General features: G+C 42.6%; 3 protein-coding genes, 2 non-coding genes and 1 pseudogene across 5 annotated transcripts; 5 read left to right on the top strand and 1 right to left on the bottom strand.

Annotated features, from left to right (window-relative positions):
- Positions 1-2,241, top strand: part of LOC112406909 (10 kDa heat shock protein, mitochondrial pseudogene) — an 8,035-nt pseudogene extending 5,794 nt beyond the window's left edge.
- Positions 2,242-12,971: 10,730 nt separating this feature from the next.
- Positions 12,972-46,474, top strand: EIF3A (eukaryotic translation initiation factor 3 subunit A). Its single transcript, XM_024755966.1, has 22 exons — positions 12,972-13,163; positions 19,894-20,084; positions 20,239-20,375; positions 20,773-20,936; positions 22,470-22,669; positions 23,873-24,081; positions 25,573-25,744; positions 29,261-29,365; positions 29,743-29,841; positions 31,366-31,482; positions 31,727-31,912; positions 32,536-32,883; positions 33,537-33,641; positions 33,730-33,843; positions 35,297-35,419; positions 35,964-36,117; positions 36,929-37,113; positions 39,500-39,588; positions 40,156-40,871; positions 43,267-43,468; positions 44,182-44,363; positions 45,242-46,474. The coding sequence occupies exons 1-22, from the start codon at positions 13,115-13,117 to the stop codon at positions 45,469-45,471; spliced, it is 4,077 nt and encodes a 1,358-aa protein (XP_024611734.1). The 5' UTR covers positions 12,972-13,114; the 3' UTR covers positions 45,472-46,474.
- On the top strand, positions 29,466-29,597 carry LOC112406993 (small nucleolar RNA SNORA19). The gene has a single exon (XR_003004651.1). It is a non-coding gene; the product is annotated as a small nucleolar RNA SNORA19 (small nucleolar RNA).
- Positions 30,909-31,038, top strand: LOC112406992 (small nucleolar RNA SNORA19). Its single transcript, XR_003004650.1, has one exon. It is a non-coding gene; the product is annotated as a small nucleolar RNA SNORA19 (small nucleolar RNA).
- A 576-nt stretch (positions 46,475-47,050) lies between the features above and the next one.
- Positions 47,051-48,044, top strand: LOC112406956 (voltage-dependent anion-selective channel protein 2-like). The gene is given in 3 exon segments (XM_024756062.1): positions 47,051-47,324; positions 47,327-47,842; positions 47,845-48,044. Coding segments are annotated over 3 exon segments (885 nt in total). The 5' UTR covers positions 47,051-47,086; the 3' UTR covers positions 47,976-48,044.
- A 2,285-nt stretch (positions 48,045-50,329) lies between these two features.
- Positions 50,330-52,187, bottom strand: NANOS1 (nanos C2HC-type zinc finger 1). Its single transcript, XM_024755927.1, has 2 exons — positions 52,182-52,187; positions 50,330-51,837 (listed from the first exon to the last, which is right to left on the bottom strand). Exons 1-2 carry the CDS (start codon positions 52,185-52,187, stop codon positions 51,457-51,459), a joined length of 387 nt encoding a protein of 128 aa, XP_024611695.1. The 3' UTR covers positions 50,330-51,456.
- Positions 52,188-63,428: the final 11,241 nt, after the last annotated feature.

The following is a 63,428-nucleotide window of genomic DNA, read 5'->3' as shown; positions in this document are numbered from 1 at the left end:
ACACCTATGGTCAACTAGTCTATGACAAAGGAGGCAAGGATATACGGTGGAGAAAAGATAGTCACTTCAATAAGTAGTGTAAAAAAAAGTGGTGCTGGGAAAACTGGACAGCTACATGTAAAAGAATGAAATTAGAACACTCCCTAACACCATACACAAAAATAAACTCAAAATGGATTAGAGACCTAAATGTAAGACCAGACACCAAAAAACACTTAGAGAAAACATAGGAAGAACACTCTTTGACATAAATCACAGCAATATCTTTTCTGAGCCACCTCCTAGAGTAATGGAAATAAAAACAAAAATAAACAAATGGGACAAAATGAAACTTAAAAGCTTTTGCAAAGCAAAGGAAACTACAAACAAGACAAAAAAACAACCCTCAGAATGAGAGAAAATATTTGCAAACGAATCAAAGGACCAAGGATTAATCACCCAAATATATAAACAGCTCATTCAGCTCAATATTAAAAAAATAAATAACCCAATCAAAAATGGGCAGAAGGGGCTTCCCTGGTGGCACAGTGGTTGAGAGTCCGCCTGCCGATGCAGGGGACGCGGGTTCGTGCCTCGGTCCAGGAAGATCCCACATGACGCGGAGCGGCTGGGCCCATGAGCCATGGCCGCTGAGCCTGCACATCCGGAGCCTGTGCTCTGCAACAGGAGAGGTCATAACAGTGAGAGGCCCGCGTACCGAAAAAAAAAGAAAAAAGCTGTTTTTCTTTGCATCCAATAGTCCAAATTTTTAAATCTCTGAAATTGGGATGCATCCTAAAATTATAATTGGGAGTGCTTTTTTTTTTCTCATAAAATGATGTGTTTAATCACTGATGGCATTTCTAGATTTGAAGAAACATGGTAGACAGAAAAAATAAGAAAATATGTTAAATTCATAGACCCCAGATATCCTGTCTTTTCAACTTCACTAAGGTCATTTGCTGAATCTTAAAAGAGACACATTTAGCCCAAAATACTTTATAATTTTATGTATTTGGGCTTGGGTAATCATCTTCCATTAAATTAGCAAGAATGTAGAATCAGTCAGACTTGATTTCCTTTGCTCAGTGTGCTAGCATCTGCAAAACACACTGTGACATGGGATAAAGGCTGGGGAGAGGGTACAGCCATAAGCACAGCAGAGTTCTTTCCTGTGACCACCTTACAACAGGTGGGAAAACAGAAAAGAGGAGAGGGAACGCATGACCAGATCTATTGTTTCTGGGATTTCAGACCTAGAGATCCACACTTGCGGAAAGAGAAAAAGGCGAGAAGTCTCAGAGGTGGAACAGGATGAGAGCCTCCGAGTCATTGCCTCTCCTTGTCCTGCTTGGGTGGCTCTGCTGGGTGTGGGGACCTAAGGTGGGCACTCTAAGTACTTCCTCTAAGAGTAAGTTAGGGACAGCCCCCTGTGGCCAAGGCCCATCGGTGTCACCTTAGTCTCTGGCACATTCTGGAGGCATTCAGAAAATAAATGAGGATGAAGATGATGACCGATAGATACTAAAACAAAGGATTTGAGGGAGATGGTGGTGGGTACTGGGAGGGAAGGATAAAGAAGGCTGTGGCCAGGCTCGGATGGAGTGGGACAGAGGGTAGGGCTGGAGAGGTTATCTCTGGGAAGGTGGGAGGATGACTGGAACTGACGCCTTCCCCCCTCCCCTTTCACCCCCAAGCCCTGTCAGACCTGCCAGACAGGTTCTCCAGAGTTAAGGGGGAGAAGTAGAGGGTGGAGAGAGGGGAGGCACTCCAACCTTTGGCAATAAGATTGACTGCTGGGTGTGGAAACAGACAAACTTGAGTTCTAATTCCAGCTCTGCCCCTCCTAGCTGTTAAACCAGTCTTCTCTGGGCTTGTTTTCTCAGTGATCAAATGCAGCTAACCATATCTTCCTCTGTGCCCGTCCTAATAAGGGTTGGACCAAGAAAAATCTTTATGCTAATGTTATAGATAAGAGGAGCCTTGTGGAGAGTATGAACTAAACTACGGTGGCCAGAGTCACGGCAGGACAGGCATTTAGAAAGTTTTTCCCCCTCTTTGACCAAGTATTAGTTGAAAAGAGTGCAGCGGAAACTGTACTGTAACCAAGAGAGGCATTATGCTTCCAGAAAAATCTCAAGGAAAAGTATTGCAAACAACAGTAGTAGTTACCGAACTGGGCTCTAAGGCACCAAAGCAGTTCTAGACAAGGATTATTTCTTACTTAGAGATGGTGACATTCTTGGAAAGTATGTAGACTGAAATAAGTCACTACTGAAATGGCATCACGTGAAGCTGCCCATTCCACTGAGGTATTTCATCATGTAAATAATTTCCATGTTTCTCTTTTATAATAAACTAATGATATCCCCCAAAAAGAAGAATAGCCTGTGTAGGGTGTCCCCAAGACCACCTCCAGATTCAATGATTTGTTCAGGGGATTCACAGGATTCAGCATATAGCTGTATTCATGGCTATAATTTATTACAGCTGGAGGATACAAAGCCAAATAGCAAAGGGGAAAGGCACAGGGGCTGATGTTCAGAGCAAAGTAGGCCCAAGCTTCCAAGAGTCCTCTCCTAGTGGAGTCACAAAGGATGCACTTGATTCCTCCAGCGACAAGTTGTGACAGCACATATGAAATATTGTTGACCAGGGAAGCTCATTAGAGACTCAAGGTTTTTATTGAAGGTGCCGGTCACGTAGGCAACTTCTGCCCAGCACATACCAAAATTCCAGCCTCTCACAAGGAACCAGGTGTTCAGCATGAACCCCACTGTGTGTACGAATAGTTTAGGCATAGTTGGTCACTCTTATCAATTCTGGGAATGGTGGGAGTGATCCCGAAATCCAAGTTCCTGACACCAGCCAAGGGCCTACCTTCCTGGCAGGCTTTTCTAAGGGTGACAGTCTCTGGCCCGCTATGACTGGTTTGTGCAGCCAGCTCCTTGCTCCCCAGGAAAAGATAAAGAAGTTGTTGGCACTGATGTGGATTTGGAAAATGCCCGAACTGTCTGTGTATGTGGATAAGGGACCCAATATTTTCCACAGATGTTCCAATGCCCAGGCTCCTGTGAGCCAAGTGTGGCTCTTCTTTTCCTCTGTTTCCATAACTGGATTTAATCAGAGATTAGGCATGTAGTCAGCCAGGAGCTTCTTTGGGGTGGCAGCTCTTTTTTTTTTTTTTTTGAGGTACACGGGCCTCTCACCGCTGTGGCCTCTCCCGTTGCGGAGCGCAGGCTCGGCGGCCATGGCTCATGGGCCCAGCCGCTCCGCGGCATGTGGGATCTTCCCGGACTGGGGCACAAACCCGCGTCCCCTGCATCGGCAGGCGGACTCTCAACCACTGCGCCACCAGGGAAGCCCGGGGTGGCAGCTCTTTTAAGGGATTCCAGGCCTGCCAGGGGACTGGAAAGTCACTTCTGGAAGGGGATTCAGTCAACTGCCCTGACACTCTGTCTTGATGGTTAACTGGCTTCCAGGCTATTCGAGACTTCCAGAACATTCCCAAGAGGAAGTCATCCTTCTTGTGTTCTCCAACATTTTAGGATGCTAATATTGGAACCTGAATAGATCCTAGGCCCCAGGTAGCCCAGCTTTGGAGCCTTAAAAGAAACATTGTTGCATTAAAAGAAACATTTCAGTAAGGAAAATGCAATTAAAATTAATTCCGATCCTTATTTGCATTTTTCAAAGAGCATTAAAGATGACAGAATTCATTACCTACAGTAATATGTCTTAAAATTCCTTTTCTCTCATATTTTTAAACATTTTATTGTATTATTTTTAATTAAAAAATGTGGTACTGAAATCTGGGATAATGTTTTGTTTTAGAACAGTTTTCAATTTACAGAAAAGTTGCAATAATACTGAGAGTTACCATATACTCCCTACCCGATTTCTTCTATTATTAACATCTTACTTCAGTATAGTACATTTGTGGGACTTTTCTAGTGGTCCAGTGGCTAAGACTCTATGCTCCCAATGCAGGGGGCCCAGGTTTGATCTCTGGTCAGGGAACTAGATCCTACATGCTGCAACTAAAAAGATCCCACATGCCGCAACTAAGACCCGGTGCAAGCCAAATGAATAAATAAATATTAAAAAAAAATGTATAGTACATTTGTCACAACTATGGAGCCAATGTTGATACATTAGTAACTGAAGTTTATATATTATCCAGACTTCCTTAATGTTTACCTAATGAGTTTTTCTGTTTCAGGTTTCTACTGAGGATGTTTCCTTAGGATCCTCTTGGCTGTGACAGTTTCTCAGACTTTCCTTGTTTTTGATCACCTTGACAGTTTTGAGGAGTAGTGGCCAGGTATTTTATAAACTGTCTTTCAGTTAGGAGTTGTCTGATGTTTTTCTCACGGTTAGATTGGGTTTTGGGCTTCCCTGGTGGTGCAGTGGTTGAGAGTCCACCTGCCGATGCAGGGGACGCGAGTTCGCGCCCTGGTCCGGGAAGATCCCACATGCCGCGGAGCAGCTGGGCCCGTGAGCCATGGCTGCTGAGCCTGCGCGTCTGGAGCCTGTGCTCCGCAGCGGGAGAGGCTACAACAGTGAGAGGCCCGTGTACCGCAAAAAAAGAAAAAAAGACTGGGTTTTGCATTTAGCAGGAGGAAGACCACAGTGGTCAAGTGCAGTTCTCATCTCATCGTATGACACCTTGATCACCTGGCTGAGGTTGTGTTGGGTTTCTCCCCTGTAAAGTCACTCCCTCTCTCCTTTTTCTATACTGTTCTTCTTGGATAGAAGTCACTATGCACAGCTGACACTTAAGGAGTGGAGGCTTATGTGCTCCACTCTCTTGAGGGCAAAGTATCTATATAAATTATGTGGAATTCTTCTCCATGGGAAATTTCTCTATTTGCTCAATTTATTTATTCAATCACGTATTTATGTCGGCACAGACTCCCTTGTATTTTTGTAAACTCTCTCTCTCATTCATCTGGCACAGGTTCTCATATCTCTCTCCACTCTCCTTAGAAATAACTCTTTCTGTTACCTTCATCTTCTCTCCTCTTTCCTTTTTTCCCCCATTAGCCTTTTTTCCCACCCCTCTATTATCCCTCTGTCTCTCATCTAAGCCCCTTCCTACTTGAATCTCCTACCCAACTTCTCCAGCTGTCCTCCTGACTGATTACTTCCTGTCCCGAATACAGGATGTGGAAAACAGGGGGAAGGAAATGGGGAAACGCTCATTAGTCATCATCAGAATAGTTTAGCAGTTGAGGGGGCAGAAAGAGCCTGTGAATATTTCAAGCATTGATTATTTTATCCGTCTTGCATATACGTGGAAATGATTTCTAGAGAGCTTGTGTCAGGGATGGTGCTAAGAACGATACACATAGTATCTCACTCAACCTCACAACAACCTCATCATGCTTATTCCGCAGTTGATAAAACTGAGGCTCAGAGAGATTACTTGCCAAATGTCAAGTAAAATGGCAAAGCTGTGGTTTGAAGCCACAACTAACTCCAAAACTGGCGTGCTCATAGGAATAACTGAGATGTATTCATAATCCTAGCTCCCTAGGAAATGTAACATGCCCCTAGTTCTAAAAATACCAATGTGGGGCTTCCCTGGTGGCACAGTGGTTGAGAATCTGCCTGCCAATGCAGGGGACACGGGTTCGAGCCCTGGTCTGGGAAGATCCCACATGCCGCAGAGCGACTAGGCCCGTGAGCCACAATTACTGAGCCTGCACATCTGGAGCCTGTGCTCCGCAACAAGAGAGGCCGCGATAGTGAGAGGCCCGTGCACCGTGATGAAGAGTGGCCCGCACTTGCCACAACTAGAGAAAGCCCTCGCACAGAAACGAAGACCCAACACAGCCATAAATAAATAAAATTAAAAAAAAAAAAAATACCAATGTGGAGTATGGTAACTTGTTCATAGTCTCAGAGAGTCTCAAAGCTCTCATGAGGCTTTCGCTAGACCTGTCTGAATTTTTATAGTTACACCTTACACAGTCTTGCCCTTTTTCTCCATTGAGTTGTACCTTGGTTTTCACTTCCTGCAAAGCGAAGACTCCATAGTGTTTCATTCTTTTTTCTCTGTGAGTTAATACGGAGAAAACTGTTAAGTTCTCTGTATTAGTTTTCTCTTGCTATGTAACAGGTTACCACCAGCAGTGGCTTAAAACAACACCCATTTATTAGCTCCCAGTTCTGTAGATTTGTGTGGCTGGGTCTCTGTTCAGGGTCTTGCCAGGCTGCATTCCTTTCTGGAGGCTCTGGGGAAGAATCTATTTCCAAGCTCATCCAAGTTGTTGATAGAATTCAGTTCCTTGCAGTTATAGGACTGAGGCCTCCATTCACTGGTTGGCTTTTGGCTGGGGGACTGCTCTCAGCTCCTAGAGGCTGCCCGCAGTTTTTCGCTCTGTGGCTCCCTCCGTATACTTTCTCATGCTTTGAATCTCTTACTTCCTCTGCCTCTGACCTCTACACCCAGATTTAAAGGGCTCATGTGATTGGTTAGGCCCACCCAGATGATGTCCCCCTCCCTTTTTTGGGGGGGATGTGGGATCTTAGTTCCTCAACCAGGTGGAGTCTTAACCACTGGACCACCAGGGAAGCCCCAATCTCCCCTTCTTAAAGTCAACTGTGACATATAACAAACCTACTCACAGAAGTAATACACCATCACACCTACAGTTCCAGACATTAAACAGGATGTGTGCACCACTGAGAAAGAGTCTTGGAAGTCTGTCTACCACAGTCTCCATTCCTTCATTTATTCACACATCTCATACTTATGGAATGCCTGCCCTGTGCTGGGCAATAGTTCCAGGAGTTGGAGATACAGCAGTGAACAAGATGAACTTGGCCTCTTAGAGCTTACCATCTAGTATGTTAAGACAGACAGTAACCAAGGAAACAAAGAAAACTCCCAGTTAGTGCTGACTGCTCCTCTGAGAATTAAAACAGGCTGGTCTTTAGATTAGATTGGGTGGTCAGGAAAGGGTTCTCTGAGGAGGGGCTATTTTAGCTGCTCCCTGAGAAGAGAGCACAATGAAAAGGTCCATGTGAAGACAGTCTAACATCCACAAACCCAGGATGAAAGCCCACACGTTCTAGGGTTCCTTCTAATCATGTTTAACACATTTCACAGAGAAGCCCCGTTTCAAACCACACCCAAAACCACTATGCACAGTATCTTACTCATTCTGCTTCCTTGGCTGTAGTTGGTTTGTGTAGCTTTGGGCATAATCTCCTCAATCCCCAAGCAGGAGCTGGGCTTCATGGCGTGCCAACAATGGCACGTGTGAGCACGTGTGCCAATTCCCACAAACAAGCCCCTCTTTCTTCTTCCCTCAGCCTTCTTCTAGAGGCAAGCAGAATATTAATTGAAGGCTCCTGAGAGTAAGATGCATTTTACCCAACAAATAACAGTATATTGCCAGGACAGGTTTCTGCTAAAAAGTATACTCAACTGAATTTGCATTCCAACTTCCTGCTTTAAATGTGCAGAACCCAAAGGCTCAGTGAGAACTGTCTGGCACAAGCACAGTGTACCCCACGTTTGCCTTTGGCACCCCACTGCCTAAAAGCTTTCCAACCCCGGTTAGACACTTTCATGGTTAGGAATTCAAGGCTGTGAGGTTTTGGACCTAGTTTGTTATCGTGCAGCTGGAACCACCAAGGTGCTTAGGTGTGACCGTGAGCCAGGCACTGTCCAGACACAAAGATTAATGGTCCCAATCATTACCTTCAAAGCACTTCCAGGGTCACAGAGGAGACCAACATGCGGACGGGCAATTCTAATATAGGAGGCTTGCTTTAACCAATTGTCATTTCTTCGACGAAGATTTATTAAGTGCTTACTCTGTGCAGGGCACTCTTACTGGTGCTGCAGATATAGCATTTGAACAAAACAGACAAATCCCTGCCCTCATCAAGCTTATATTCTAGAGGAGTAGACAATAAAGAAAGAAACTCATAAAATATATCAGGGATCAAATGATGATAAAGAAATAAATGCTACGGAGGAAAATAAAGAAGAGAAGCGTGCTAGGAAGTGCTGTATGGGAAGAAGGGAGGCTATTACTACTTTAAAGAGGTGAGGGAAGACAGCACTGAAAAGGTGACACTGGCGTCGCATGGGAGGGACAAGGGAAAGGAAGGGATTGTGTAGGGCCTTGTAGGCCATTATAAGGACTGACTTTCACAGGGTGATCTGGGGGCCACAAGAGGGTCTTCATTAGGAGACTGACATGATCACCTCACTTTTGTGTTAAAAGGATCCCCTTCCTTGCTAAGTGGAGAAAAAAGAGAAGGGAGCCAGGTGAAAAGAGAAAGACAAGCTAGCAGGTTCTTATACACTCCAGATGAGAAATGATGGTCACTTGGATCAGCGTGATAGCTGTGGAGGTAGCACATGTGGGATTTGTTGATGGGTTGACTGGACATGGGGATATGACAGAAAAAGTGGAGTCGAGGATGTCTCCAACACTTTTATGGCTTAAGCAACCAGAAGAAAGGGGTTGTAATGGTTCACTGGGGGACGATGGCAGGAGGCACAGGTTGGAGCCAGAAGAGACCCAGAGTCTGGTTTGGGACAGGCTGGGTGTACGTTGTGTGTCAAACATTTAATGAATGTGAGACGGGCTTTCAGGGGAGAGATCAAGTGCTGATGATACAATTTTGTAACTTATAAGCACAGATGTGATTTCTAAAGCTATGAGCTAGCGTGTTGGGTACCTTTGCCATAAACAAGCATTTCCACTGCATAACTAATTGGCTGTAAGACAATTTTGTTATGAAGGATATAATAACTGGTTGACAGTTTGGTTTCAACTGGTTGAAATGTATTAGCATTTCTTCCGGTTAGTGATATTATGGATGTCTTTATCGAGCTGACAGATGAGGTCCCTCTTTTACCTTTCGTTATTTTATCTTTTAGGGCAAAATTGCCTAAGGCCAATTAGTTATGTGGCAAAAAACATTTGGAGCCAAAACACTTGCAGCAAAGATGCCTATGGCAAAGATGCATACTGCGAAAGTACCTAGAAGCACGAGCTAGAACAAAGAGATGAAGGTAGTTAGAGAAGGGAAGAGGTCCAGCAGCTGAGCCCTGGAACTTTTCAACCTTAGAGGTCAGAGAGATAAGGAGCAGACAGAGAGGTAGGAAGAAAATCAGGAAAGGGTGATCCTGGAAGCCAAATGAAGACAGTGTTTCAAGGAGGATGCAGTGATCACCTGTGTGTGTGAGAGGAGATGGAATCCAACGTATTGGTAGGTAGGGGCTGGCTCTAGATAGGATAGTGGATGGAGAGTAACAGGAGGGAAGGCAGAGGGTCTGAGCACAGATGAAGATGGGTGGTAGATGGCGGAGTGCCAAAGTTCTCTAATTTTTCCACTGTTTTGGCCATCGGCTGAGAGTAGAGAAAGGACGTACTGGATAATTAGAGAGGGGAAAAAGTATGAACTAGTCCTCTGGGAGAGTGGGAGTGTGGCCCAGAGAAGTGGAGTAGGGTGGCTGAACAGCAACACAGTGCTTGCTGAGGCTGGTGGTCGTGAACTTAAAGTGAGACTTGTCGACATGGCTGTGCATTCTTCTCCAGTCACATTAGGCTCTAGGCAAGGAGTGGGTGGAGTGTTGGGTTGGCCAGGGTTTGGGGTAGAATAAAGGGAGAACTGAGCAAGAAAATAACTAAATGATGGAGTCCAAGTTGCATCTGGAGGAAACAGAGGACAAGAGGGATGAGAGCAGCGAAAAGGAAGTACAGTTGATGAATGGATTGCAGGTCCCAGTCAGGCAGTAGGGTTGTTCAAGTTGTGATCTGATAGAATTAACCATAGGTGGTGGTGGCCAGAAAATAAGATGTTTGAAAACAAGATTTGGGAACTGAGACAGTTAGTGTGACAAGGTCTGGGTTAGGGGTCAGCAAACTATGGCCTGTGGGTTAAATTTGGCCTGCTGCCTGTTTTTATACAGCCTTGAGCTAAGAATGCTTTCTCACATTTTAAAATACATTAAAAAAAAAAGACTATTATCCTTTTAGTAAGAACAGTTGCTCCAATAATTGAAGACATTGCTTCCTGACCTGCAAAGCCTAAAATAATTACTACCTGGCCCTTTATAGAAAAAGTGTGCTGACTCTTGGTCTAGACTCTAGGGTATCACCATGTGTGAGTGGCTGAGCTCAGGTAGAGGACACATAGTGAAGGCCAGGTGGCCAGGATCATTTACTGATACAAGGGTATAGAGCACACGAATCATTACGATGGTGGTGTTGGAGAGAGTGACAGGGAGCCAGAACTAAGAGCCAAGGAATGAGGGAATGTGACCTGGGTTCTGAAGATGCCTGTAGAGGACTGCAGTGCGGAGGAATCACATGTGGCCTAGACTGATGGCATGAATGTCAAAACTCAGAATTTAAGGGAGGAGAGAGAAAGAGAGAGAGCACGCTCTGGAAGTAGCTAGTGGGAAGAGCTAGTCGGTCACTGGTTACCTCCAGGCACCAGTGGTTTGATGGAGGAACACAGCCACCCCTTGACAAGGTGGCAGGGGCAGCAGAGTGCTCAGGGCTGGCCCCAGCGATGGAGTTAACGGTGGCCTGAACAAAGAGCACAGGCAAAGGGGAAGTTGGGTAGGGCCCCCGCTGGCAGAAAAGGCTTTGCAGAGGAAGCCTTTGGGCTGAAGCTTGAAGTACTAGCAGGAGTTAGTCAGGTAACAGTGCGGGGGGAGTTGGGGAGGGGCGGTATATATATGTGCAGGAAAGCATGGTATCTTTGAGCACTGACCTCAGAAAATCATGAGTGAACTTTGGCACAACTGGAGGTTCAGAATCAGTGCCATTAGGAGCTTTGGGTGAAGAACATTCTTGTTTCTTCTTTACTATTTGCATGCTGAGGCTTAGGGATATCGAGCGCTCCGTGTAGATGGGCAGATGCTCTATGAATGAAGCGTGACACACATTGGCCTTTAAACTTGTTACCTCCCCATGTGTAAGGTAGGAAAATGTATTATATAAATATTTATGTAAGGATTTATTCATTTCTCTCTCCAGCATTTTTTGAGAGTATCTTGTCTACCTGATGCCTTGCCAGGCATTGGGGATACAGTGGTGAACAACACAAATATGGTCCTTCCCCTCTCTGAACTTACAGTCTGCAAGTAATTACACTGAAGTATGGTCAGTGTTAAGAGAGGATGTTACTGGCGCTCAATGCCTTGGCACCTAAACTTATCTGGGGGCCAGGGAAGAATCCTGGCAGAAGTGACGTGTATAGGTGATTGTTGCCAGAGCAAGGAATGGGCAGTGGTGAATTTCCAAGTGAAGTGATGGCATGCGCTGGGTTGGAGGTAGGAGACGGCTGTTTCGGGCACTGAAAAGACACTGAGTGTGCGGAGAGATGGGCCTAGAGAGACAATGGGGGCCTGGACTGGAGTGGTGTCTCCGTTTCCACGTGGCTTCTTTTTTTTTTTTCAGCCTTGTGGGATCTTAGTTCCCTGACCGGGGACTGAACCCAGGCCCTGGGTGGTGAAAGCACGGAGTCCTAACCACTGTACTGCCAAGGAATTCCCTCCACGGAGCTTCCGATGAGCGTTCAAATCTTCCTCTCTCTAGACTGCAAAGTATGAGAAGGCAGGAACCAAGTCTGTCCTGCTCAACTGCTGTGTACCTACCTATGGGGTATTTACCTCCTCAGCCTGGCACATAGTAATGGTTTGTTGATAATATGACGTAGTTTGTTGAACGAATGTATAAATGTGAACCTTGGTTTACCCCTGAAATTTATTATGTTCGTCATTATAAATACCTTCATTACAGCATTCTTGTAAACAAAACAATGAATGTGAAAGCATTTCAGTAAACTGTAAAACGTTATACTTGTTTTAAAACTGTAAGACATTATGTTGCAAATATGTATAATGTAGTACTTCAGTTGTGCCCTTAACAACTGTTTTTTTTTTTTTTTTGCGGTACGCGGGCCTCTCACTGTTGTGGCCTCTCCCGTTGCGGAGCACAGGTTCCGGACGCGCAGCTCAGCAGCCACGGCTCACGGGGCCCAGGCGCTCCGCCGCACGTGGGATCTTCCCAGACCAGGGCACGAACCCGTGTCCCCTGCATCGGCAGGCGGACTCTCAACCACTGCGCCACCAGGGAAGCCCAACAACTGTTTTTTTGAGAATCATATTTATTCCACTCAAGTCAGAAAAGCCCTCCAAAACACTGTATTAGAGAAATTATCCAGTCATATATAGTACAAAAGTAGCTTGATTAGGGAAAAAACCTTTATCACCCTGATTACTTCCGTTTGCCACTTCCTGAGTGGCTTTTAGTATACTTAGGTTGCTTGTTTTCTACTGAGCATTAATCAACAGCAAGTATTTATGCTTTTCTCCAGGCCCAGAAAAGATCCTATCTTGACCCTCATTGTGTACTCATCTATCTCTGAGGGCCCAGGCAATCTCTGTGTCCCCAATTTTAAAATTTTACCTAGATATGAAATAAGCTTGCTTATTTGTTTAAGTTACTTATTACAACCCTCCTCCCCATACTAGTCCGGGCTGTGACAGGTCACCACTATCTCCAGTGGTGAACATCGCTGGCCCTAACGATACCTGCTCAAAGCATCTGTGTTAAATGAATAAATTCGGCATTTTAACTCAGTCAAGCCAGGACATTCTCTAGGCGGATGGGACCTGACAGTTAACTTTGTATGACTCCGCACAAGTCATGTTAAAAGAAGAATCTGTGCCTTCCCGCCAGACAGAAGCTCTGACCCAAATCTCACCTTTCCCACCCAGATTGTCGCTCGAAGAGTGAGGTGGCGGAGAACCGGCTCTCTAACATTTCCCCGCGGAGTCCCCAGGTGCAGCCAGAGAGCTAGGAAGACTTCGGCCGGCGCCACGTCAGCCGGCAGGCGTGCGGCCAACGCGCCTGCGCGCGAGGAGGGGCGGTGCGCGGGCGAAGGCCCGCCCCTACATCCGGGGCCTAGGCGGCGGCGGTGCCGCCGCGCGGGGGTCACGTGGCCCTTTCCTTTCCGTCTCTGGCCGGCTGGGCGCGGGTTACTGCTGGCGAGGCGCGTGGAGCCTTGCGCTGCTATCCCTTCGTCTCCTCTCCTAGCCCGGGCCCCTAAGGAGTTCGCTGACGCCGGGTGAGCTGAGCCTGCCGCCAAGATGCCGGCCTATTTCCAGAGGCCGGAAAATGCCCTCAAACGCGCCAACGGTGAGTAGGGGATCAGGGCGCGCCGGACTGGGCGGCCCGAGGCCTCGGAAGTCGAGGCGCCCGGGCCAGCTTCTCGCTGCTTCGCCGCTCAGCTGCGGCTGCACAGGAGGCCGATGCGGCTTGCCCGCCGCCGACTCAGGCCGTGGTTGGGCATGGTGTCCCTTCTCACTCCAACCGACGGGGGGGGTGGGAGGCGCGGAGCAGGGAACCGTCGCTCGAGGGCCCGTCCCTCCCGCCGCCGCCGCCGGGTGGGTCTCGGGGCCGCGGCTCCCGAGACAGGCCTACCCGGGCCCGAGCTTCTCCCTCCCGCCCGCCTCCGCTTGGTCCTCCAGACCACGGGGCTTTCAGCTTCGGCCCCGCGCCCCCGGCCGCCATCTGGGAGTGCCGGGGAGGAGGAAACATGGCTCCCTCCCGGGGACAATGCACGCCAGAACCTCGGCTCCACCTCCCGCCGGGCCCGGAGCCGGGCAGTCCCACCTCCGGCCCTCCCGCAGACAGCTCGGCACCCCCCGAATCCAGCCCCGCGCTTTGCGGGGTCAGGGTCCACTTACCCTCTCCTCTGACCACTATCTCCGCTTCGGGGACTCTGACCCATTTAACCCGTTTCCTATTTTTTCTGGCATTGATTATTGGCAGCTCAGAAGCCTACTCCGAATCACAGGAAGTTGGAACAGAGTTAATACTGTAAGAGGGAGTTCAAGTTCTCTATCAAAGATAACGAAAGTGAGGCCTAGGGAGTCTGGTTTGCCCAAGGTCACTCTGGGAGTTAGTTGTTGAACTAGGAGCCTAAAACTAAGGTCTCTTCCAGATCAGTCGATTTTTTCACTACGGCGCTGCTACTTGCGATTTTTATTTACGTGTACTTATGGGAAAACTTATGGCGCTTCTGGGAAACATTGTGCTTGTACCGGTCTATTCAAGAGGCTTTTATTACGTTGGCATTATGGGGGTGCAAATGTATTATACGTGCCTCTGGTTTTTAAACACTTTTTTATTTAGGGTTTGTAAGTGTTAAGGGCGTTCATTGCTCTTAGTTTCACCCTTCTTCCATCCAAACAAGTTTTGGATCTTATCCATGTTGTAGGTGGGTATGCCGTGTCTGTTAAGCTTTTATGCTTGTGAAGCTTATTTTGTTAGTTTGTTTGAAAATCCTCTTAGGAAAAGGTCAATTTCAGTCAGTACATACAATTGATACTACTGATAATCTGTCGCGACCAGAGGTCTGTTTGTCACGTGCTTGTTATTTTAACTAGAAGTAAGAATTTCGGGGAGAAGTAACAGTCTGTGAAATAGGATAGTGCCATATTCTGTGGAATAGAGTAATTGTTTTAAAAACAATTGAAACTACAACTTTGATCTGATCACCCATTTTAATTCTCCATCTAATAGTCAGAACAGGCAAGAAGTTTACAGATGTTGATTAATTTATAGGAAAGAAAATAGATTGAGGTGGAAATTTAACCCTACAAAATGAGCTAGCAAAGTTAGGGGAAAAAAATTTTTTTTTTGATGTTTTGAACTTAGAGAATTATATTGTGGCATACCAAATGACTTGGGTGAAATTACTGCTGTAATTGCTTCTGCAGATCTGTTTTACAGTCCTTAGAATGCTTGACCAACAGACATTTTCCCCCCATGTTAATTGGCTAAAGCCCTGTAATCTCAATGGCCTAAATATTACACATTTGATGTGTTCAGGCCTGTTTCCTTTGCTCCTCCCTTCTGAATCTTTTTATGAACTTAATATGTCAGTAATTTTTTTAAATTAGAAGGGATATATGATATGTAACAAATCTTAAATCTTTTCTCACAATTTCTAAGTTGAAATAGATTTGATTCATGGAGGGCAATATGGGGAAAATGTCAGAAATTAAAGTAGGCAGGATGAGAAAGGGACACTGAGATGGAGGTGGAAACTTGAATTTTGTTAATGTAGTTTTTCAAAAAGGCCCCTTTAAAACTGTAGGATGAGCGTAGGATGGTAGAGATGCCTTACCTCTCAAGTAGTAATTTCTGTACCTTTGATCTGTGAACAGAGAGATCCTGTCTTTTAGTGTCAAAGAGCAGAATGTGGATGGCAAATGACACTGCTTACAAAACTTTAAATAGGATGATCAAAGCACATTTTATTTTAATGGAAATAATCTCATTTATCTATAACATTGGTAATCTCAATCACATCTGGACCTCATCCATTATGTTATCCTAATAAAACATGAATAAATTTAAGTGTAGGATAGTTTATCAGAGCAATATTTTTGGAAACAATTGGAAAACAATCATCCAGGAAAATGAGAACTTGGCCCAGCAGTTACAGGCAAGAAATTCATTCCCCAGAATCATTTGGAAAAAGACCTTTTCCGGTTTATATTGTTAAGTAGTGCCAAATCAGTTGCTTCTGACCCTGTGACAGCTTTTTAACTTACACTCTACAACCAATGCCTTAAAAATGAAGTTGTTAATAAACCTACAAATTGTGTAACATTATAGCTTATCTACTTGGTCCGGTGCACAAATAAACTAGTAAAATTGAAGGGTTGACCTAAAGTTTTTCTTTATAGGTAGACACATAGTTTCATTCATGGTGTCCTAAAGGTAAACTCAGAATGCCCACCCTCCTAGTAATAGTTGGTAATTCCAGATTTTAATTTTTATTCCAAAAATATCAATCTGGAAATGAACATTTCTGTAAATTTTGCAGTAGAGGTTTTAGTGTGTGATAGTTTTTTCCAGCCTCAAAAACTTTTTTTCCCCTTCATTAGATGATTCAGAGGATCATCTAAACTATATCCTCAGATATCAGTTAGGATAAAGACAGGAACTCACCATCATGGATCATCATGAGAAACTTCTTTCCATTTCATTGTTTTCTTTTAAAAACATCCTTGCCTGGTATCCATGTTTTCCTTTTTTTCTTGGTGGTGGTGATGGTCCTATGAAAAATTATTTTTTAATGCATTTGCTTTGGCTTTTATGAAACTATTGTTTCAGAGTTTGAAAGTATTGAATTTGGAATCCTAAATTTTGACTGGCTGTTGAGGAAATGAAAAGTACTTTTAGTTGTATCACTGAACAAGACTTTGTTTTTTTTAAATGACATTAAGATACCACACGAATTTAAAAATAAGATATTGGGAAAGTGAATTATTTTTTGACAGTTTAATATTTTATCACCACATCATGCGTTGGCGGTGTTAAAAATAAGATATTGGGAAAGTGAATTATTTTTTGACAGTTTAATATTTTGTCACCACATCTGTATTGCGTTGGCGGTATTTATATATGGTAGTATAGGATTTAAATCCTCAGCATAAGTTTGGGAATTGGATATAATAGGTTATAATAGGTCATTTTGGTGTGCTGCTGTGATATTCTTAATGTAAAGGATAAATTTAAAAACATTTACTCCCCAATTTTTGGCTGATAGAAACTGTGTATGTCAGTTTTGAAAAGCATTTAAAGTACTGTTGGATTTTAAAATAATCTGTGCATGCTCCAGGAAGAAGATGGGTAGGTCCTCCCCTTAAAATAGAAAAGGCTTATTTCAACAAAGTATCTAGTTGTATTACATCTTTGTTTAATTTTGTAGGATTTATTTGGGGGGAGGTAATAAAATTGACTCAACTGAAAATGGCCTTTCTGTCATATTGGCAGGTTTGATGTTGAGACTGTTGAAGTATTGAAGAGGGGTTTATATTCATTTGCCTGTAAGGAATATGATTTGATATAATATGGGATGATGTAGGATATTGTGTTAAAGATACTAAGTTCAGTATGTTTTGTGATTTATCCTGTGCAAGCTTTTTAATATACTAGAGTTGGAATATTGTTTGTAGCTTTCCGGGAGGAAGGAATGTTTAGAAACAGCATTCCTGAAAGATGTGATAATTGGGAGAAGAAATAACAGAGTTACTCACTAAATCTGTAGATCTAGTAAATCCTCCAAATAAGAGACATTTTTATCTGTTTGCCTAGCACAGTTAATGTTAGATAATGTTATACATTGTTAGGTTAACACTTAAAAGAATTTCTTGTCAAGGATTTTTTTTTTCCTTAGGAGGAAGGTAAACATGATTTTAAAAAACAGATGTTTTAAGTTTTTTATAGTGTAAACTAGTGTTTAGTTCTGCCAATTTATTTTTCAAATGTTCAGTGGAGAGATTTTTCTGTGTGTGAAATTTGCCAGTTACTGAGTTTTAAGTTGAACATAACCAGAAAAATACCACCCCCTAGTCTATTAAGTGTACAAAAGAAAATAAGATGAGAAAAAATATAAATTTTAACCTTGGTCAGAAATAATGTGATAGAGGAGACTTTGCTTTTGATTGAGTTTCAAAACGAGCAACATACCTAAGATTGGAACTGATTTTGAAATATTGCCATGTACATGCCTTCAGGTTTAGGTGGTGAATTTTAAGAGTATACATTTCTTTGCTCTACGTTCTATTTTTCTTTCCCAATTAAAAAATAAACTTAATTTTAGAAATTTGAGATTTACAGAATTATCGTATAGTACAGAGGGATCCCATATACACCACACACAGATTCTCCTATTAATGAATATCTTACATCTGTGTGGTATATTTTTCACAATTAATGAATCAATGCTGTTACATTGTTATTAAGGAAAGTCCATACTTTGTTCATATTTCCTCAGCTTTTCCTAATGTCCCTTTTGTATTCCAGGATCCCATCTAGGATAGCACATTACATTTAGTTGTCTCCTTAGGCTCCTCTTGGTTGTGACAGTTTCTTAGGTTTGTTGATGGCCTTGATGGTTTTGAGCAGTATTGGTCAGGTATTTTCTCTCTCAGCTGGGATTTGTCTCAATATGTTTCTCATGTTTAGACTGGGATAAATAAGTGGAGTGATATTCTGTGCTCATGGATTGGAAGAGTAAATACTGTTGTCAGTTTTTCCAAACTTGTTATATAGATTCAGTGAGATCCCAGTGAGCTTTCTATTTTTTTTTAAAACTTATTTATTTTATTTATTTGGCTGGGTCTTAGTTGCAGCATGTGGGATCTTTCCTTGCAGCATGTGGACTTCTCTCTCATTGTGGTGCGTGGGCTCCAGAGCGTGCAGCCTCAGTAGTTGCAGCGCTCGGGTTTAGTTGCCCTGTGGCGTGTGGGATCTTAGTTCCTGAACCAGGGGTCAAACCCACGTCCCCTGCATTGGAAGGCGGATTCTTAACCACTGGGCCACGAGGGAAGTCCCCATGAGCTGTTCTGTAGGTATCTACAAGCTAATTCTGAAGTTTATGTGGAAAGGCAAAAGGTGTTGTATAGCCAACACAATACTGAAGAACAAAGTTGGAGTACTCACCCTACTTGATTTGAAGACTTTTCTATATGGCTACAGTAATCAAGACAGTGAGGTATTGGCAAAAGACTAGACAGATCAATAGAGAATGATAACTATAGAGCCCAGAAATAGACCCACACAGTCAATAGATTGTAAAGGAAAAAAGTCAATCTAACTTGTTTTTTCTGCCTCAAGTCTTAACATAAACTAACAAAAATTTCATCAGGCAGATCATTGTGACCGAAGTTATACTTGATTTTTCTGCATGTACAAGGGGGAGATTGTTTTCCCTCATGACTTGAATTTCTGGAACTTTAAAATATCTTAGAAAGATATAATTGGTACAGAGGAATTGAGTGAAATCTAGTTTTACCTGTAGGTCATATTTGAGATAGTATTAATTTTTCATTGTTTTACCTTGGATAATTTTGGCATAGCTTTAGAAGTCAAAAATAAATTTGAGCCATCATCAAAAAATCTAGAAACAATAAATGCTGGAGAGGGTGTGGAGAAAAGGGAACCTTCTTGCACTGTTGGTGGGAATGTGAATTGGTACAGCCACTATGGAGAACAGTATGGAGGTTCCTTAAAAAACTACAAATAGAACTACCATATGACCCAGCAATCCCACTACTGGGCATATACCCTGAGAAAACCATAATTCAAAAAGAGTCATGTACCAAAATGTTCATTGCAGCTCTATTTACAATAGCCCGGAGATGGAAACAACCTAAGTGTCCATCATCGGCTGAATGGATAAAGAAGATGTGGCACATATATACAATGGAATATTACTCAGCCATAAAAAGAAACAGAATTGAGCTATTTGTAATGAGATGGATGGACCTAGGGTCTGTCATACAGAGTGAAGTAAGTCAGAAAGAGAAAGACAAATACCGTATGCTAACACATATATATGGAATTTAAGAAGAAAAAAAAATGTCATGAAGAACCTAGGGGTAAGACAGGAATAAAGACACAGACCTACTAGAGAATGGACTTGAGGATATGGGGAGGGGGAAGGGTAAGCTGTGACAAAGCGAGAGAGTAGCATGGACATATATACACTACCAAACGTAAAATAGCTAGTGGGAAGCAGCCACATAGCACAGGGAGATCAGCTCAGTGCTTTGTGACCGCCTGGAGGGGTGGGATAGGGAGGGTGGGAGGGAGGGAAACACAAGAGGGAAGAGATATGGGAACGTATGTATATGTATAACTGATTCACTTTGTTATAAAGCAGAAACTAACACACCATTGTAAAGCAGTTATATTCCAATAAAGATGTAAAAAATATAAAATAAATTTGACCTCAAAAGAGATGGTAATAGGTTCAGAAATTAAAACAGCCAAATTAAAAAGCAAGATTTAGGCATTTATATAGTAATACATAACTGATTTTAATTCTCCTGAATTACTTTTCCAGAATTTCTTGAAGTTGGCAAAAAGCAGCCTGCTTTGGACGTTCTTTACGATGTTATGAAAAGTAAGAAACATAGAACATGGCAAAAGATACACGAGCCAATTATGTTGAAATACTTGGAACTTTGTGTGGATCTTCGCAAGAGCCACTTGGCTAAAGAAGGCTTATATCAGTATAAGAACATTTGTCAACAGGTATGAACAGCTGGGTTTTTATGTTTTCCTAAGTGCTTTTAGTAATTTTCAGAGGAGTTTGCCTCTGAAAGTTATTATGTTTTATATCATAAAGTTTGCTTTTAAAATATTTTATGGTTTGTTGGGGAAAGTTTTATTTATTTATTTTGTCTAGGTGAACATCAAATCTCTGGAGGATGTTGTTAGGGCATACTTGAAATTGGCAGAGGAGAAAACTGAAGCTGCTAAAGAAGAATCCCAGCAGATGGTCTTAGACATAGAAGATCTGGATAATATTCAAACTCCTGAGAGGTGTGTGGGTTAAATTGCTAAGTAAATTTTTCTCACTGTTTTTCTTTACATGTGTCTCCATCATACCCATTTGAAGTAGATGTTTGCTAGAAAGAATGCTTATCTTTGAAGTTTTAAATGTATGGTATCCTTAAGAAGTCATGTACTATTCAAAGTTCATAAAGGTGGAAAATTAAAACCATCAGATAGGAGGGTGTATACTAATTTAAATGGCTGTAATACAGGTTGGGAATTCAAATACTTTGGCACTAAGTGATAGCTTTACAGTGTGTCCAGAGTTGTAGTAAACATTTAAACTATTTTATAATGATCAATTTTGGTTTTGGTTTTTTAATCATATGGCAAAGTAGGAAACCATGTCTAAAATTGTTTTCAATGTTTTTAAATATTTTTGTAGTGTTCTCCTAAGTGCTGTAAGTGGTGAAGACACTCAGGATCGTACAGACAGATTACTTTTAACTCCATGGGTTAAATTCCTGTGGGAATCATACAGACAGTGTTTGGACCTTCTTCGAAACAATTCTAGAGTAGAGCGTCTCTACCATGATATTGCCCAACAAGGTAAAATAAGAACTGATTTGAAAGTTGACTTAAGGATAGGTTTTGCAAAAGATTAACTGTTAAAGTTAACCTCCTTTTCTCTGTAGTACTTATTTTACATAGTTTTTATTGTTGTAGATGATTAGCATTCATTTGAATATTACATAAATGATTATAAGAAACTTGTTTCATTAGTCAAGGTATTTCTCTATATTCCACTGATGTCTGAAACACCTTTTAAAGTCATTTTGGAATTTTCCAAGTGACTGAAAAGATAAACTTAACTTTTTGATTGCTTTCTGGCAAACTTGAGTTCTACTTTTGACTCTACAACATATTCTTTGGCAAGCTACTTAACCATGTACTGGGTTTCTGAAGTCTTTTTAAGGTCCAGAAGACTTACATGATTCTATGAAAAACTATATATTTTTCCTTTCTTAAACAGTGTTACTGAATATAGAACTAAACCTTGATGACTCGGGATCATCATAAAAAGTATCTAGTAGTTAATACTGCATGCACTTTTAATCTGAAGAACTGTGTTAAGTCTGTTTTCCTAATCTTGTCTTTTTGCCTTACTGTCAATGCAGCCTTTTAACTGTAAGTGACTTGAGAGTGGCTCTTGGCTTTTTCTTACTTTGGCCTTAGGCACAAGCAGGTGTTGCCATTCTTTTTAATATGGGGCTGATTGGCTGATCTGTTTCGTTATGGCTAGCATATGTGAATTTTCATTTAACACAAGCTAGGGCTTTTTGATAACAGTTGAGATAAATATTAACTTGTAGTTAAACTGCATCCTTTGAAATAGAAAATACTCTTTTTTAGGGGAAGGACAAATGTTATTTTAGCATAGCTTTTTTTTTTTTTTTTTTTTGTGGTACGCGGGCCTCTCACTGTTGTGGCCTCCCCCATTGCGGAGTGTGCTCCGGACGCACAGCCTCAGCGGCCATGGCTCACGGGCCCAGCCGCTCCACGGCATGTGGGATCTTCCCGGACCGGGGCACGAACCCTGCATCGGCAGGCGGACTCTCAACCACTGCGCCACCAGGGAAGCCCAGTATTGCATTTTTGACAGTAGAAAATGGCTATGTATTTTAATGGTGGAGCAAGTACTTCATTTGCACATCTGTGTACACAGTTGAAATTAGGTTACCACACACCCCCAATTTGTATTATTTAGTTTTAATTAGTGCAAAAGCTTGTTTTCTAGTAACATAGATAGGAAAGTTCATTGTATTTCAGACCAGAATTTTTTTGCTCTTTTAGGGTTTGAAGTGTTTGAAAGGTGAGTCCCTCCTAGACCTAAATTTGAATCGCTTCCTTTTGTAAACTCTCCCAGAACCGTATTTTAGTCCTAGACCAGGACTGATGACTATGTCTAAAAGGTGGTCAGGGCACATGAAGTGAGTTATGACTCTGATCACTTATAAAGACTGATGGTGAGTTTGGTAAATCTTGTTAAAATAACTGACCTTAGTATATGAAATAAAACCTATTCAAATACTTAAGTTGATGGTGGAAAGTACCTAATATATTTTACACTTATGCTTATAGCTTTCAAATTCTGCCTCCAATATACCCGTAAGGCTGAATTCCGTAAGCTATGTGACAATTTGAGAATGCACTTGTCTCAGATTCAACGCCACCATAACCAAAGTACAGCAATCAATCTTAATAATCCAGAGAGCCAGTCCATGCATTTGGAAACCAGGCTCGTTCAGTTGGACAGTGCTATCAGCATGGAATTGTGGCAGGTATGTTGTGAACTGTTAGCTTTTCTTTGTAGTAATAACAGCCCATATTACCTTTTTTTTCTTAATGAGTATCTGCATCTTGATAATCTGTTGGTTAATTTCAATAGATAGGTGACAAATTTAAGGTTGTCTAATGGAGTAGGAAGAGTTCTGGACAGGAAGTCGCAGATATTTTGGTTCTTGATGCCTGCTGTCAGTTCTGAGCCAAATCATGTAATCTTTTTCAGACCTCAGTGCTCAAAGTATGGCTTAATGCTTGGAGGATATGCATTTACAAAATTTTTAAAAGAAGTTTCATGGTAGTTTTCTGTCTGTTTACTCTGATTAAAAAAAAGTCTAAGTTCATCTTTCCATCTTATTTTTGTAGTAATTTTATTGTATTTTATAAAAGTATTGGTGGCAACAGGTTAGAAATGACAAAGATGAACTTGTCCTCTACCGCAGAGAGCTACAGAAGCACTGCACTAGATTATCTCCTAGATATTTCAGTGCTGCCCTGACTTAGTAAGCTATGCACAGTGAGTATCATACATTGGAGATCCCAGTGGTGTTGGGAATCTTGTCCTCAGCATGGTCTTTTTACTCTAAGAATTCTGCAAAGACATTTTCACATGAATTGTTTTTATATATTTGATTCCCCCACCAAATCTAATTGAAATTGCAGAGGAAGAAACTAAAAATTGGTAGTTTTTCAGCCAAGTGGAAATGTGATTTCCCGCTCTCTCCCCATATTTTCCTTTTCTGTAGGGTACACCCTTGGAATACTGTCTGATGAACTAAAGAGGAAAAAAAGTTCAATAGAAGACAAGTAAACACGCTTAGTATAGGAAAAATAGATAAGTAAAAGGGAGAAAATATCCATTATCTTTATCACTCAAGTAACCTCTATATTGTGTTTTATATCCTTTGAGATTAAAATATATATTCCCTCAAGCGGTACGATAATATGCATATTTTTTAAAAAAGTTTGGGCAATCTACTTTAAGCAGTTTAAGGATTTAGTGTTTTTGTAATTGTGATGTTTTTCTGAAATATATCAGATATTGAATTATAGACGAATAAAGAGAACCAGCCACACATGAAGGCATTTTATTTGCCATTTTTATTCTTGTGTTCTGTATTTTAAGTTTCATAAAGAGATTTGAGCTAGATTTGTTTGTTTGTTTAGAATGCAATGACTGTAATTTGTACCACTAATTTTAGGAAGCATTCAAAGCTGTGGAAGATATTCATGGGCTATTCTCCTTGTCTAAAAAACCGCCCAAACCTCAGTTGATGGCAAATTATTATAACAAAGTCTCAACTGTGTTTTGGAAATCTGGAAATGCTCTTTTTCATGCATCTACACTCCATCGTCTTTATCATTTATCTAGAGAAATGAGAAAGAATCTTACACAAGAAGAGATGCAAAGGTAAGAGTCTTATTATCAGATAGTATTGAAATTATGAAAGAAATAACTTCTAAATGGCATGATAGTGTTTGATGAGGGTTTCTCAGCTTCTGCACTGTTGACATTTGGGGCTGGTTCATTCTTTGTTGTGGAGGGGACTGCATTCAGGATCTTCAACAGCATCCCTGGTTTACCCACTGGGTGCCAGTAGCAGTCCTTCCAGTTGTAGCTACCAAAAATATCTTGACGTGGTTCTTCTTGGGCAGTATTTTTGGTCTTCAGTAGCTATCTTTTATCTGATAACTCTCCAACTGAGAAAATGGAATATTAGGAAAGTCAGTGTTAAGGTATGAGCTTTCTCTCCGCGTATGGGTATTTAGAATCTAGGAACGAATTAGACAAAACAAATGAGTACTTCTATCAAGTAACTTTTTCCCAACTATAAAACATTAACTGTATAGAATATTTGATGTGTGTATTTTTATGTAGATAGATAGTCTATAACCTAACAATCTAAAGACCATTTTATTTTTTTAACATATATACTTTTCTTTCAGTCATGTTTGGTTTTTATTGTACATTTCAGTTGGGCTCAGGCAACTCACATACCGTATCTTATTGGTAGACCGTGTTATTTTAGCCTCTAGTAGAAATATATACACCAGATTGTTTTCCTTTTAGCTTTTAAAGCAATACATGGAACCAAATAAATGAATTTTTCTAGTATGTATTTTTTTTAAATGACTCTTGAGGATAGTGTTCATTATGTCATTCACTGTCCTGTACGTAATCCATGTCTGTTTGGGATAAGAAAAAACCTGATTTTCCTTTGTTGTTTCTATACTCTCCCATTAGAAAATACTGTAAGAGTACTGTCATAATCATTAAGCTGTCTTGCTCTGTATGTTATTTTCCTTAATCCTCACAACAGCCTTGTGACTCAGAAAATGAAGTATTTTGCCTAAGGTTCCAGTCTTGGGAATCGTGAAGCTGAGATTCCAACTCTAGACTCTTGTGCTCCAGAGCACACAATCCTTAGTGTCCTACGGTGCTCTGAATTCAACCCGACTTTCCTTTTGTGTTTTAAGGAAGCTTTAGCTTTTGACCCCCACTTTCCATAATTATGTTCACTTATGGTCCTTGTAATTTTTTCCTCTTTCTTATTGTCATTTTTCCCTTCGTTTTAAAAGCTGCCTTAAATGTTTTTATAAGGAAGTATGGGGTACATGCAAATGTGTCTGTTCTGCCGTTTTACCCACAGTCTTTATAGCTAGAAGACATTGACGGTAGTAAGCGGGTGAATGAAGTTCTGCTTCTCCAAGTGTTCATTTTAGCATAGTCCATTTGTCTTTTAATTAATCCCATGCTTTGACGAATACTTACGAGTACAGTTTACCATGGTGGTGTACATATTCTATCAGTGGCATATTTTACTAGAGGATTAAAGAGAAGTGTCTTTCTGCTTATCAAGTAACATTTACATATTTAACAGATTGTAACTTTGTTCTCCAGAATGTCTACTAGAGTCCTTTTGGCCACTCTTTCCATCCCCATTACCCCTGAGCGTACTGATATTGCTCGACTTCTGGATATGGACGGCATTATAGTTGAAAAACAGCGTCGCCTTGCAACACTGCTAGGCCTGCAAGCCCCACCAACGCGAATTGGCCTTATTAACGATATGGTTGGTATAAGTTTTAGCATTCTTATGGCTTTGAACAGAAAGCTATATGGTCAGGTTTTATGATTATTAAATGCTGGGAATTCTGATGCATGGACAAGTTTGAGAACCACTGGTGTAAGTCAACACTGTGTTCATTTGAGGTGTTTTGTCTTGAGTGAGCTGGGGTTAAATTTGATGTAGCAGACAAGACTTGGACTAGCTTCAAGGAATAATATGGGCCACTTGGTAAGAGAAGTGATGATGGGCAAGAATGTTCAGGGGCAATAGAAAAAAATCAACCTGATAGGTGTTAGAAATATGATAATGAGGCTAGGAAAGAATGTGAGTTAGATTAGGCCCAATTCTGGACAGTTAAAATGTTTCCAACTTTTTTCTTTTAAACTTTCATTGTATGTTACTAAGGCAGTGATTCTTAATCAGGGCTATGCACTGAAATTTTGTGAAGTACTTTTTAAAATGCATTCACTAAATCAGTTTCAGAATATGGAGCCTAAGAGTTTGTATCTTCACAGTGTTTTACATTGGAATCTTTAATTCAGTGGAAATTTATCATGTGAGTGTCTGTTACATGCCAGGCAAGTGATGCTTAAATGGATTTGCACTCTTAGAGGAGTTTAGATTTTAGAGATTCTGATTAACAGTAATAGTCTGACTTAGTGGTTATTGTGGTACACCTCCAGCAAATTACTTTGGGACAAGAGAAGAAAGAGGGACAGGTATTAGAGAATAGGCCTTACTTTACTGGCAGTCAATTAATTTAGATAAAAATTAACACAATTTTTATATGGCAACAGTTTTCTCTTGTAACATACTGCTTTGTATAGTAGCAAGGCAAATTCCCTTTGTGGTCAACTTTTATAAAAAAACTTAATATCTAAAACAGTATTTCTCTGTCTTTGTATGCCTCCATGTTTTATTCTGCTTCCACTTGCAAAAATCAGCTTTGTGTTTTGGAAAGTTTTTATGGGACTGAATTAAATTATAAAACAACAGCATTGTGTTTAGGAAGAGGTCTTACTAGCAAAAAATTTTTTAAATACTGAAAAATGTGCCAAACTGGAAGTATAATCCATATCTCGTTGAGCCCATGTCTGTACATAGCACACCTTGATGTTAAAGATACTTATTCAGGAGTGAGTATTGGTGGGATCAGGGTCAGTAGCCAGGACATCCAGATCTGGGTCCTCATTGTACCCATAGATAAATGTTTAAAAGAAAGGTACTGGTTGGTGCCAGATGAATAGAATAGCTAACTTGAGTTCACCATATGTGCAAGGTCGAGACCTGAGTTTTGGGCTCATATAACTAAATTCATAATCACCAAGAGAATGATTCTAATATCTCAGGAACAGACTCAAATTAATCAAGTTCATAAGGTATTGTTAGGTCAGAAAGCCAATTATTAATTTTAGAGAGAAATGTACTTTAATAGATTATGGTAGCCTGTCTAGCACATTCCCTATTTGGAGGGGGTGCTAAATGGAAAATCTAGAATAATTATTTATTTATTTATTTTAAATCGAATTGTAGTTGGTTTACAGTGTTGTGTTAATTTTTGCTGTACAGCAAAGTGATTCAGTTATACATGTATGTACATTTTTTAAATATTCTTTTCCATTATGGCCTATCTCAGGATACTGAATATAGTTCCCTGTGCTGTATAGTAGGACCTTGTTGTTTATTCTGTATGGAAGAGTTTGCATCTGCTAACCCCAAACTCCCAGTCCGTCTCTATACCCCGCACCCCCAGCAGCCGCCAGTCTATGCTCTGTGGGTCTGTTTCTGTTTCATAGATAGGTTCATTCGTGTCATATTTTAGATTCCACATATAAGTGATATCACATGGTGTTTGTCTTTCTCTTTTTGAATTCACTTAGTATGATAATCTGGTTGCATCCATGTTGCTGCAAACGGCATTATGTTTTTTTGTATGGCTGAGTAGTATTCCAGAGTGTGTGTGTGTGTGTGTGTGTGTGTGTGTGTGTGTATTACGTCGTCTTTATCCATTCATCTGTTGATGGAAATTTAGGTTGTTTCCGTGTCCTGGCTATTGTGGATAGTGCAGCTGTGAACATAGGGGTGATGTATCGTTTTTAATTATAGTTTTGCCCAGATATATGCCCAGGAGTGGGATTGATGGGTCATATGGTAATTCTAATTTTAGTTTTCTGAGGAACCTCCATACTGTTCTCCATAGTGGCTGCCCCGATTTACATTCCCACCAGCAGGGTAGGAGGGTTCCTTTTTCTCCACACCTTCTGCAGGATTTATTTGTAGACTTTTTGATGATGGCTATAGAATAATTTCTTGATAGGAATGAAATCAGGACTGGGGGAATTTTATTTGAATGCTTGTATCACATCTTATTCCTATAAACATACAAGGGCACTTACAAGGGAAGTATTCAAATGCTGTGGGACATCAGTCATGCACGCATTTTGCACTGGAGATAAACCTAGAGTGCTCGAGAGTGTGGACATCCTCCTGTCTTGGAGATGGGATCTGCCAACAGTTGCCTCAGTTTGGAACCTAGTCTGTAGGGGTACGTGCTCCTGTGCTTTGGGGGTCTTGGTTTGTTGGCTGCAGTTGTTCTCTCTTCGGGTTAGCAGTTTCCAACAAGTAAAGGATAAAGGTCACATGCACTGCATGTAGTTAGAGCACAGGTAAGATAGGATTTGGTAATGGGCAGTTTTGGAGTTTATAAAATTATACCACTTTTTTGTCTCCTTTGTGAGGGCGGTTTATGCAAGCAGCATCTTTATTGTGAAAGGAAGTTGAGTTCTATTCAAATATAAACTTAAAATGTATTAAACTGTAACTTTTTTTAAAGTACAAATCATAAATGTAATAGGCATAAATTCTCAAAAGATTTTTCCAGTCAACACTCTCCCATTTCCCCCAAGAAGAACCACTGTCCTGATTTATAACACCACAGATTAATTTTCCCTGTTTGTATATTTTATATGAAATGTAAATTTCACATAAATGGAATAATACGTGAAATTCTTTTCCTCACCATCTGGGAGATTTATTCATGTATTGAATGTAGCTGTGCTTGCTTTGACCGTTTCTGTATATTATGTGAACCTATCCCTTTTTGTCCGGAGTTTTTTTTTTTTGAGTTTGTGGCTATCAGGAGTGACGCTGCTGTAATAACTTTTGTGTGATAAAGTTGTTTGTAAACTGGTATTTTACTTGTTATTGATAATAAATTAGTCGATGTTGGCCACACAGATTGTCTTTGTAAATATTTTGATTGTGTTGATGAGTTTTTATTTCCCTTGTAAATTCTTCTGGGGTTTCACTGTAGAGAGCTGCATAATTTGGGGCAGGAGACTCAGAGTAGTGGTCCTGGATTTCTTTTTCAGAAATTTCAAGGAGGTGAGGTTGAGGCTAGATAATCTTAGAGTCATATCCCAGATTTCCAATCGTATATTTTTCTTTAATTTATAATCATTTCAGAATCCCAGTTGAAAACACCTTCAGCATTTAAACCTTTTGTTTTGCTTACTGTAGGTCAGATTCAATGTGCTGCAGTATGTTGTCCCAGAAGTAAAAGACCTTTACAATTGGCTAGAAGTCGAATTTAACCCACTAAAACTCTGTGACAGAGTCACAAAGGTAAGCTTTGGTTACATTACCACGTAGCCAGCCCTGTTGCAGTTTTAGGTTGTATTTTTATTTGTTAAGAGAGAAGTGTTGTCCTGTGTGTTTGAATTTGGTGCACATTTCGTTGTCTTTTTTTTTTTTTATGTCAAGAGAAAAGATATTTCTGATACGCTAAATAAACCTTTGGAGGTAAATTAGCAGCACGACTAATTTAGCCATTGCTGTCAGTCACCTTCAGACAGCAGTCAATAGCTGCATATTACCTTTTGTATTTCTTTGCATTGTGTGGTGGTTTTGTATGTTAAGAAAATTGCAAAAAAATATCTCAGGTGTTTTAGTATTTGTCGTGTAGAAAACATAACTCTTTTTCAATTTAATGGATTTTATAGGTTTTAAATTGGGTAAGGGAGCAACCTGAAAAGGAGCCAGAGTTACAACAGTACGTCCCACAGCTGCAAAACAACACCATACTCCGGCTTCTCCAGCAGGTAAAGATGAAAAAAATGAATGTTTTATGGACGAGCTGTAATTTCTCCCTTGATTGTTTTGATCACAAAACTAAAAAATATAGGAATAGCCTAGAAAATGAAAGCCTCCCCAAATTCTACCCTCCACCAAAGTTAGTTTTATTATTTATCTGTTTGATTTGAAAAAACAATTATGTGATTCATAACGGCTTTTGTCTCTTTTTGTTGACCACTGTCTTCGTACATTTTTCCTTGTTAGCCGTTTATGTCTTATTCCTTTTAATACCTACGTAGTTTTTCATTGTCTAAAGGTACCATGATTTATTTATTCAGAGTCTATTGATGGAATTTTTCTTTTCTTTCTTTTCTTTTCTTTTTTTTTTTTTTTGCGGTATGTGGGCCTCTCACTGTTGTGGCTTCTCCCGTTGCGGAGCACAGGCTCCAGACGTGCAGGTTCAGTGGCCATGGCTCATGGGTCCAGCCGCTCCGCGGCATGTGGGATCTTCCCAGACCAGGGCACGAACTCACGTCCCCTGCATCGGCAGGCGGACTCTCAACCACTGCGCCACCAGGGAAGCCCTGATGGAAATTTTTTAGTTTTTTTGCTGTCATAAAATGTTGCAGTAGTGAGCATCTTCTGTACTTGTATCTTTGCATTCTTCTGTGATTTCCTGTAGCTAAGAAGTGGAATTAGTCATGGTCTACACATTTAAAGCTTTAATAGATCCTCAAAGATCGGATTCATGGGCCCTCCCACCAGTAGTGAACAAGAAATAGAAAGCCTTTTTTCCTGCTAACACTAAGTATTATCAGTCTTTTTTTTTTTTTTTTTGGCTGCACTGCACGGCCTATGGGATCTTAGTTCCCTAACCAGGGATAGAACCCATGCTCCTTGTGTTGGAAGCACAGAGTCTAAACCACTGGACCGCCAGGGAAGTCCCAGTATTGTCAGTCTTGTAACGTATTTTAGCCCACCTTTGTACTTAAGTTTGAATATTATGGTTTCTGATATGGCTTTAATGATCCTGTTTTGTCTTCCGTTTGTTTCATTTGGGGGGCGCTTTTACTATATGTTCACTTTCATATTTGTGCACATTTCATTGACCTGCTTTCTCTCCTGTATGTGAGCAGTGTTATTTCTTATGTGCTATACAAATAATTGAAGGTTAATTAGCAGTATAACTAAGTAGTAATACTGCCAGTCTCCTTCAGACAAATAAACAATTTTATTAAGTGTTCAGATGAATTAGGTAAGTAGCAGGTCTCTGTCTACAAATATGTGACCATTTAGGTGTTTGTTTTTTTTTAATGAAACTAGGATATGAAAGGATTATGTGATGGTTCAAAATATAGCATAATCCTTTGAAATAGCCTTGGATTGTAATTCCAGCTCCAGCAATGTACTGTTAACATACTCTGAGCTTCAGTTTTCTTTTCTTTGAAAAATAGGCTAAATTTCTACTTTCCATGGTTGTCATGAGACTCCACATAAAAATTGCTGAATAAATGATAGCTATTATTACTAACCTTGTGTTTTTTATGCAGGTGGCACAAATTTATCAGAGCATTGAGTTTTCTCGTTTGACTTCTCTGGTTCCTTTTGTTGATGCTTTCCAACTGGAACGGGCCATAGTAGATGCAGCTAGGCACTGCGACCTTCAGGTAGGTGCTGCAAGGGGACTCTGAGGTTGGAGACCTTTGAGGACGAAAAAACGCACACTCTTTGTTTCTCAGCTTTTGGTACAGTGGCACCGTTGTAAAGCTTTATTGAATTAATCTTCTAGCTTTTATATTTGACATTCTTCAGTTAATTTTTTATTTGAAATTTTAATCAAGTTATTCATTTGTAGAATGACTGTATTTGCATGTAGATTTAACTGTTGATAATACCATTTAATTTTCAAAGGTTCGTATTGACCACACATCTCGGACCCTTAGTTTTGGATCTGATTTGAATTATGCTACTCGAGAAGATGCTCCAATTGGTCCTCATCTGCAGAGCATGCCTTCAGAACAGATCAGAAATCAGCTGACAGCCATGTCCTCAGTACTTGCAAAAGCCCTTGAAGTCATTAAGCCAGCTCATATACTGGTATGTATCTTTGGGGAAATGGACTACAGAATTTTTGAGGGGCCCTTATGTCTTTCACAAAAAGGTTTGAGACAATGTCTGAGAGAAGGGATTTATTATATATTTCCTATTGATATTTAGTTGTATTTGATAGTTTTGGTATTTTATCAAATATCTTTATCAGATATACAGATCTTTGAGCTTCCTTCCATGGGATAAAATGATAACACTACTCTGGTAATGTGATAGACGGAGTACTGTTAAACCGTACGATAACAGACCACATGTGATGACCCTCCAAATAGGGGAGTACTATGATTGGGCTTTTCCTTTCTGCTTCAGTTGTTTCTTGTTTGTGAGCTCTGTTAGTATTCCACCTTGGCTTGAACACTTTAAAGTAGATCTGGTTCAGGGAAAAGTCAACCTAGCAGATACGTTCTTCAGCTATGTCATTACTGTTAAAGACTTCAAGTAGGAGTAGCGCCATAGTATTTGGTACTGGGAACCAGTAGCTTGAATGATGTTATCGTCTGTTATTAACTGCAGATGCATGTAAGGATAATATATTAGGATTATGTAATATTTTTGATGTCTGATACCATGGTATGTCGCTTACATTTTTTTTAATGCATTTGTTTTTGAAGCAAGAGAAAGAAGAACAGCATCAGTTGGCTGTTACTGCATACCTTAAAAATTCACGGAAAGAGCATCAGCGTATCCTGGCTCGCCGGCAGACAATTGAGGAAAGGAAAGAGCGGCTTGAGAGTCTGAATATTCAGCGTGAGAAAGAAGAGCTGGAGCAGAGGGAAGCTGAACTCCAGAAAGTACGGAAGGCTGAAGAAGAGAGGCTGCGACAGGAGGCAAAGGAGAGAGAGAAGGAGCGTATCTTACAGGAACATGAACAAATCAAGAAGAAAACTGTTCGTGAGCGTTTGGAGCAGATCAAGAAGACAGAACTGGGAGCTAAAGCGTTCAAAGATATTGACATTGAAGTATGTAGCATATTATGCATTAAAAACTTCAGTTTTATTCTGGTCTCTTAGAAGCACAGTTCTTTTTTTGCGGTACGCAGGCCTCTCACTGTTGTGGCCTCTGCCGTTGCGGAGCATAGGTTCCGGACGCGCACGCTCAGCGGCCATGGCTCACGGGCCCACCCGCTCCGCGGCATGTGGGATCTTCCCAGACCGGGGCACAAACCCGTGTCCCCTGCATTGGCAGGCGGACTCTCAACCACTGCGCCACCAGGGAAGCCCAGAAGCACAGTTTTTTACCATTTATTGGTTTATTTTGGGTTATTTGGTTATTTCACTCATTTTGATACAGCTAGTTCATTAATCTCTGAAGTAAGCATTTGTTTTTAGTGATGCTACAGTTTTTAGCCGCTGTTGAAATGGAGTTTGGATACGGTAGCATGGAGGAATAAGAAATAGATGTTAAGATTACATTGTTTTTCCCTACAATCAAGTGGAAATAAGGCTGTTTTAAAACATTCTTATATTGCCTGAATTTACCCATTGCAAACATTTGCCCATTATAAAGAAAGTAATTTAGCATATGTTTCTAGAAAGAAATGGTGCTCCATATTGACTGCTATGCACTTCTTTTATACTCTTATTAATTATGGTGCGTTTGTATTACTTTCCAGGACCTTGAAGAATTGGATCCCGATTTCATCATGGCTAAACAGGTTGAACAACTGGAGAAAGAAAAGAAGGAACTTCAGGAACGCTTAAAGAATCAAGAAAAAAAGGTAAATGAAAGAACTGGTGAACTTTAATATGCCAAGTTTAAAAGAATTTTATTTTTTTTTAAACAACACTTGTTTTCATGACATTCAGATTGACTACTTTGAAAGAGCTAAACGTTTGGAAGAAATCCCTTTGATAAAGAGTGCTTATGAAGAACAGAGAATTAAAGACATGGATCTGTGGGAACAACAAGAAGAAGAAAGAGTAAGGTTTTCATTTAATTATATTTTCAGACTGTAAGCTATAATGAAGTCCTCTGCCAGTAATGGGAACAGGGTTTCAAATTGATTTTTGTATTCTTTTGCCAGATACGGTGCTTTCATGTCTGCATGCCAACAGATTGGTAGACAGACACATTTTCAGAATAGAGATTAAAAAATGAAACTTGTAAAATACAAAGGATAGCTGAAAATTTTATTTAAAAAAAAACAGCAATTCACATGCCGCGTATTTCACCAATTTAAAGTGTGCAGTTGATGGTTTTAGTGTATTTGCAGAATTGTGCGACCTAATTTTATAACACACCCCAAAAGGAACTTCATACCTTAGCAGTCACTCCGCTTTCCCTCCGCCCCTCAGCAGCCGCTAATCTCCTGCCTGTCTCTAGACTTGCCTGCTTGGGATATTTCTTCTAGATGGAGTCATACAGTCTGTTTTTTTGTGACTAAACAGCTCCTTCTATAGTTTTGTTAGTCTGTATTGTATGTATTTACCTAACGATACAAAAGCAACATTTGCAAATGCTTGTAGCGGCCACATTTGTAGTAAAAACGAGTGACCTCATTCCGGTTAAGAAAATAACCACAGGCAGGAGACAACACACAGCTATGGAGGCTGCCTCTCCTTCTTGGTTCCATTGGATTGTTGTCATTCTGGGCCTAGTGTTGCCAGTTTTTTTAGAAGTTGTAATTTGTGTGGTAATTCTTTAAATGTATGAAATTAGAAAAAGAAAAGTGTTACAGACCAGCTAAAATGCTTAAGAGGATTTGCTCCATGTGCCCTGAAACCTTTTATTGTTTCACTTGGAGCACAAAGGAAAAGCTTTCCTATATGAGTAATTCATCGTGCCTTAACCTCCAGTTTTTGTTTTTTTTTTGGCGGTACGCGGGCCTCTCACTGCTGTGGCCTCTCCCGTTGCGGAGCACAGGCTCCGGATGCGCAGGCTCAGCGGCATGGCCCACGGGCCTAGCCGCTCCGCGGCATGTGGGATCTTCCCGGACATGTGGGATCTTCCCGGACCGGGGCACGAACCCGTGTCCCCTGCATCGGCAGGCAGACTCTTAACCACTGCGCCACCAGGGAAGCCCTCCAGTTGTTTTTAAGGAAGAAAATGCGTTAAATAATAAAGCCATAGTGCCTATTATACCATGAGGTATTTGTTATTTTGTTTTACTATATACATTTCAGTTTTTCCTCTATAAATGTTGTGGTACCATGGGGTTAAAACTGTTTCTTACAGATGCTCCAAGTTGTCTTTATCCATCTTCTGTCCCTGATTGTCTTCCTAGGGATGTGTTACCCTTCCATTTTTATGGCAGAATGGAAGGGGCGAAGGAACTTGCTGTAATTCTTCAAGAATATCTGTCAGGAATTGGGGATAAATTAGTAAGTAGATAATGAATACTTTGAAATTTAACTTTGTATCATATATTTGCAGATTACTACAATGCAGCTAGAACGGGAAAAGGCTCTTGAACATAAGAACCGAATGTCACGGATGCTTGAAGACAGAGATTTATTTGTAATGCGGCTCAAGGCAGCACGACAGTCTGTTTATGAGGTGAACTTACTGGTTTCAGGGAAACATCTATTCATGAGCTTTTGGGTTTTACCTTAAGATTTCTTCTTTAACCTGCTGGTACATTCTGTCTTGAGCTAACATTGATAATAGTCATTCAAGTAATATTTTAATAGAGGTATCTTGAAATTATTTTATAGGCCAAGTAACCATCACTATGAACAAATTTTTCTGAAGGTGAAAGTGGACTGCATAAAATTTGCTTTTGATACAAGCTTTTGTTTATTCTTTGATTCAGAAAGGAAGAAACTAGATCAAAGTGTCCTGCTCTTAGTTTCTGACTTAATCATTTGATTTATTGTATAAAAATAAACCCACTGGGTATAGATAATATTGTCAGTTAAAAATTTTAAAAATTCGACATGCGAGAACTTCAGTCATTTGGAAATTTGGTTTTTATACTTAATGGTTGCTTTCTGTGGTTCCACGAAACTTGCAATGATTTTGTAAACTTAAAACTTACTGCCAGTTTGTAGCCCTTGAAAATTTCATTGTTTTTTATTTTTTGGTAACCATTCAATTACAGGAAAAACTTAAACAGTTTGAAGAGCGATTAGCAGAAGAAAGACATAATCGTTTGGAAGAACGTAAAAGACAACGTAAAGAAGAACGAAGAATAACCTATTACAGAGAAAAGGAAGAGGAGGAGCAGAGGAGGGCAGAAGAAAAAATGCTGAAAGGTAAAACTATATAGACAGACTGGAGGTATATGGGAAGGCTGGTGGTAGGTCCAGTTTATACAGTCTTACTTAGAAAATAGAGGAATGTGTCCCCTGCATCGGCAGGCACTTTTCTTTTTTTTTCTTTTTCTTTTCTTTTTTTTTTGCGGTACGCGGGCCTCTCACTGTTGTTGCCTCTCCCGTTGCGGAGCACAGGCTCCGGATGCGCAGGCTCAGTGGCCATGGCTCACGGGCCCAGCCGCTCTGCGGCATGTGGGATCCTCCCAGACCGGGGCATGAACCTGTGTCCCCTGCATCGGCAGGCGGACACCCAACCACTGCGCCACCAGGGAAGCCCGATGATTGGCTTCTTAACTGCAGCTAACTAGTTCTCAGGTTCTGACAACCCAGCCTGTAGTTTTCTGCAGTTTGTTATCTGTGAGGGTGTTAGGTCCTCTGCCAGCTTATTTCCACATTTTTGGTGTTCTTTTGAAAATTCTGCCTTTTTATTTTTTATCACTATAGTCTATATAGTGTTAACATTTATTGAGCAACACATGCCAGATGAAGTCTCTCAGATGATCCTTTATCTGGCATCCCAGATGCTCAGGAGTTGGGGGAGGGCTGCTCCTTTAGTTGTGTTGAGCGGCATAATACTTGTGTTCTTGAATATTTCTGATATTCAAGTTTAACTGATTGTAAACTCTTTTAAAATTCTTAAAAAGAATTTCCTTCTACATTATGCTGCCTCTTTAATACCAGAGAAGTAGACCTAGCACTGGGGGAAGCGTGCAGGTAGGACGCGCACTTTATAACCTGATACGTTGTACAGAGCGGGAAGAGAGAGAGCGTGCTGAACGGGCGAAACGTGAGGAGGAGCTTCGAGAATATCAGGAGCGGGTAAAGAAATTAGAAGAGGTTGAAAGGAAAAAACGCCAAAGGGAGTTGGAAATTGAAGAAAGGGAACGTCGTAGAGAGGAGGAGAGAAGACTTGGTGATGATCCACTTTCTAGAAAGGTAAGTATAGACATCACTCTGTTTTTATGTGATATGTGTTTATCAGCCAGGTCTCTTGCATGATGCGTTTGGTCAATGTCAGTGTCTGGGCTTGGTGTTTTAAATCACATTATTCACGTTTCTTTTTAAGTCTGGTATTGCTTTGTCTTCCCAAAGACAGAAGGTTCCTAGGGGCAGTGGGGAGGGGATTAGAGTTGTCTTAGCAAAGTTTGGATTTTATAATAAGCTTCAGTTTAGAATACTTAATTCAGTAAGAACTAATCCCGTGAAACTAAGTATTTGACACAAAGTAACACAGTCGTATGGAAGAGGGACTGTTTTGGTTCCTTGAAAGGAGTTACTGTGAATTAGGAGGATGATGTGAGGGTACTCAAAGATGAATCTGGGGGACCAGCAGTATTCACCATCCCTTTAGGAGCTTGGTAGAAATGCAGAATCTCAGGCCCAATGCCAAATCTTCTGATTCAGAGTCTGCATTTTAACAAGAGTACCAAGTGATTCAAATGCTGGTCTAAATGTTTATTTTTAATATGCATTCATGTCCAAAACTGACCTGTGTTTCTCATTTTATCTTGTGTAAAGGGGGGGTATCTCTTTAATCCCCTCTTCTGGTGGTGACATTGTACCTACTTAACCACAGTGTTTTGAATCCCTCCCTCTCCATTCTGTCCCTATGCTCCTGCCTTAATTCAGATTGTTTCTTTTGCCTGTATTACTTACTGGTCTTAACTATTTTCCCTGATCGTAATCTTCCCCAGCTTCACATCTTCCTCTATACAGTGGCCTGCTTGGTTTTTCATAATGCATATTTGATTGTTAGCCCTGCTCTTGGTTTCAAACCTTCCTTTGAGTGGTACTCATTGCTTAGAGCCAAAGGTAAAAAACATTCCTTAGCAGTCAGGGCCTTTTATGTTTATTGCTTTTTTCATTAGCTTCATCTATCACCATATTCTTCTTAGTCACCTATACGTTAGCTATTCTGAGCTAGTTTTAGGCTTTATCGTGTCTGTGACATCTGCCTGCATGCTCTTTGTTTTTCCTGGGATGTGTCCATGCTACCCTTTAAGTAAAATACTGCTTATTTTTTAAGGTTAGAGATGAGTAGCTGGAGGTATGTGTGCCACACTTGTATCAAATGCTTAACTTTACTGGAGGACCTGCTACTAGTTATCTTTGTAGCCTTCAATTTGTTTTATAATATATAGATAAATTTTTAGTTTTGTTACTCTTGTTGCTAATTTCTGTGAGTATTCTTTTTCTGTTGGGCACAAAGTGCTGTATGTGTGAAATCAGAGTTACAGTGTTTGATTTGCTACATCCTGTTAATTTGCTTCATCTTCTGAAGTAGATGAGGTAAATCACCCGTGGTTATGGGTTTCTAATTCTTTTCATTAGTTTTTGAAATTCTGTGTTCATCCCTTTTTTTTGTTGTTTCTGTTTGTGGGCCCCCCTCTTCCCTTTCAGTTGGAGAGTCTTTAGTTATCTGTTAATGTTTAACATGGTAACTAGTATATGCGGCTTTATTCCTGACATTTGGTTTGGTGTTTTTTATTTGCTTCCATGTCCCTGCCACTCACCCCTTCCTTTCTTTAAGCCAAACTTCAGAAGTTTTCTCAGCTCATTTGTTGTGCAAAACTCTGTTCTTTTAGTGATTACCATCTGCTCTTTTCAAAGTCTAAACTTGCAGTGTGTAAATTTTGAGAACTCTTCCCTCTCTTCAGAACAGAACAAAATTTTGAGCACACCTTAAGTTTTATTGCCTCCAGTGCATTAAAACAATGCTAATCTCTCTATTTAGAAATCATTTAACAGTTTTACAACCTTGTTGGCAACATGATTTAGTTTAAAATATGTTTACACTGTTTATCACCCTTTCCCCTTTGCAGATAAGTTGTTTCGTAGAGTGTATATTTTATCAAGTATTTTTGTGTATGTCTCAAAAGAGGATTCGTTTTTCTCTCTCAGTTGAATAATGGTTCATTGGTTTGGCCAGTTCAAAGTCATCCTCCTCCAGAAGTTTAGAGACCTGTGCTCACTGTCCTAGTATATAATGGGAGGAGGGTTCTCGATAATAGTCTTGGTCTTGTTACTTTTGTAGATACTCTGCTTTATTCCTTGGAAGCTCTGAGCATATGGTCTGTTATTCACCCGTTTTGGCATGTGTGCCCTGTCAGTCAGGATTCAGTTTACTTAGAGCAGATAGAATTTCCTTAACTTAGGGAAATTTTTTCTCCTTTTCTTCTGGCCTTTCATAGTCCATCTCTTTTAACGTTTCACTTATTCTTTTCATCTCTTTGTCCTTTTGTTACTGAGATTCCTGTTCAGTTTATATGTTGATCAGTAGTGTTGCTAATGTAGTGCCTCTCATTACCTTTGCTCAATGTAGGACCCTCGTTGGGGTGATAGAGATGCAGAAGGCACATGGAGAAAAGTACCTGAAATAGATTCTGAGTGGAGAAGAGGCCCACCAGAGAAGTAAGTAGAGTTAAGGAAAGTAGTACCAGCAAATCATAGATCCTGTTAATATCTTATCGGTGTTTTTCCCATTTGGTTTATTTTGTAGGGGTGGGGAAAAGGGAGTCATGAAGTATTGTACACATGTCTGTTACTGAAATGTTTGCTTCAGTGCTGCTGTAATTACTGACTTATAAATATCTTGGGAAATACGTGCTTCAGTTTTTTTTTTTCTTTTTAATTCCCTAAACTAATAGTATTGAGGTTAGAGTAAGAATGAACAGTTCCATAACATTTTTCTCATCGTTTTGAAAGCTTGTAGTAATAGATTTAGAAATTGCTACGGTATTCCTCATAAAGTGCAGATAACCTTTTTTTTTAAGGCACTTGTCTGCTTATTGGTTTAATTCATTGTTGATGTAAGATTTTGGATTCATGTTGTTTTTTTAGTGGAACATACTCTTTTAGGAGTAGGATTAATGAATTTAGACTGAGGTGATTTTTAGAAGTGAGTAACATCACTCCCAAAAAGATCACCTGCTTTTAAGAAAATATACTCTTAAAGATGTTTGGCTTGTTACTCTGTAGGGAGTGGAGACGTGGAGAAGGGCGGGATGAAGAGAGGCCTCAAAGAAGAGATGAAGATCGACCAAAGCGTTTGGGGGATGATGAAGAGAGAGAGTCCTCTCTTAGACCAGACGATGATCGGGTTCCCCGGCGTGGCATGGACGACGACAGAGGCCCAAGACGTGGTCCTGATGAAGATCGGTTCTCTCGCCGAGGGGCAGACGATGACCGGCCTTTTTGGCGTAATGCAGATGACGAAAGGCCTCCCAGACGAATTGGCGATGAAGACAGGGCTAGCTGGCGTCAGGCGGATGATGACAGACCACCTAGACGAGGACTGGATGAGGACAGAGGCAGCTGGCGAACAGCTGATGAGGACAGAGGACCTAGGCGTGGGATGGATGAGGACCGGGGGCTGCGCCGAGGAGGTGCGGATGAGGAGAGGTCATCCTGGCGGAACGCTGATGACGACCGTCCCAGGCGGGGCGTGGATGATGACCGGGGTCCCAGGCGTGGGCTGGATGACGATCGAGGACCTTGGCGGAATACCGACGATGACAGATTTTCCAGGCGCAGTGCAGATGATGACAGATTTTCCAGGCGCGGTGCAGATGATGACAGGGGGCCTTGGAGAAACACGGATGATGATCGGATCTCAAGACGGGCTGATGACGATCGGATTCCCAGAAGGGGTGATGACTCAAGACCTGGTCCCTGGAGACCATTTGTCAAACCAGGTAAAATTCTGGTATTCAAGAAACCAGATTGGATGCTTTATAGATGTAATCTGCTTGATTTGTTTGCAAATACAACGTGAAATTCTACACCAGCTAATCTCCACTGTTCTGTAGAGGATAGCAAGTTATTTCAAACAAGGAGATCAGATCTCAGGTGACAAATTAACAGTTCGATTGTTAAGTAAGAAGTGTTCTTTTTCAAATGCAAAAAGTGAAATTTTAACAGACTTATGACAGAGGTTGGGCCATGTTACTACGATTTTTAGATAAACTGGTCTTTTATCTTTCCTTGAATATTTCTGCAGTGACATTTATGTCAAAAGCTTGCCTCTGAGATCTTTCACACCAAAACAACTAGCTTCACCCCCTTTTCTGCTTTAGTGATATATGCACTTTGTTTTCCTTCTTCCTTGTTGACTGCTTCTTTGAGGGCCCTTCCTTCTGTACCTGTCCCTAAGTATCGGTGTTCTTCAGGTTCTGTCCTGGACTAGCCTCCTCATATAAATAATGAAAAACAAAATATACTTAACTAGACATTTGTTTGTACTCTTGCTAACCATGGGATTATGTTCATGAGAGGAGCCCATTTCTTTGTCAGTCTTAGGCCCGCTCATCCTTTCATACTTTTTATTATTCTTGAGTAATGTATACAGGTCTGTGACTTCTGCTACTGTCTTCTCCAGATGACTTCTCCCCTTACCTTCAGACCTGTGTTTCCAACTTTATATTGCACCTGTAAGTGTTACTGACACTTCCAACTCAACCCATCAAAACTGAACCCCCGCCTTCTCCAAGACACACACACACACACACTTCAGGGGCACCACTGCCATCTAATTGTATAAGATGGGAGTTCTTTGCTCTTTCATCCTTTTTCTTACATCTTTTCAGTAACCATTGTAATTTGTTCTAAATGCAAATTTGAGCAGCTTCCTGCCCTTTATCCTTAGTGGTTTCTGTGGCATACTTGTGTTTCTTCTCACTTCATTCCACTGTGAAGCTTTGTGACTTTGAGAAAGCCACCTAACTTTTCTGTGCCTTGTGTAAAATGGGGATAACAGTATAGTAGATTCTCATTAATTCGTGATAGTTAATGTAATATAAAGTCAGTGAATACTGAACCATTGCTCTTAAGGGAAGTACCAGGTTAGGTTTCTGTGAGCCCTCTGGTCAGTTTTTCAAGCAATCAACACATAACCTTGTTTTATTTTTCTGTTTAAAGACACTTTATTTAACGTATGTTATTGATTCATTAGCATTGAACTTATGGCCAACAGCACTGTAACTCATTCCTGAAAGCTTATCTAACACATTTACTTTTTCCCTAAGGCATATCCATTGCCTTCTTGTGCTTGGGACTGCTGGGGCGTAGGGCTGGTGGTGCACTTAAAAACTGAAATCACCAACAGTAAGCACAAAAATGTGAAAACGTGGCACTAACTATATCACCAAAAGGCTACTTGTTTAAAGTAGGAGAGCTGCAGCAAGAAGACAGCATTGTTTTGTTTGACCTCAGCTGAGAACAGGCCCGTCAGGTGACTCAAGTATTTCACCACTCTGTATGTGTCTGCGAGTGACTTGTAAAAGTGCTAGAGTATTAATTTGGGGATTATAGATTTTAGCAAGTAGCAAATTAGCAAGTATGGAATAATCTACTTAGCTCAGCACTATGGGTAGGATTGAATGAGCTAATACAGGCAGAGGCGTTAGACTAGTTCTGTGGCACACAGTAATATAAATGTTAGTTGACAATAATAATTATTAGCCTTAATTATTAGCCTTGCAGCTGTGATACATTTTCATTGAAATCTCTGCTTCCTTTGGTTTCTTTTTGTGAGTGCGTGCGTACACGTATATATTGTTTCTGGATTTGGACATCCCATGGCTAAGTGTGAGATATTGAGCAGGGCCAAAGGATTTATCCTTATTTCAGGACTTTTTATGGGTGGTAAATGGTGGGGGGCATGAATGTGAAAGGAGGAAAGAGTCTTTAGTTAGAAAGGTTTTGAAAATGTTGCAAGGTATAAATGAACTAGTAATTGGGGTTCTGCCTCTCAGAGATCTAGATCCTACCCCTCACCCTTTGAGTTTTCTGCTTAAATGTCTTGTCTTTACCGTCAGAACAGATTTTTATACCTGAAATCTCTGCATATGGAACATTTAACCCAGGCTATAAAAGTTCCTATATGTTATATGTTAGAAAAACAATAATAGGTAGTCATAAATAGGAGTTGGTGGTTCCATGAAATGAGGTAAATGAATTTAGTTGGTTTTTTAAAAATGAGGTAGAGTGTCTTAATTAGCATTTGTAATGGTGATGGATTAACATCAAGATTTATGGCTGCCAATCTGTTTCTTGAGTGGAAATTTTTTTTTTCTTTTTTTAAAAACGTAGGTGGATGGAGAGAGAAAGAAAAAGCCAGAGAAGAGAGTTGGGGTCCACCTCGAGAATCGAGACCATCAGAAGACCGTGAATGGGATAGGGAAAAAGAGAGAGACCGAGATAATCAAGATCGTGATGAGAACGACAGGGATCCGGAGAGAGAAAGAGACAGAGAGAGAGATGGGGATCGAGAGGACCGCTTCAGACGGCCGAGGTTTGATATTCTAATTTAAAAAAAAGTGTCTGTGGCATTACAGTTAGGATTCTTTTAACGCTCTCTTATGCATTCCCAACTATTTTTGAAAAATGGTGCTCGTCCCCTTCATTTCCCCCAATTTATCTAGTAGAATCATAGTGTAGATTTAAAAAAAATTAGAGGTCATCTTAATTGAACCAGTTCCCTCTCTACAGAGTGAGGACATGGAGGCTGGAGCTGTGTGGCTGGCTGTGGGCTGTGTAGCTCTATGGCAGTGGAACCAGTCGAGGTTCTTCACTGCCAGTTGCTTTTCCCTTGTGGTTGAGGTCAGTTTATTGCCTTTAAATTATTAAAAGCCTCTTTACTTTTATTAGTAGTAAGAATTCTAGCTTACTTCCTCTGGTCAAAGTGGCTTTGTACTAATCTAGACCAGTACAGTTCAGTACAGTTTCCTGCAAGGATGAAAATGTCCTGTATATGTAATGTTTGTCTGGTAGCCAGCAGTCACGTTTGACTGTTGAGCATTTGGAGTGAGTAATGACTGCTGTGTTGGACAGTGCAGAGCCAGGTGTTCTCATTTGACCTCCATGCCTGAGGCATCAGTTGGAGGTCCAGTCACGAGTTTAAACTATTCCTGTTACTATTTGCTAACTTGGATGTGATATATTCACTTAAAATTAACCCGTAGAGTCTAATGACAGAACTTAACGTGTCATTTTGAATGGCTACAGGGATGAAGCTGGCTGGAGAAGAGGACCAGCTGAGGAATCTTCAAGCTGGAGAGATGCAAGTCGTCGTGACGACAGGGAGCGGGATGACCGCCGTCGGGAGAGGGATGAGCGCCGTGATCTGAGAGAGAGGCGAGATGACAGAGACCGAAGAGGACCTCCTCTCAGACCAGAGCGTGAGGAAGGTAGAGATGTTCTTTCTGTATGACCGCTGAACCCTGGAGAGCCATAATATATGAGCGAATTTGGGGTTTTGCTATGTCTTAAATTTGTATGAACACCAAAAACAAGATGGACACGTAGATCTTTTATTTCATTTAGAGCTCAAGGTTCTCACAAACTTACTCACTGGTTGCTTTGTGAAGTTTAGCTCATCTTTAAATTTAAAGTATAGTAGTAGACTGATTCAGTGGTGTAGTAAGCAATACCTATATTGATTTTACAAAAAGAGTTTATTTTATGTAAAGAAGGAAAGAAGTAAGGTCCTGGTAGATAAGCACAAAGTATAAAACATTCTTTCTCTGGAATTGTAACAATGGAAGCTTTAGTAAAAAATGCTTTGTTTAAAATGACCGTAGCACTTAAGTAGTTGCCTCACAAGCTTTTACTATTTGGTTTGTTACAAACCAGATTGTAAGGGTATTTCTTCTTTGATAGCCGTAATGGAATATATTGTTTCATTTATTTGCTGTTAAATCTTCTTCAACAGGAGCCAAAAATCCTTTAAAAAATTTTTTATTCAGCCAGATTTTTGTCACCTTATCCTAAATTTAAAAAAAAATTAGGACACTTCCTAGGCCGGTGATTTCTTCTTGCTTGGAAACTTATATTTCTAAGTCTGTATATTGTTTTGAAGGTTTTTCAGAAATTGTATCAAAATGATTAAAGTGTATTTATTTAGCTTTTATTGTTTTGTTTTGTTTTTTTAAATGATTCTCTATCACTATCTTCAGTACAGGATTTCCGAGTAATTTGAGGCATTCCTTTTGCTTCAGTTCTGTTTAGTCTGAGCTAATAGCATACAGTACAAATTTATTCTCTCTCCTTTTTTTTAAATTAAAAGTAAGTTCTTGGAGACGCGCTGATGACAGGAAAGATGACCGGGCAGAAGAGCGGGATGCCCCTCGTCGTGTTCCTCCTGCAGCTCTTTCAAGAGATCGAGAAAGAGATCGAGACCGAGACAGAGAGGGTGAAAAAGAGAAGACCTCATGGAGAGCTGAGAAAGATAGGGAATCTCTTCGTCGCACTAAAAATGAGACTGATGAAGATGGATGGACCACAGTACGACGTTAAATCTCAAGATAATGGACCCAGACTCATGTCTTCACATAGGTTTGATCACATTCAAGGAATTATTATACTTGTGTTTCAACCAATCTAAATTGGACTCTTTAATGTCTCACCATAACACAAAAAGCATGAACTCGTATTAACCCTACGTAACAGGTTGATCATGCACCGTATCCACAGAAGGTTGGAAAACCATGCCATTTTTTGGAATTTGAGGTGTTGCATTGTTTCATCAATCATTTGTTTACAAAAAAGAAAAACTAAAAAATAAATTTAAAATGGGAATTCTTCAGGTATTCAGTAACACCCGTATCTTGGTATAGAACTGATCTTTTTTCTTTTGATTTCGAAATACCTGATATTAATTTGGAATGAAGTAAGATTCTGTTATAGAAAATGTATTTGAAGACGCTAAAGCAGAGAGCTGAAACAATTCTCACACCACTAGCGGCTGAGACGTACCTCTAGGTATTTTGAGGTATTTACTATTCACTAAATTTAGAAAGTTTTTAGGTTTACTGTAAGTGCAGTAAGCATTACACACACCGGATACAGAGGAATTTTCGGTAGATTTTACTTGAGAGAAGGTGAGTATAAACCAATTTGCAGTCATTATTGTAATGACAATACTGCTAGTGTGAATCCAGAACAGATACATACAGCTTTTACATTTTAAAGCATTTGGTAAACTGTTGCTGAGTTTTTTTCTGTTGCCAATAGCAAACCGCTTTTCCATTTATGGAGAATTCATGCCTTTCAAGCATTTTAAATATGACAATATTTATAAATGTGTGGTTTGGAGGAATTGTTTAAATTGTTTTTCCTAATTTCCTTTCTCTTCGGGATAGATTCTTTCACCAAGTAATTTGTAGTAATGACTGTGTTGACTTCAATTCTGGAGTGTAGTAGCTATGTTAAAGATTAACTATTTGGTCTTATTGAAGCCAACACAGAACTTGCTGCTGTGTTTTTTCTTCAATGATAAATAAAATACTTAGAGAATTTGTTTTAGTGTTGATTTGTGGTTACAGTCTAAGTGTTTCGTTTATAATGCTGAGCTTGCGTATTCAGTTGAGGCTTTTTTACTTGAGTTTTTACCAGTGCTGTTAAATTTCTCACTGTTGGGTATCAAAGAACATAACCTAAATATAACAGAAAGCAAATGTGGCTAGGATGTTTCCACTAAAACGTCCTCCTCTGTTCCTTGATGAACCCCTTAGTTTCCTTGTAAAGCTGTCCTCTCTGTGAGTACGGTGTGTGTGCAGGACATCTTGGGTTTTCCCCTGAAATTAGAAAAAGCATAATTGGTTTCACAGAATGTTAGTTGCAAATTTATAGTGGCTGTAGTCACTTACATTCTTCCTGGTGTGAGTAGTGGTGACAATTTCTGTTGGTATAGCCCTAAGGCCAGAAGAGGGAGTATTGATGCTTTTTTAAAACTTAATCAGATGCAGCCTCTCCTTTTCGATGTTAACAATGATAGAAACCACTTTAGAGCTGCAGCCTCAGCTGCTAGCGGGGTGGCAGCGGCGCCTCCCCCTCCCCCCCAGGAGACCACCGGATCGCCTCTCACCTTGGCCTCGCCATAGCGACCTACGGACAGAACTGCCCGCGGCCAATGTGTATTCCTCCATCATATGCTGACCTTGGCAAAGCTGCCAGAGATATTTTCAACCAAGGATTTGGTTTTGGGTTGGTGAAACTGGATGTGAAAACAAAGTCATGCAGTGGCGTGGAATTCTCAACATCTGGTTCATCTAATGCAGACACTGGTAAAGTTACCGGGACCTTGGAGACCAAATATAAATGGTGTGAGCGTGGTCTGACTTTCACAGAAAAGTGCAACACTGATAATACTCTGAAATCGCTCTTGAAGACCAGATTTGTCAAGGTTTGAAACTGACATTTGATACCACCTTTTCACCAAACACAGGAAAGAAATGTGGTAAGATCAAGTCTTCTTACAAGAGGGAATGTATAAGCTTTGGTTGTGGTGTTGACTTTGCTGGACCTGCAATCCACGGTTCAGCAGTCTTTGGTTATGAGGGCTGGCTTGCTGGGTACCAGATGACCTTTGATAGTGCCAAGTCAAAGCTGACAAGGAATAACCTTGCAGTGGGCTACAGGACTGGGGACTTCCAGCTACACACTAAGGTCAATGATGGGATGGAATTTGGAGGATCCGTTTATCAAAAAGTATGTGAAGATCTTGACACTTAAGTAAACCTTGCTTGGACATCAGGAACCAACTGCACTCGCTTTGGCATTGCAGCCAAATATCTTTTGGATCTCACTGCCTCCATTTCTGCAAAAGTCAACAACTCTAGTTCAGTTGGAATGGGCTACACTCAGACTCTGAGGCCTGGTGTGAAACTTAACTGTCTGCTCTGGTAGATGGGAAGAGCATTAATGCTGGGGGCCACAACCTTGGGCTTGCCCTGGAGCTGGAGGCTTTAATCCAGCTGAAAGAAACCTCTGGGAATGGATATCAGAAGACATGGCCTTAATATATTTCCAGTGTCACCAGCAGGCTTCCCCCGCCTCCACCCAGGAAGGTGATCAAAACAAAGGATGATCTGAAGAGCTGTGTTTTATAAATACTTAGGCAGTTACTTGTTAGCTGGTTTCTAGTTGAATTGGTTATCTAGTTACCAATGCTGCAGTCGTGCAGTCACCTCCACATTATTTAAATGTATTTAACTGTTAAATGCGCTACCCACCAATAATGAAATAGACCTTTATGAAAACTGAAAAAAAAAACACTTTAATAGACATTTTTCTTAATATCTGGATTTCAAACAAGTGAAAGTCTTAAAAGGTCCTCTTTTGTGAGGAGAGGGTCTTTCCTTTTGTAACAAGTGAAAAAACTTGGGGCAGTAACCTGCTCTGTCTTAAGTTACTAGAACAGGACTGTGCCTGGGCCATCAGATAGGCCGCAGCAGACGATTCGTTTACGCTGGTTTGTTTAGATGAGTTACAGATGCGTGTCCCAAGTTCTTTGTCCTGGGTATCGGAATCAGAGCACAGGGTAAAGGCAGAATAGTCTGCAGCTGCTGTGATCCTGCTCTTAGGTTTCCACTCTCAAGGCTTCACCACCTTACCCCCTCCCCCACTGTTTATTCACAGGTGTCAAAGGAAAGCTGAATGACCAACCTACTCACTGTCTTCCATGTTGCCAGTGGTTTCTGCATTTTTATTTTTATTTTTTTTGCGGTATGTGGGCCTCTCACTGTTGTTGTGGCCTCTCCCGTTGCGGAGCACAGGCTCTGGACGTGCAGGCTCAGCGGCCCCGCGGCATGTGGGATCTTCCCGGACCGGGGCACGAACCCGTGTCCCCTGCATCGGCAGGCAGACTCTCAACCACTGCGCCACCAGGGAAGCCTGATTTCTAACTTTTTAGATGGGGATATTATTTGTGTCAATATGGATGGGTCTGAGGGCAGAGACAACGGCCCAAAAAAGACTCGACATCCTAGTAGTTGTCCATAGTGGCTACCAGGAGGAGGTTGGCGCCTATATGGTGTGGCATGATTTGGCTGTAGACTGATTCATGATTTCATAAGTCTATTTGAAATATACAGGAAATTAACGGAATGTTCATGTTGTAGCTAAGAACAGATTAGAAAATTAGGACTAACACTGAAATTCTTCTTTGAAGTACATGTGTATTTGTGGTATAATTTTAAAATATAAAGCAGTCTGTGCCTGCACAGTTGGTGAAGCTCTTTTGAGGATTCCATACTTTTTTTTTTGGCCAAACATGCAGTCTGTTCTTATGAAAACAACTTCATCACACTATTGTGGATACTTTTTAACACTTCAAAAAATTGGGTTTCTTTTACCCTAAATTTAGCTTTTCAAGTGTTTAAAACATGTTTCAGATCAAGAGTTGCTTTTAAAGGTATTAGCGTGGTTAGTAAACTTTTCATAAGAGATCTCTGCAAAACTGATATTCCCTGTTCATGTGTAAAATACTGGGAGTTAAAGTTAGCTGGAGAACAGGCAAATTTGGGGGGCTGATATGGTTATAAGTCACCTTAACCATATCTTCTGGTCTGGAGAATGCACCTCTCAGTTAATAATGACTCTTGAAAAGGTATAATTAGAGCAGTGGCAAGAGGTAACAGGAATTCATGTTGACCTGAAAACTCCTTAAAAAGCAAGTCTAATTTAAACTGGTATGTTTTCTAGAAAAACTGAAGAAAATAAGTTAATTTCATGGTTTTATTAAGCTACTTGAGTTTAGGCCTAGTCAAGTGGATTATTTTTTCCAGACCAAGAAATCGTCCTGTCCATCCCCCGCCCATGCACCTTCCTTTGACCAATAGACGCTCATAGCTATCCCCAGTGTTATTTATTTTTTTTGCGGTATGCCGGCCTCTCACTGTTGTTCCCCCCCCCCCCCCCCCAGTGTTACAGCACCTTCAAAGGATGTTCAAATCAGGCAAATTTGCTGTGGAGGAAGTTAGTTGTTTACCATGAAAGCAGTCTAATTTTTAATAACCTAGCTAAGCTCTCCTGGAACCTCTATAAGACTCAATCTCTTGCTGGTATTTTCAGATAGTGATTTTATACATTTCAGATGACTTCATCTTAATTCATTTCCATTTTTGCCTTCTGTGTCTGTCCTGATGGTAGATATGGCGTGGTGCTCACTACAGTGGATTTGAAAATGAGGGTGGGAGGTTAAAGTAGGAGTCAAGCACCTTTGCTAAGGATTAGATTTAATCTCATTTATGGATAACTGGTGGGATTCCAGAAAGAGAAGGGTAATCTTCCAGTGAGAATGGGAACGTGAGAGAGGCTGTGTTCCTTGTCTCCCGCCCCCCCCACCCCCCCCACAATAGTTCCTTTAATTAGTGCTTATACCAGTTTGAGGACTGCCTCTGATGCTTAAAGCCAACACAGCCCAGAGTGGAACCTTCCTGAACCCAGGTTATTACATTGACCTTCCAGAGCTCAAAGGATTCCATCTTACATTTAGTTTGAGAGGCAACAGCTGGAATGAGCTTTCCGCTATTCAGGAACCCTGAAATTGAGCAATTCAGACAGTGAATTAATACTACTCCCTTTTGATCTGAAGGATGACAAATGTTTTGAAAAACTGGAATGAGGTGGGGGCGTAGACAAAAGGCTAAGTACCAGAGTTAACATACTGTTACTGTATAAATGAATGAATGAATGAACATACTGTTACTGTGTAAATGCACAAGTCTTTAAACAGCACCATTTTCAAGTGTGTACACAACATTATAACTTGGCACGACTTTTAAAGGTGGGAAACACTAGTTGCTCGTTCAGTAATAAAAGATGTGGTACATAAAAGGATAAGGAGCTGTATTCTACCTGCTACATCCAGCTAGGACAGAAACAAGCCACAAGGAGGGAACACCCACCCAAACTAATACTGGAAAGTTTACTAAGCCTTCACTTAATGATGCTACCAGGCAGGGGGACTTGGTTCGCCTGGAATTATAATAACTGATTAAGGACAACAGAAATATTACTTGTTTCAAACAATAAAAGTCATTTTGCTGACATTCCATAAAATCGCCAGTTCAGTTAAGAGGCTTTTAAAAAAATACTCTAGACCTAATAAAGTGCCTCCATTCATAAAATTAAACATCCAAGATTAGACAGACAATTTCATACTGATGCGCATCTAAAATAGGTCGACGTATAAATAAACAGCGCCTCTAAGTTGCCACATTTCAGTTAGCGGAATACCCAGCCTTCACCGTCTGGATGTGCACAAACCAGAGATAAATCAAGACTTTAGCGTCTACTCTCAACCGCTCTTCGACAGCAAAGTACTCAGTACCGTCGGCTTCCTTTGAGAAGACCAAGACGACATCCCAAGTTGAGCCAACTGCTGAGCTCCATGCTCCCCAGCAGCAAGGGAGAGAGAGTGCGCAGACCAAATACGAGAGTGGGCAGGCGGCGACCCTGGTGGCGTCAGGTGGCAGCAGCAGACCGGAGCCCGGGTCCTCAACGCAGCTTCTTGCCGGACAGGCCGTCCCTGGCGCTGCGCGGCGGCGGGCGGCTGGCGGGCGGCGGTGGCACTTTGGAGAGCGGACAGTACTTGATGGTGTGTGCGTTGTCACCACTGGCGCCGCACAGGGGGCACGTGTAGCGGCGCAGCACGGGGCACAGCACTCGCCCGTCGGGTCCCTTCAGGATGTGGGTGGTGTAGAGCGCCACCGCCTCCTTGTTGTTCCGGCAGAACACACACACCTGCAGCTCGGGCTTGAGCAGCCGGGCGGCGGCCGCCCCGGAGGCGGCGTGCAGCCTGGGCTCAGCCGCCCACGCCGCGGCCCGCTTCGCCCCACGCGCTGCGCCAGCCTGCCCAGCTGCGGGGCGGCTTTCATTCTGGGAGTGGGCGGGCGAGGCACCGCCTCGGGCCGCTGCGCTAATTGGCTGCCGACCTGAGCCCCCTGCGCCACGGGCGCCGCTCCGGACTCTGATTGGTGAATCGGGGGAGGGGGCGTGCCCTACCGCGCAGCTGGTAGGGGAGGGGAAAGTAGGGGAGAGGAGTACGGGAGGGGCGGCCGCTGGGGCCCGCCTGAGCCTGAGCCTTGTTGTCTGGGTTTGGAACCGATGACCAGGCCTGGATCTCCCTCGGCCTGGTGGTGAGACCCACCTCCCAGCCTTTAGTGCCCTGGGCTAGCCTTCTGCCTTCTGAGAAACCCCTATCTCTCCTCTCTCCTTCTCACCAGCATCGGCAAGAAAAGACGTGGGGAGGCGAGACTTGGCGCGACCTAAGGATGCAGTTTTTAAGTCAGAGCAGCCCAGCAATCAAGTAACTTCCGTTTGCACAGCGTTTTGGAGAGCTTTCAACTGGGTGAAATCCTCGCACAAACCTCAGAGAGGTTCAGAGAGGTTTTGGTTCTTGCCTAGTAAGTAGTGGAAGGACGCAGGACTTTTCCACAGCACGACGCACCTCCCAACAGGTGTTCCGAGACTAGGTGGCCATTAGCTGGTGACAGGTGGGGATGCGGGCTGGGCCAGATAATCTTCCGGCCTTAGGACAGTGATTGGTGTGTGTGTGTGGGTGTGTGGGTGCGTGTGTATCTCCCCACGCTCCCTGCCCCACCCCCAACCCCGGGGCGGGGGGCTGTATTAAAATCTTAGGTGTATGTGCAATTTGAATAACAGCGTATTCAGCGTCACAGTTGAATACTTTGAAATGAATAAAATTTTTTTCTAAAAACTTGGAAAATAAATCAAGACTTGATTAGGTGGCCGCAAGGTTGTTATGTCCTTCCCAGGAGAAGCGGCAATACATTTTTTAAAAAGATGGAAAGTAGGAAAGGTATTAGCTACTGGGAGGATTCTTGTAGGGTACTGTGGGAAAACACCTCCTCTGGTGGCTGAGCTGGCAGGCAGAGTTGGCTTCATGGGGCAGGGCAGGGTGTTCCTTCCTCTCTCTGGAGGAGCTGTGGCTATTGAAACAAGGACTGGGAGGCTGGTGTTGCAGCCGTCATGAGCGGTCATTAGGCTATGCTGATGGGTCTGGCTGTGCCCAGCAGGTTTAGAATAGCCCAGGAGGGGATGTCCAGAACCTAGCGCTGGCACAGGTTAACATTAGAATGAATGAGTGAGTCAGAATGTTAGCAGTGGAAGGGATCTTTGGAATTATTCACTCCGATCTTACTTTACAGGTGAAGAAAATGAAACCCAGAGAAGAGAAGGGCTCCTTTAAGGTCACGCGGTGAATTTGTCACAGCCAGAACAAGGACTCAGGCCTCTTCATGACTGGCATGGTGGCCTTCCCACTCTATCATGGAACCTGGAGGTATTTCAGACTTTGAGTCTGTGCATGCATCAGCAGAAATCTAGTGTAGCACACAGGGAAAACTGGAAGAAGAGAAGTGAGATGGGCCCTTGTGCCTTTGGCGTGGGCCCCTGCCCTCGGGAGCAATCCAGAGGCCATGTAGCAGGCATGGAGAAGGCCTTGAGGCGGTAACGTGTTGCCTGTTCTGGCCACCTGTCTGCATGTGGGGTGGAAGAAATGTTTTTCAGTCTCTTCCTCACCTACTACTCCCTAACAGTTAAGTCCCCAACCAGGCAGTGATATTCTGCACTTGCCAACCCAGTTCCTTTTCCAAGTTTGTGTTGGCACTCAAGTTAAAAAGCTATTCCTTTATTTCCTCCCGTCTCCCACCAAAAATAAATAAAAGGGCCCAGATGGCGTGGGGCTCCTGCAGAAGTGTGGCGGGTTTGCTGACACTGAACTCCGAGCTCTTACCACGAGAACGCTGGCCCCCAGAGTGGTATGAAGGATATTATTCTATAAATGGAAAATTCCTGCAGCCTGCATACTTTCAAGGTATGCAGGCTTTTCAAGTTCTGAAGACTGGAGCTACCATTCTGAGAAAAACTTCTGCAAGGAAAGTTTAAAACCGCCAGCTGCTGGGCTCAGTCCCCCTTGGTCAGGCCAAAGAGAGGATGGCAAATAAGCGAGGCCTTCTTTCCTCCCTCACATGACTTTTTAGCCCTTGTGGTTTTGCAAGGGGAATAAACACTTTTAAGTGAACATGAATGGGTGGGTGGGTTTTGGTGATTGTCAGATAGATGCCCTGGAGAGAAGTGAAAGGATGCTCATGTGTCCTGGGGCCTGGCTCCGTGCTCTTTCCCTAGGCTGCTCACCTTGTCTGCTGTTGGCCTTGCCCACAGTAGGTGTTTTGCCCTGAAAGAATGTCTGGAAGTGGAGGCCAAGTTCATAAAGGCTTTTTTTTTTTGGCGGGTGACACCCTGGGCCTCAGTACACCATCAGTGACCGCAGAAAGCCTGGAGTGGCTGCCTGGTCCAGCTCTAGGGTAAATCAGGAGTTACTTTTGTCACCAAGCACAGGCCTCAGATGAGCTCTCCAGCTCCCTTTGAGGCAGTGGAACTGACTTCTGAGATGTTCTTAGATGCTCTGATAGATGAAGTCTGACTGCCTTTTTGTTCCCTTTCCAGAAGTCTGGAATGAAACAGAAGGAGTCAGAGTGTGACAGTGTCTTCGAGGGATACCTTCAGATTGATGGAGGCAGGAAGACAGATCAGGACGGGCCTCATCTCAGAGGTTAGACAGCATCGCTCAGTTTCTTCTGGAAGGGGGCCTGTGTGGCACAAGTCGGGCAGGGCAGGGGTGGGGAGGGACGCTTGGGCTCTGAGTTTCCACCTCTCCACGTGGCCCCCAGCCGCCATCCTGGGCCATTTCCTTTGCTGGCAGCAGAACTGAACCATGAGAGGCAACACACAGACCTCAGGCGTCTTGAGGCTCTTCAGAAACATGAGGTCAGCCCTAGGGAATGAGGCAGCTTGGCGGGTGTCCAGGCAGCTACAGAGATGCTGTTTGTCAGGCTCTGGGTTCCCGCTGACCCGCCTGCCAAGCTCTCGCGAGGCACAGGAAGTGCTTTGGCTCCCCCCGCCCTGGGGCCTGGGTATATCAGGGGCTCACTTCTGTAACGGTGTCGACTTTGTGTATGTCATGCCTCTGGCCGAGCTCAGAGGGTCCCGGGGACGGGGCTTCTGCCCTTTGGGGCTTAGAGGCGGCTATAGTGGGTTGAGAAGCCACGTGGTGAAGTGGCGGGAGCTTGCTGGGCCAGGGGTTGGGTTTTTATCTTGGTCCTTCTGCAAAGTCGCCTGTAGCCTTGGACGTGGGACTTTACTCTGGGCTCCAGCTCCTTCCTCGATCAGCGAGGGGGCTAATCGTGTAAAGTGACAGCCACTTCCTCCTTCTTGCTTTCTTAATTTTTGTACTGGAACAGTCTCCCTCGCCCTGTGTGGATGAGCTGTGATGGGTGTGAGCCAGCAGAAACAGCCTATTTTCCCTGATTTTACTAGGAGAGGGCTGGTGACCCAGGTCCGGTCCCTGAAATATAAGGGGATGTCTGTTAGGTGGGCTCTGAGAGGGAGTTTGCTCCCTTCTTTAAAAAGAAAAGAAAAAAAAAAAAGATCAGGAACCTCACCTTCTTCTGGTCACTGACAGGTTGTAGAGCTGAGGCAGCCCAGAGGTGACAAAAGTCTTAAGGGAGAAAAAGCTGGCACACTGGTGATGGCTGCCTGGAAAAGCTATATTAAAAAAAAAAAAAAATGAAGCCTTGGTGACATTTCTGTTGAAGTCTTGTGATTTGTTACACAAGATAATTAAACATCTTTGTTGTTTCAGCCACTACAAGTCAGGTATTCTTTTACTTGCAGCTGAATTCACTCTAATGGAGACGTAGTAACATGAAAAATATGCATTTGGGAATTCTATCAAAAAGGTGGGATACAACATTCTGGCCAGATGGAGGTGACAACCATGTCAGAATTGTGTGTGTGCATAAACGGGGGCAGGAAGAAAATCCAGAGAACTGAGAACAGGGGCTTTGTGGTGGCTCTTCTCTTACCCACCCTGCCTTGCGCTGAAGTCTCCCAGCTGATATTAGTAATGGTAACACCACGACCATCAGACCAGGTGCTTTATAGCATCGTCTTGGTACCACTTACACGACTGCTGCATGCGGCAGGTGCTGTGATTGTCCTCGTGTTATCCGTGAGGGGAGGCTGCAGAGCTCACAGTTAAACCTGTGTCCCTCTCCAAAGCTGGGCTGTCCCTACTTGGATGCAGCCGGTCATCCTCTGGCCATGGGGCTTCTGGGGCTCGCCTGGGGGAGGACGGCTAGGAGCACAGGCAGTGGGGGCAGGAGGAGACGGTATAAGGAGCCGCCTGGGGCCAAAGTGGGCCCATCCAGCATGTCAGAGATTGTTCCCAGAGAAAAGCAATTCCACTCAGAAGCGGTGTGGACTTTTCTATCTATTTATCTAATGGGTACTTTGGTATAACGAGTAATCGTTTCTCTTTGTAACACACCCTCCCTCCTTCTAGCCATGTGGTTTGCTTTTAGACATACGTATCATCCCAATTTTGTTTAAAGCAAGATATGCCTGGAAGCTGACAGCCCGAAGGGGCTGATGGGGCTGATAATAATAGAAATAACAGCTCGCACGTCCAGAGCCTTTACAGGCACCAGCATGAGCTCATAGTTTCTTAAATCCTTCCGGCAGTGCTACAATCATACCCTTTTCACAGAAAGGAAAATGAGGTTTTCGGAGGCTAAAAAAGTGTACTCAACATCTCCCCGGTAGGTGGTGGGTGGGCTTTCTCCAAGGCCTGTGCTGGGAGCTACCATATTTCCTCAGCCAGCTCCTGGCCTATAGACATTCAGTTAGAATTCACTACTTCCTGTCTCCCTACGTCCTCACCTTTCTGACTGGGACTCTCAGGCTCATCCTCAACCCCTGCTGTCTGCAAGAGGAAGGGAGTAAAAGCTGGGGCCCCTAGTGGAGGAGTTAGACATGAAACGGTAAACTATGAGGTCAAGGTTGTTTTCCAGTGGGCCTGAGGGCTGAGGTGGAGGAAGATGAGGTCAGTGAAGGGGATGAGACCAGACTGCCTAGCAGGGCTGCTGTGTATGGTTCTGCAGGTTGTGCACTGTGCAAGGGCTTTGCATCTAAGGGGGTGCCTTGTACTTACTTCGTAGACGTGGTAATACATGTATGAGCGAATCTCTGATAGTTTTCTGGCAAATCGGGAGTAAAGTGTCTTTTTCTAATGGAATGGTATATTATGACAACATTCTGACAGATGGAAAAAGATGTCTTGTGGAAGAAGTACCTTTTCCTAATTTGCCCAAAGCTTTGACTCTGGCCAGAAGAGTGAAATGCTAAGATTTTTTTTTTTTCTTAACATCTTTATTGGCGTATAATTGCCTTACAATGTTGTGTTAGTTTCTGCTGTGAAATAAGATTCTTGAAAGCAGGCCTTCAGTTTGCCATTACCTACATGCCCACGGGTCTTTCTGAAGCTTCAAGTGAAAGTGTCTTTCTAATTGAGCTGGTCAGGTGGGTGCTGGGCACAGTTCTGCCCTAGTAGTTACTGGTGGACCAGGGGCTCCACTGGGATTAACATTTTTAAGATCGCTCAAGTCATTTTAGACATCTTCTCTCGGTCTTACCTGACTTTCCCAGCTGTCCCGAGTTCCCTAGGGTTTCTTGTGCCCTGACAGTGCCTGTCCATGATGGTCAGTTGGCACTTGTGCCTGTGCTGGGGCTTCTATGGCTTAGGCACCAGAAGGCAGGGTGGTGGCCCAGGCTGGTACAGATGGAGTAGGCTTAAGCAAGTCATTGCCCTTCTCTGGGCCTCAGTTTTCTCTCATGTAAAATAATTAGGTGGCCTAAGTGATTTCTTGGCCCTTTCCAGCTCTCAGGTTTATTTGTTCACCATCAGGGCTTTGGGCTGAGTGTGAATAAGACGTGCCTACTTCTGAGCTCATGGAGCTTATACTCTGATGGGGGTGGACAGACAAGCAAACAGATGATGATACTTTGGTGGGAGACATCTTAGTTTCCTTTTGCTGCTGCAACAAATCATCACCAACATAGTGGCTCAAAACAGTACAAACTTATCTTACCGTTCCGGAGGTCAGAAGCCTGAACTGGGTCTCACTGGGCTAAAATCAAGGTGTCAGCAGGACTGTGTTCTTTTCCAGAGGCTCTAGGGGAGAATCTGTTTTCTTGCCTTTTCCAGTTTCTCGAGCCCGCCTGCATTCCTTTGGCTGTGGCCCCCTTCCTTCTTCAAAGGAGTTTCTCTTCTGCTTCCCTCTTCTACTTTTCAGAATGCTCGTGATCACATTGGGCCCACCTGGATAATCCAGGGTACTCTCCCTATTTTAATGCTCTCTAATTAGCAATCCTAATTCCACCTGGAACCTTAATTCCTTTCTGCCATGGAAAGTAACATAGTCTTCCGGGTCCGGGAATTAGGATGTGGGCATCTTTTGGGGCCATTATTCTGCTTCCCACAGGAAGAGTACAGAGGACTGTGGGACCCCTTGGCAAGGGGCATCCAACCAACACACAGGGGACCCATGTGTCATGGGTCCCTAGACCTTTGAATATCCAGAGGTCAGCTGGGCTGGTGAATTGAGGTTTCCTTTGCCATTTGGGACCTGACCCTGTAGGGTGAGGAAGCCCTACGCAGTGTATGTGTGTCCCTCAGGCAGATGGAAGGTAATTGCCTAGGGTCTGAGTTGCAAGAAGGGATGGTGGGCGAAGGAAGCAGTATATGTGTGGGGTACTCTAAAACATAATAATGATGGCGATGATGTTATTTAATTTGTGGTTAAAACAAACAAACAGCCAAGTACAACAAAAATACCAAACAACAACAGCGTGTGCATCTTTTAAATTTAGTGTATCTGAGATCCTATGTATTTTTCTGCAATTTGCTTTTTTTAATATAAATTTATTTATTTATTTTTGGCTGTGTTGGGTCTTTGTTGCTGCGCACGGGCTTTCTCTAGTTGCGGCTAGCGGGGGCTACTCTTCATTGCCGTGCACGAGATTCTTATTGTGGTCGCTTCCTTTGTTGCGGAGCATGGGCTCTAGGCGTGTGGGCTTCAGTAGTTGTGGCTCGCGGGCTCTAGAGCGCAGGCTCAGTAGCTGTGGCGCACGGGCTTAGTTGCTCTGTGGCATGTGGGATCTTCCCGGACTAGGGCTCGAACCCATGTCCCCTGCACTGGCAGGCGGATTCTTAACCACTGCACCACCAGGGAAGCCCTGCAATTTGCTTTTTTCATTTAATACGTCTTAGGAGCTTTCTAGTTCAGTATATATAGCACCACCTCATTCTTTTTTTTTTTTTTTTTACCTCATTCTTTTTAGCTGCTCTAAAGATGCACCATGGTTTATTTAAGGGATGGTGTCAAACTCCCTGCCCTCCTCCCTGTGTCTGGCAGGTGAACACATATCTCTTGCTGAATCACTGATTGGGGAAAGTGGTCCCCAAGCTGGAGGAGCCTGTTGATGTTTTAGTTTTCATCAACTATGCAAATCTTTGAGTCTTTTTGGTTTGAATGCGTCAGAGTCTGGTCTGGAAATCACCCAAGATTATTGTTAGTGTGTTTGGCCAGGGAATCAGCTGCCCTCTGGAAACGCTCCCTCAGGGCCTGTCTGCACGTGCTGCCTCCAGAAGGCGGTCACAAGCTCTTGAAGATACATCTGGGCCTGGGTTGGAAGCTGATGGGAACTTGAGTCCCTGAATCTGAAAGCAGGACCGGTGGTCTCCTGAGACTGGCCACAGCCAACACGTAAGGGACCCCAGGGGATTGATTCCTGGCTCCTTTTCTGGTCCTGCTCAGACTGTCTCCATGATGGTGGTTGCATGCTGATGGGACACTTACACTCTGGCCTCAGCCTCTGCCCAGCCCTCCCTCGGCTCCAAACAAGCTGTGAATGTTCACACCTTTGCACAAGCTGTTTCTTCCGCCAGGGATACCCTTCCTTTTTCCTTTTTTGCATTTAAGGCTCAGCTCAAATGGCCCCTCTTGGGTAAAGCTTCCCCCGCTTCCCATCGGGTACAAGTTGGTCACTCTCTTCTCTGAGTGCCCAGAAGCTCTGTACCTGCTACATCCTGGTCACAAGGTAGGACCAACCACTGCTACCTGTCTGCTCCCCTCACCTGGTGGGGGCTTCTGGAGGCAAGGACCCCCGGTGCCCATCCTAGTGTCTGGCACATCGTGGGACTTTGCAAATGTCCACCGGATGCGAGAAGCTCTGTGATAGCACGATGAAGGCGCTGGGCACAGGCAGGTGAGCAGAGAGGAGTGCTCCATGGAAGAGCAGAGAAGCTGTGAGGTTAGGAGCCATGGGCTTTCCTCAGGGTGGCTTCCTGTCATCAAAGGGGTCCTTTCAGGCTGGAACAAGACACTTAGAGCATCAGAGACTTGAGTTCAACTCAGATGAAATCTTGTCTAATTTCTAAAAAAAAATACTAAAGGCAGATGGCAGTTGTGTCCGTGATATTGATTTTACCTGTATCTGAAAAACAAAGCACCTTGGAGCACCTTGCATGTTGGAAGTCACGTCATCTGAGCATAGTGATGGTCACTTTTCTAGGGGTCTGACCCCCACAAACCTCAGCCATCCAGGATGAGGCTGAGAAGTGGGAAGTGAGTGGAAGGGCTTGGGTGATTATCTTGGAGAGTTCTACGAAAGCATTTTTGCTGCGCAGGAAAGAGTCAGCTGCTCTCTGGGAACCTATTAACTCTTACTTTACGTACATTTGTAACAGGCTCCTTTATCTGGTTTCTCAGCTCAGACTGTAAGGTGGTGGTGATGGGGTGGGTGATACCTGTTGAAAGCAATGAAAAGCAGTAGCTGAAAACCAGACATGAGAGAGGGGACCAGTGAACTGTCAAACAGCTGATGTGTGGGACTTCCCTGGTGGCGCAGTGGTTAAGAATTTGCCTGCCAATGCAGGGGACATGTGTTCGAGCCCTGGTCTGGGAAGATCCCACATGCCGCGGAGCAACTAAGCCCGTGCGCCACAACTGCTGAGCCTGCGCTCTGGAGCCTGAGAGCCACAACTACTGAGCCCACATGCCACAACTACTGAAGCCTGCACACCTAGAGCCCGTGCTCCGCAACAAGGGAAGCCACTGCAGTGAGAAGCCCGCACACCACAACGAAGAGTAGCCCCCGCTCACTACAACTAGAGAAAGCCTGCATGCAGCTATGAAGACCCAACACAGCCAAAAATAAATAAATAAGTAAATAAATTTATTAAAAAAAAACTTATAAAAAAAAAGCTGATGTGGGCACAATTAGAACAGAGCTACCTTGTACTGGACCATCTAGCACCTGGACAAATAGCCCAACTTGCATCCAGTCACCTCTATAGATATTACCGTATGATGGCAGGATATAATTATTTGGTAATGTTAATTCTGCATTATTAGAAAAATATTAAATTCCAATTACTGTTTAAGAAGGCAGGAAACGTATAGTACAGTTTAGAAAATGATTAGCACATAGTTTGATGTTTGTAGTATCTATCATGTAGACACATATATTTACTTACATGATTTGTCCCCTCTCTCAGAACCACCAGGTAAATAATAACTGTGGTTAATGTGTTCAGCTATGAACTCTACCCTGTTACCTCATTTACTCTTCAACAACCCGGGGGGGGGCTAAGTATTATGGGTAATCCCATTTTATAGATGTGGACAGTGAGACTCAGAGAGGGAATGCAATGCATCCGGTGTCACACAGCCAGCAAAAGCTAGAAGGGACTTTGATCCCAGGTTAATAGACTCCAGAGCCGGCGCTCTTAACCCTTAGGTCCTGACTCTGCTGTGATTTTCCTCTCTTGCCTCAGCAGACTGCAGCCCTGCTGGGTGTGTCTCCTGCTGTCCTTTAATCGCTCCACTTGCCCTGGCTCCCAGGGAGAGGTTCAGAGTGATGGAGTTGCTTCCCAGGAGGCTGGATGCATCGTCAGGGCCCCTGGTGTCCACTGCTGTGACATTTGCTAATGAATAGCTCCCTTCCTGGAGCCAAAGGAAATTCACTCTCTGGCCACAGGAAAAGCACACCGTGTGTCCCCTGACAGCACAAAGATGAATGTTGACTGTCTGGACACGCTCGGGGTGTACCCATGGCCTTTGGCTTCACCGACCACACCTGTTTCTGGGCCAGAGGTAAGGTCTAGGGCCATCCCTCTGCCAAGTGACGGGGCTTGGCTGGAGGGTGGGAGGGAGGCAGGGTCCAGGGTCCTGGCCAGGAAGCCACAGCAGCTGCCCTGCGGGCTGCTGCGAGGTTATGTGAGCCCCAGAATCTCCTGGGGGAGGCCAAGGTAGGATGGCACCACCTCCCCCTAGCTGCTGCCTGCAACCGGAGGCCAGAGCTCCCTGCCCACCCCCATGTTGAACACAAGTGTCACCTTCAGAAGGGAACTCACCACGCAGCAGCGTCACCTGCTGGGAAGGGTCCTACATGAGCCGGATCTGGGGCGGCTTTCTGACCCACCAGCAACTCGCAAGTGGTTTCCTTCCTCTGGACCTCAGATTCTTCCCCATTAAATAAGAAGACAGGCAGAGGCATGGAACATTGTTCATACCTGTCACTGTTAAACAGGGTCTCAAAACTGTACGAACTCCCCCCTGTTATCTTGTTAAATGAGACATTTGGTAGGTATATTTTCCCTTATATATTTTGTGTGAAAAATATAGAAATATGTAAGAAAATATGTGTACAAGTATATATATACATATATATATATATATATATATATATGATTGCTAAGAGTGATAATCTGAGAATTCCCTGGCCACTCAGTGGTTAGGATTCCACGCTCTCACTGCCAAGGGCACGGGTTCAAGCCCTGGTCAGGGAACTAAGCTTCCACAAGCTGCATGTTGCAGCCAAAAAAAAAAAAAAAAAAGAGTGGTCATCTCCAGGCAGTGGAATTAAGGGTGCATAGTTCTATACTTATTTTTTTTTAATACAAAAAATTCAAACCCAGGATGTTAGAGTCCAAATTTTGTGCTCCTGGTTCATTGATGCTGCTGCCTCTGCTATTAAAGCCCAACAGTGGCTGTCTTCCTTGTCCCTGGCAGGGACCAGGTCCACCTGCCAGAAAGGTCTTGGTAGCCACACCTGCCCCTCTGGGTTCCCTGTGTTGCACACCTGGGCATGCTTTCATCCGGGATTTGGTGGTGCCCAAGTCTGTTTTCAAAACAGCGCAAGTGGAAGTCTGGGTCCTATATGTTTCTTCACCTCTTACTACTGCACCCATTGCTCCCACCCCTAGATTCAAACATGGTGATGGTCCTGGAGAGGTGGGAGTTAGATTAGAGTGAGATAGGTGAGTGGAGTTCTGAGGGGTCTTCTCTGCTTTCCTGTCTTAGCCAGGGCAGCTATAACAGGATACTATAGACTGGGTGGGTTATAAACAATAACATTTATTTCTCATGGTTCTGGAGCCTGGAAGTCCAAGATCAAGGCGCCAGCAGATTTGCTGTCTGGTGGGGGACTTCTTCCTGGTTCTTAGATGGCTGTCTTCTCACTGTGTCCTCATATAGCCTCTTTTATAAGGGCACTAATCCTGTTCACAAGGGCTGCATCCTCATCACCTAATCACCTCCCAA

This window comes from Neophocaena asiaeorientalis, unplaced genomic scaffold, assembly GCF_003031525.2.
Source record: "Neophocaena asiaeorientalis asiaeorientalis breed wild unplaced genomic scaffold, Neophocaena_asiaeorientalis_V1.1 scaffold85, whole genome shotgun sequence".
NCBI lineage: Eukaryota > Metazoa > Chordata > Mammalia > Artiodactyla > Phocoenidae > Neophocaena > Neophocaena asiaeorientalis.
Note: the sequence above shows the minus strand (reverse complement) of the source record. Positions and strands in the feature narration are given on the sequence as shown.

Bases quoted from the DNA above. Each gene is read 5' to 3' on its own strand.
- EIF3A (XM_024755966.1), top strand. From the start codon at position 13,115: ATGCCGGCCTATTTCCAGAGGCCGGAAAATGCCCTCAAACGCGCCAAC. The intron at 20,937-22,469 runs GTAAAATAAGAA...TTATGCTTATAG, and splicing joins CCATGATATTGCCCAACAAG to CTTTCAAATTCTGCCTCCAA. The intron at 25,745-29,260 runs GTTGGTATAAGT...TGCTTACTGTAG, and splicing joins TTGGCCTTATTAACGATATG to GTCAGATTCAATGTGCTGCA.